We start from the raw sequence: 71,568 nt of genomic DNA on the forward strand, positions 1-71,568 counted from the left end.
TACGTACCAAGACTTGGCAAACTAAACGCGCGGTCAAAGCTGATAATGCCGTTATCCCTTGTTCGCAACACAAGCTTCTAGCGCTTGCATTGGTACTTTGCACGTGCGTGTACATTATACCATCTGCGTTTGTACATTCTCTGAATTTCAAGTTTTGAGCAAACGTACAACAGTCCAGTCATATAGGCCCGTTTAACACGGCCTATATGCTAGTATAATATAATGCATGCTCACTCTAGACATGCGTATAACGATATAGTGTTGATAGAGAGATTCCAATACATTTATCTAATGTTTGGATCAGAAATAGTACGCTCTGTATATTAGGACCGAGGGAGTAGCATAAATGCAACAACACACATGATACGTGTGGGCCATTGTACTATTAAAGGAAAAGAAAAGCGCGATGTCATGATCCCCTGGCACCGGGATCGTGATCATAGAGTTTTTGATGGGCTGTGCTCTCGCTCCTCGCTGAATGAGGATCGAGGACCAGCAGATGAAAAACAGCGAGCAGTATCGATCTATCTGGGTCAGCTTGGCATTGTATTAAAAGGAAAAAAAAGAAAAGGCACCGGTGTCATAATCCCCATATGGCCCCGGGACCGCAACGATCGACCATATAGGGGTTTTGATGGGCTGTTGTGCTTCTCCTCGCTGCTGTGCTGAATGGGCGAGGACCAGCAGATGAAAAACAGCGAGCAATATATAGTATACATCTGCTGGGTCACCTTCCAGCAATAAAGGTCACTCCTTTTTTATCTGTTCAACTGTACGGCAGCATGATGCAAATGGAGCTTTTAGTTTGATCTTCCTTGAATCATACTAGATCAGGAGGCACACTTCGTGCGCCCTACAGTAACTATGGTTATGATGAGACATATCAAATTGGAATTATAATAAAATCTTAATTTGCAGTAATAATTAGACAAAGCAATATAAAATGCAAGAGAAACATAATTAAATACATGTCTAAAGAACACAGTACCACGTATGGGATCATATCATAACGATTGATCAGATAGACACAGGCATGAACATTAGACAAGATTTACCATCAAGAGACTAAATATTTCTCTCATATGTGTCCTCACAGGATCGCAAGAGCAACAGAAACACTGGGAATCCTTTTTACATGCATCAGACCCAAAAACAAAATCTGAAAGTCTTAATGCCATCACAAGATTTTTCTGCCTAACCACCTAGTGGGACTTGGGACTTAACATGGACCATAAAAGAGGCCATCCACAACGAAGTCTTTTACCAAAGAGCCATCCCTGGCTCCATGGACCACAAAAGCTTGGAGATTTTCGGGAAGTCACGGCTCAAAAGCTTGGAGATCTCCAGCATCCCAACCTTGTCCCTCCCACCAAACAAGCTTTTGAGTGTGGCATCACAGTTGATATCTGTTTTCTTGGCTTGGTTCTGCAAACCATGGAGAGTTTTTTCTTAGTTCAAGACACAAAACAGTCTCGATGCAGACAGCTATAGTAACCTGGTATTACAAGGCAACCAAGAAAATTACAGAGTACTCTCCAAACTAACAAAGCAAGGAGGCTAACAGGCCATAATATTTTATTTTACTACGACGGGTATAGGTAGCACAGAGGATTATGATTCATCAGGCGTGTTACTAATTGAATTCTTTGACAAAATCAGTTAAGTCACTCATGATAGTCATGAAGTTAGCCATCAACTACACACTGAATGGAAAAAGGAAAGCCAACACAACTACAGTTATCTCGATCCTTTGAACTGTGCAGGCAATAATTCAAATATATATATATATATATAATATAATATATATATTCTCAAACACCAATAAATAAACATCTCCGAGAAGATCGATACCTATGTAAGATTCTTTTTTCGTATACACGCAATGCACAAGCTTCCTACAATAACAGTATTCTCAAGACAAGTAATTAATAATTCAGTGAGATAATCTGTGTTTGTTCTCAGAACAACATTCTGTTCAACCTAATCAATAATTCATAATGTTTTTTATAGTTAATGTCCAAGTTAGCAAAAACAGACAGCAGTGGTAGACTAAAACTCGAATTGTGATACCATAGGGTAACACACTTTTTCTGTGGTATAAATGTGAGAGCAATTTTTTACAACACACATGGAATTCTCATAAATATATGTAGCACAGTCCACAAATGCATAAGCAATGTGATTCAACAATTGTGTGGGGCAAGTAAATCAGCAAGACAAGGTACTGAAACAAGATTAACTGACCTTAAGCTAGAAGCAAAATGACTTTCACTATCACACTTTGTTTGAGCCCATAAATTTGTTTTTCCTCATAGCAAACCTGCAAGCACGGTGAAACATGGAAGCTAAACAAGAGGACTGATACAACTGTTGTCAGAAGCATTACAACCGAAATTGAATAAACCTGAAAATATTTAGTCAGTAAAACTTGTAATGCAGCTGCGAGCAGGTGTCAGCCAGTGCGACACCGCAACCACCGGGGCGAAGGGCTGCTCGGTGATGGAGTCGCTCGAGAGCACCAGTTGCGAACAGATCATTTCTTTGCAATTCACCTGCCCGTAAGTAGAATGGGAACATTTTTAGGGTGACAAGAACAATCTCCTATTAAAGCAGATATCAAACAAAACGCACACACTTATGCTTGATAGGAAACACATTATGATTGAATGAATGCAAGTTCTTGATTTCAAATACTTTCTTATGCTCGGCAGTAGAAATCCTCGGCACACGCTGCGTCGAACCAGCAGTGGACATAATTGGGTTTTTTTATACTGCAAACTGAAAAGGGGAGGCAAGTCATCAGAAATTATAAAGGGCAGGCGAATAGAAGTTTTTTGGCACTCAAGGGAAGCGACTGAGGTGGTCATGTTACCTGGCTGCAAGGCTCATTGCCTCTAGAACGGATCCACATACCATTTGCAAGATAAATCCACCTGAAAGCGAAGCAGGACCTGAAAGGTTTGGAACTTTGGGTAAACACAAAGCCATAATAGAAGTGTAATAGCAATGTTAGATAGACGTACCAGCATAGGAGTATAATTACATTTATACAGTCCATACTGGAAAATACCATTTCACGTCTTTTCTTTAACCCATCCGATCGCACAAAAAATAATATAACCAGTCCATAATGGAGATCATTTATTCAGTTAGATGCCTAACAGAGATCTAATTACAAAGAAGAATCTACATAAACTTTAATCTTAGGAATTCAAACACCTAGTCGTTATAAAAATGGGAACAAAGACAAAACATCACCATCTAAATTCTACTTGCATGTGCAAACCTCGCAGCAGCCTCTGACTTGACATGGATTGAATCAAACTGCGCCCTCCTCTCCTACACACACAACACACATGCACCACCCACATCACCGCACATCAGCTAAACCGCCCAGCAACTGAACTAACCAAGGGCCTGATCCAAAATGCAGGAGAGAGCAACTGGTTACCTTCTCAGAGCGCTTCTTGAAAGGGAATTAGGCTTACACCTAGTCCCTAATTAATTTTGGTGGTTGAATTGCCCAACACAAATGATTGGACTAACTAGTTTGCCCAAGTGTATAGATTATACAGGTGTAAAAGGTTCACACTCAGCCAATAAAAAGACCAAGTTTTGGATTCAACAAAGGAGCAAAGTGGCAACCGAAGGCCCTCTGGTCTGGGAGCACCGGACTGTCCGGTGTACACCGGACAGTGTCGGGTGCACCACCGGACAGTGTCCGGTGCACCAGAGGACTCCAACGCAAACTCGCCACCTTCGGGAATTTCCGGAGGCACTCGCGCTATAATTCACCGGACTGTCCGGTGTACACCGGACAGTGTCCGGTGCGCCAAGGATGAGCGGCCTCAGGAACTCGCCAGCTTCGGGAGTCTCCAACGGCTAGTCCGCTATAATTCACCGGACATGTCCGGTGTGCACCGGACTGTCCGGTGCAACTCCGGAGCAACGGCTACCTCCGCGCCAACGGCTACCTGCAGAGCAATAAATGCGCGCGCAGCGCGCGCAGAAGTCAGGCGCGCCCATACTGGCACACCGGACAGCAAACAGTACATGTCCGGTGTGCACCGGACACCCAGGCGGGCCCACAAGTCAGAAGCTCCAACGGTCAGAATCCAACGACAGTGATGATGTGGCGGGGGCACCGGACATGTCCGGTGTGCACCGGACTGTCCGGTGCACCATCAAGCAGCCGGCCTCCCAACGGCCACTTTTGGTGGTTGGGGCTATAAATACCCCAACCACCCCACCATTCATTGCATCCAAGTTTCCCACTTCTCAACCACTTACAAGAGCTAGGCATTCAATTCTAGACACACCACAAGAGATCAAATCCTCTCCAATTCCACTCAAGCCTTTAGTGACTAGCGAGAGAGATTTGCCGTGTTCTTTTGAGCTCTTGCGCTTGGATCGCTTTCTTTCTTTCTCACTTGTTCTTGAGATCAAAACTCCATTGTAATCAAGGCAAGAGGCACCAATTGTGTGGTGGCCCTTGCGGGGAAGTTTTTGTTCCCGTTTGATTGAGAAGAAGAAAAGCTCACTCGGTCCGAGGGACCGTTTGAGAGAGGGAAGGGTTGAAAGAGACCCGGCCTTTGTGGCCTCCTCAACGGGGAGTAGGTTTGCGAGAACCGAACCTCGGTAAAACAAATCCGCGTGTCCCACTCTTTATTTGCTTGCGATTTGTTTTGCGCCCTCTCTCGCGGACTCGTTTATATTTCTAACGCTAACCCGGCTTGTAGTTGTGTTTATATTTGTAAATTTCAGTTTCGCCCTATTCACCCCCCTCTAGGCGACTATCAATTGGTATCAAAGCCCGGTGCTTCATTAGAGCCTAACCGCTCAAAGTGATGTCGGGAGATCACACCAAGAAGGAGATGGAGACCGGCGAAAAGCCCACTACAAGCCACGGGAGCACTTCATCGGAAGAGTCCCGCACCAAGAGGAGGGAGAAGAAGAAGAGCTCCTCCAACAAAGGGAAGGAGAAGAAATCTTCTTCTCACCACAAAGAGAAGAAGGAAAAATCTCCTTCCCACAAGCCGCATCGAAGTGAGGACAAGCCAAAGAGGATGAGGAAAGTGGTCTACTACGAGACCGACACTTCATCAACATCGACCTCCGGCTCCGATGCGCCCTCCGTAACTTCTAAACGCCAAGAGCGTAAGAAGTTTAGTAAGATCCCCCTACACTATCCTCGCATTTCTAAACATGCACCTCTACTTTCCGTCCCATTAGGCAAACCACCAACTTTTGATGGTGAAGATTATGCTAGGTGGAGTGATTTAATGCGATTTCATCTAACCTCACTCCACAAAAGTATATGGGATGTTGTTGAGTTTGGTGCACAGGTACCATCCGTAGGGGACAAGGATTATGATGAGGATGAGGTGGCCCAAATCGAGCACTTCAACTCTCAAGCGACAACAATACTCCTCGCCTCTTTAAGTAGAGAGGAGTATAACAAAGTCCAAGGGTTGAAGAGCGCCAAGGAGGTTTGGGATGTGCTCAAAACCGCGCACGAGGGAGATGAGCTCACAAAGATCACCAAGCGGGAAACGATCGAAGGGGAGCTCGGTCGGTTCCGGCTTCGCAAAGGGGAAGAGCCACAACACATGTACAACCGGCTCAAGACCCTGGTGAACCAAGTGCGCAACCTCGGGAGTATAAAGTGGGACGACCACGAGGTGGTTAAGGTTATTCTAAGATCACTTATTTTCCTTAACCCTACTGAAGTTCAATTAATTCGTGGTAATCCTAGATATACTAAAATGACCCCCGAGGAAGTTATCGGGAATTTTGTAAGTTTTGAGTGCATGATCGAAGGCTCGAGGAAGATCAACGAGCTTGATGATCCATCTACGTCCGAGGCTCAACCCGTCGCATTCAAGGCGACGGAGGACAAGAAGGAGGAGTCTACACCAAGTAGACAACCAATCGACGCCTCCAAGCTTGACAATGAGGAGATGGCGCTCGTCATCAAGAGCTTCCGCCAAATCCTCAAACAAAGGAGGGGGAAAGACTACAAGTCCCGCTCCAAGAAGGTTTGCTACAAATGTGGTAAACCCGGTCATTTTATTGCTAAATGTCCCGTATCTAGTGACAGTGACCGAGGCGACGACAAGAAGGGGAGAAGAAAGGAGAAAAAGAGATACTACAAGAAGAAGGGCGGCGATGCCCATGTTTGTCGGGAGTGGGATTCCGACGAAAGCTCAAGCGACTCCTCCGACGACGAGGACGCCGCCAACATCGCCGTCACCAAGGGACTTCTCTTCCCCAACGTCAGCCACAAGTGTCTCATGGCAAAGGACGGCAAACGGAAGAAGGTTAAATCTAACTCCTCCACTAAATATGAATCTTCTAGTGACGATAATGCTAGTGATGAGGAGGATAATTTGCGTGTTCTTTTTGCCAATCTTAACATGGAGCAAAAAGAAAAATTAAATGAATTGATTAGTGCTATTCTTGAAAAGGATGACCTTTTGGACTCCAAAGAGGATTGTCTAATTAAAGAAAACAAGAAACATGTTAAGGTTAAAAAGGCTTATGCTCTAGAAATTGAGAAATGTGAAAAACTATCTAGTGAGCTAAGCACTTGCCGTGAGATGATTGACAACCTTAGGAATGAAAATACCAGTTTAAATGCTAAGGTTGATTCACATATTTGCAATAGTTCAACTTCAAATCCTAGAGATGATAATATTGATTTATTTGCTAGGATTGATGAGTTGAATGCTTCCCTAGCTAGCCTTAAAATTGAAAATGAAAAATTGCTTGCTAAGGCTAAAGATCTTGATATTTGCAATGCTACTATTTCCGACCTTAGAACTAAGAATGACATGTTACAAGCTAAGGTTGTAGAATTAAAATCTTGCAAACCCTCTACATCTATCGTTGAGCATGTATCTATTTGCACTAGATGTAGAGATGTTAACATTGATGCTATTCATGATCATATGGCTTTAATTAAACAACAAAATGATCATATAGCAAAATTAGATGCTAAAATTGCCGAGCATAACTTGGAAAATGAAAAATTTAAATTTGCTAGAAGTATGCTCTATAATGGGAGACGCTCGGGCATCAAGGACGGCATTGGCTTTCAAAGGGGAGACAATGTCAAACTTAGTGCCCCTCCTAAAAGATTGTCCAATTTTGTTAAGGGCAAGGCTCCCATGCCTCAGGATAACGAGTGTTACATTTTATACCCTGCCGGTTATCCTGAGAGCAAAATTAGGAAAATTCATTCTAGGAAGTCTCACTCTGGACCCAATCATGCTTTTATGTATAAGGGTGAGACATCTAGTTCTAGGCAACCAACCCGTGCTAAGTTGCCTAAGAAAATTCCTATTGCATCAAATGAACATAGCATTTCATTTAAGACTTTTGATGCATCTTATGTGTTGACTAACAAATCAGGCAAAGTAGTTGCTAAATATGTTGGGGGCAAGCACAAGGGCTCCAAGACTTGTGTTTGGGTACCCAAAGTTCTTGTGTCGAATGCCAAAGGACCCAAAACCATTTGGGTACCTAAAGTCAAGAACTAAAATTGTTTTGTAGGTTTATGCATCCGGGGGCTCAAGTTGGATACTCGACAGCGGGTGCACAAACCACATGACAGGGGAGAAGAAGATGTTCTCCTCATATGAGAAAAACCAAGATCCCCAACGAGCTATCACATTCGGGGATGGAAATCAAGGTTTGGTCAAAGGTCTTGGTAAAATAGCTATATCTCCGGACCATTCTATTTCCAATGTTTTTCTTGTAGATTCATTAGATTACAATTTGCTTTTGTATCTCAATTATGCAAAATGGGCTACAACTGTCTTTTCACTGATATAGGTGTCACTGTCTTTAGAAGAAGTGATGATTCAATAGCATTTAAGGGTGTGTTAGAGGGCCAGCTATACTTAGTAGATTTTGATAGAGCTGAACTCGACACATGCTTAATTGCTAAGACTAACATGGGTTGGCTCTGGCACCGCCGACTAGCCCATGTTGGGATGAAGAATCTTCACAAGCTTCTAAAGGGAGAGCACATTTTAGGACTAACCAATGTTCATTTTGAGAAAGACAGGATCTGTAGCGCATGCCAAGCAGGAAAGCAAGTTGGTGCCCATCATCCGCATAAGAACATAATGACGACCGACAGGCCACTGGAGCTCCTACACATGGATCTATTCGGCCCGATCGCTTACATAAGCATCGGCGGGAGTAAGTACTGTCTAGTTATTGTGGATGATTATTCTCGCTTCACTTGGGTATTCTTTTTGCAGGAAAAATCTCAGACCCAAGAGACCTTAAAGGGATTCTTGAGACGAGCTCAAAACGAGTTCGGCTTAAGGATCAAGAAAATTAGAAGCGACAACGGGACGGAGTTCAAGAACTCTCAAATCGAAGGCTTCCTTGAGGAGGAGGGCATCAAGCATGAGTTCTCTTCTCCCTACACGCCACAACAAAATGGTGTAGTGGAGAGGAAGAATCGAACTCTATTGGACATGGCAAGAACCATGCTTGATGAGTACAAGACTTCGGATCGGTTTTGGGCCAAGGCGGTCAACACCGCTTGCTACGCCATCAACCGGTTATATCTTCACCGAATCCTCAAGAAGACATCATATGAACTCCTAATCGGTAAAAAGCCCAACATTTCATATTTTAGAGTCTTTGGTAGCAAATGCTTTATTCTTGTTAAAAGAGGTAGAAAATCTAAATTTGCTCCTAAGACTGTAGAAGGCTTTTTACTAGGATATGACTCAAACACAAGGGCATATAGGGTCTTTAACAAGTCCACTGGACTAGTTGAAGTCTCGTGTGACGTTGTGTTTGATGAAACTAACGGCTCTCAAGTAGAGCAAGTTGATCTTGATGAGATAGGTGATGAAGAGGCTCCATGCATCGCGCTGAGGAACATGTCCATTGGGGATGTGTGTCCTAAGGAATTCGAAGAGCCTCCAAATGCACAAGATCAACCATCCTCCTCCACGCAAGCATCTCCACCAACTCAAAATGAGGAAGAGGTTCAAGTTGATGAAGAAGAAGATCAATCAAATGAGCCACCTCAAGATGACAACATAGATCAAGGGGGAGATGCAAATGATCAAGACAAGGAGGATGAAGAGCAAAGACCGCCACACCCAAGAGTCCACCAAGCAATCCAACGAGATCACCCCGTCGACACCATCCTCGGCGACATTCATAAGGGGGTAACTACTCGATCTCGTGTTGCGCATTTCTGTGAGCATTACTCGTTTGTTTCCTCTATTGAGCCACACAGGGTAGAGGAAGCACTCCAAGATTCGGATTGGGTGGTGGCAATGCAAGAGGAGCTCAACAACTTCACGAGAAATGAGGTATGGCATTTAGTTCCACGTCCTAACCAAAATGTTGTAGGAACCAAATGGGTCTTCCGCAACAAGGAAGACGAGCATGGTGTGGTGACAAGGAAAAAAGCTCGACTTGTGGCCAAAGGATACTCCCAAGTCGAAGGTTTGGATTTCGGTGAAACCTATGCACCCGTAGCTAGGCTTGAATCAATTCGCATATTATTGGCCTATGCTACTTACCATGGCTTTAAGCTCTATCAAATGGACGTGAAAAGTGCCTTCCTCAATGGACCAATCAAGGAAGAGGTCTATGTTGAGCAACCTCCCGGCTTTGAAGACAGTGAGTATCCTAATCATGTCTATAAGCTCTCTAAGGCGCTTTATGGGCTCAAGCAAGCCCCAAGAGCATGGTATGAATGCCTTAGAGATTTCCTTATTGCTAATGGCTTCAAAGTCGGTAAAGCCGATCCTACTCTATTCACTAAAACTCTTGAAAATGATTTGTTTGTATGCCAAATCTATGTTGATGATATCATATTTGGGTCTACTAACGAATCTACTTGTGAGGAATTTAGTAGGATCATGACACAAAAATTCGAGATGTCAATGATGGGGGAGTTGAAGTATTTTCTAGGATTCCAAGTCAAACAACTCCATGAGGGCACCTTCATCAGCCAAACAAAGTACACTCAAGACATTCTAACCAAGTTTGGGATGAAGGATGCCAAGCCCATCAAGACACCCATGGGAACCAATGGGCATCTCGACCTCGACACGGGAGGTAAGTCCGTGGATCAAAAGGTATACCGGTCGATGATAGGTTCTTTACTCTATTTATGTGCATCTCGACCGGATATTATGCTTTCCGTTTGCATGTGTGCAAGATTCCAATCCGACCCTAAGGAATCCCACCTTACGGCCGTAAAACGAATCTTGAGATATTTGGCTTATACTCCTAAGTTTGGGCTTTGGTACCCTCGGGGATCCACTTTTGATTTAATTGGTTATTCGGATGCCGATTGGGCGGGGTGCAAAATCAATAGAAAGAGCACATCGGGGACTTGCCAGTTCTTGGGAAGATCCTTGGTGTCTTGGGCTTCAAAGAAGCAAAATTCGGTCGCTCTTTCCACCGCCGAAGCCGAGTACATTGCCGCAGGCCATTGTTGCGCGCAGTTGCTTTGGATGAGGCAAACCCTGCGGGACTACGGTTACAAATTAACCAAAGTCCCTTTGCTATGTGATAATGAGAGTGCAATCAAAATGGCCAACAATCCTGTCGAGCATAGCTGCACTAAACACATAGCCATTCGGTATCATTTTCTTAGGGATCACCAACAAAAGGGGGATATCGAGATTTCTTACATTAACACTAAAGATCAATTAGCCGATATCTTTACCAAGCCTCTTGATGAACAAACTTTTACCAAACTTAGGCATGAGCTCAATATTCTTGATTCACGCAATTTCTTTTGTTAGATTGCACACATAGCTCATTTATATACCTTTGATCGTATCCCCTTCATATGCTATGACTAATGTGTTTTCAAGTCTATTTCAAACCAAGTCATAGGTGTATTGAAAGGAAATTGGAGTCTTCGGCGAAATCAAAGGCTTCCACTCTGTAACTCATCCCTCGCCGACGCTCCGAGAGACTCTCCATTCTCGGGGGAGACATGAATGAGCATCAAAGAAAAGGACTTTGGGGAAAGAGTAAGAGCCCCAAGCTAAAGGATCGGACTTCGTCTTTGGTATAATCCTAACTCATTTATTTATGACCAAAGGGGAAGAAAAGCACTTCAAGGGCTCTAATGATTCCGTTTTTGGCGATTCATGCCAAAAAGGGGGAGACATGAGCCCAAAGCAAAAGGACCGCACCACCACCTCATTCAAATTTCAAACTCAGTGTTGTATATTTCTCAATTGGTATCCTATTATGTTCAAAAAGGGGGAAAGTAGTATTTCAAAATAATACATCAAAACCCTCTTGAACACTAAGAGGAGGTTCTCATTTAGGGGGAGTTTTGTTTAGTCAAAGGAGAAGCATTTGAAACAGGGGAGAAAATTTCAAATCTTGAAAATGCTTTGCAAAATCTTATTCATTTACCTTTGACTATTTGCAAAAGAACTTTGAAAAGATTTTACAAAAGAGTTTGCAAAAACAAAACTCGTGGTGCAAGCGTGGTCCAAAATGTTATAAGTAAGAAACAATCCATGCATATCTTGTAAGTACTCATATTGGCTCAAATTCTAAGCAACCTTTGCACTTACATTATCCAAACTAGTTCAATTATACACTTCTATATTTGCTTTGGTTTGTGTTGGCATCAATCACCAAAAAGGGGGAGATTGAAAGGGAATTAGGCTTACACCTAGTCCCTAATTAATTTTGGTGGTTGAATTGCCCAACACAAATGATTGGACTAACTAGTTTGCCCAAGTGTATAGATTATACAGGTGTAAAAGGTTCACACTCAGCCAATAAAAAGACCAAGTTTTGGATTCAACAAAGGAGCAAAGTGGCAACCGAAGGCCCTCTGGTCTGGGAGCACCGGACTGTCCGGTGTACACCGGACAGTGTCCGGTGCACCACCGGACAGTGTCCGGTGCACCAGAGGACTCCAACGCAAACTCGCCACCTTCGGGAATTTCCGGAGGCACTCGCGCTATAATTCACCGGACTGTCCGGTGTACACCGGACAGTGTCCGATGCGCCAAGGATGAGCGGCCTCAGGAACTCGCCAGCTTCGGGAATCTCCAACGGCTAGTCCGCTATAATTCACCGGACATGTCCGGTGTGCACCGGACTGTCCGGTGCAACTCCGGAGCAACGGCTACCTCCGCGCCAACGGCTACCTGCAGAGCAATAAATGCGCGCGCAGCGCGCGCAGAAGTCAGGCGCGCCCATACTGGCACACCGGACAGCAAACAGTACATGTCCGGTGTGCACCGGACACCCAGGCGGGCCCACAAGTCAGAAGCTCCAACGGTCAGAATCCAACGACAGTGATGATGTGGCGGGGGCACCGGACATGTCCGGTGTGCACCGGACTGTCCGGTGCACCATCAAGCAGCCGGCCTCCCAACGGCCACTTTTGGTGGTTGGGGCTATAAATACCCCAACCACCCCACCATTCATTGCATCCAAGTTTCCCACTTCTCAACCACTTACAAGAGCTAGGCATTCAATTCTAGACACACCACAAGAGATCAAATCCTCTCCAATTCCACTCAAGCCTTTAGTGACTAGCGAGAGAGATTTGCCGTGTTCTTTTGAGCTCTTGCGCTTGGATCGCTTTCTTTCTTTCTCACTTGTTCTTGAGATCAAAACTCCATTGTAATCAAGGCAAGAGGCACCAATTGTGTGGTGGCCCTTGCGGGGAAGTTTTTGTTCCCGTTTGATTGAGAAGAAGAAAAGCTCACTCGGTCCGAGGGACCGTTTGAGAGAGGGAAGGGTTGAAAGAGACCCGGCCTTTGTGGCCTCCTCAACGGGGAGTAGGTTTGCGAGAACCGAACCTCGGTAAAACAAATCCGCGTGTCCCACTCTTTATTTGCTTGCGATTTGTTTTGCGCCCTCTCTCACGGACTCGTTTATATTTCTAACGCTAACCCGGCTTGTAGTTGTGTTTATATTTGTAAATTTCAGTTTCGCCCTATTCACCCCCCCTCTAGGCGACTATCACTTCTTCTCCCGGGCCGACTCCTTGGGTGGCGCCTCCTCTATCCTCTTCCTCTTGCTCCTCTGTTCGGGAAAAATAAGGATTCAATTGAAAAGTTATAAAAATGTTCACTTCCAACATATTCTGTTCTCCAACACAGTCTAAAAGTCTCTTTCATATGTATTAGCGGATCAGGTGAGGGCTGCCCATAGCTCTAGCTGCTTATTCCCTGATTCCTTCTTATAATATTTTACTACTTTTGTATAAAGAAATATATTTAATGTAAATGTAAATCATATGTACTATGTTGTACATGATTTCATTTTGATTTCTCTCAGGTTGTGGAATATCACATTTTGGCTGGTTCTTGAGGGTGAGTATAGACAGATCTAAAACCATGTTTACATCATGAACCATATGATGCTCCATGTAGTGCCTTGGTAAGGAGCAACACAGCTACCATGGCTAGGAAAGAAAGTAAAAATGATTTCCTCCATGCATGAACTGCGGTATGTTGCTCATGCCATATTACCATCACCCCATCCTAATCTAAGCTGTCTCAAGGTAAGGACTATTGTTTTACTGCCAGAGCTCCAATGTATGAACCTTAACTTAGGTGTACTTCAAACCGGGAAATAGTTTCATATGGAGCTAGGTATGGTTCTGTTTACCTAAAGGATCACTTAGGAAACCTCATGGAAAATGTGTTTTAATATGCCTCAATGGTTTACTGTCTAGGGGATTGAATATGCAACCTCACCTGTCTGTGCCTTAGCGCACGTATTGGATGACAACCATCTGAGCTATGAATAGTTACCCCTGTTCTTATTTAACTTGGTGATTCCAATTTACAGGCTTCAAGTTTAGAAGTATTTGACTATAGTATCTTGGTTTCAAATTTAAGAAGCAGACCAAGGGAACGACATTTATAGGCATTCAGACCATCTATCCCTCCCTTCCCTTCACTGTTGTTCAGATGATGTGACTATAATATCGTTCCTTTTTATTACCTTTCTTAGCTTAGAATTTTTATAGGCTCCAAAATTATAAGTAGGTTGCTCAGTGTTGAACATGAGTTCATTCGAGTCAGGCATCCCCACGAATAAAAATACTAAGACAAATTGATACACTGCACATGGATCAACTAATTAAAACAAGTAATAGGCGACTACTGAGAGCACAAAAGATATAACAACAAGTTTACCTATTTTAGGCCTCCTGGATTCTTGACTTCTTGATGCGTGGAACTCATCTGAAGGGCCAAAAAAGTTTTGCAAGCAATTAAAATAGAATGAATTGTTGATGTATACCATTAATATCCTAAGGACATGAGTGACTGTCTGGTTCAATGCCGTGACATGGATAAAAGTACTAAGTCAGGTTCAACAATCAAGCCCATTAAGACAGGCTTACCTTCATGGAGCCTGAGGAATTCATCATAGGAGGAATACACATGTCTCTTCACACACCTGGAAAAGCAATCTGTACTATTCATGGTTGCAAATGTTATCACGACCAAAGAATAGGAAACAAGCATGGGTAAATTGTTCAATGCTTAATAGGCTCCTCCAATCCCCTTCAATCTGCTCCTAGCCAAACAAGCCCTAACCCTTAGGAGATGTGCTATCATAGAGATAGGTTAACAGCTTTGACCAAATGTTGAAACTTGCCTTCACAACTATTTCAACACCAGCGTCATTAAACCTTAGCAATTCCTTGGCATATCTAGCAAATTTAACAGACATTCCAAGTCAGTACCAGAAAAGTTCAAGATGAAAATATAGACAATACATAATAAGTGAAGATGTGCAAGCTTTGCGTGTTTTTGAATAAGTATTCAGATGCTAGTAATGCAAAAAGTACTCACGACTTAGCAATCTCTGTAATATGAAACCTAGGATCAAGGCCTTTCCCAATACCATCTAGAACTGCACAAAATGGAGACAGTCTGAGTACACAGTATAATTACAATTTCCTTGTAAACATGTAGATTATTAGACATTAAAACCTGAGAATGCTCTGACCACAAATGTAAATGTGGCAAGGAAGCGAAATGGTTGATCAGCAGCAATCGCCAAAAGATCCTCTCCTACAAAATTAAATTCAAGTCAACATAACAAAATTTGTAGAATAAACCCGGACATATTTACATCTATCTAGTTTGTTGGTAGGTCACACAGCATTACCGATTGCAGCAAGTCTCTGCTTCCTCCTTTCAAACTTCTCCTCCTTAGTTAATTGCTTTTTGAATCCCAGTTCTGCGGTTGTCATTTCTCTCTCCTTCCTTTGTGCTGTTAGGCGCTCTTGAAAGCTATAAATAATAGATGAAAAAAGAACAAAGCCAAACATCATGCTCATCTTGTTCAAAAAACACCATGCTCATCGAGTTCAACAGACTCCATTTGCTATAACTACAAGGTAACATCTTCTCATGGGCAGTGTTGTATTTGGTTACTCTTTTTTGGTTAATGAAATAACACACAATTCTCAAGCAGGCTCGAGGAAAATAAAAATTCAAGGAAAAGTAATTACCTATTAAGGAAAAATTGAGCGGTTCTTCTGACAGCAGTCATATCTCCAGTAGGAACAAGGACATCCATTTGAACCATTGCTTGAAGCACCTGCAGGAATACAAGATTCAACACTTCCCAGAACATCACAAGGTATAAATTATCATCTGTAGGATATTATGCCCTGAGAACTAACTTTGTCAGGATCCTTTTCATAAACTCCATAATACTTCAAGCAATCCTTCCCGAATATTTTGACTGATACTGGATTAATCTACTGCTACCATTTAAATTGCAATATGGAGATAAATTTGTCTAAGTGGGGATATTATGCCTTCATCTGCTCCTCAACCCTCTTCGGCGGGTGGGGACCAAAGCATGGCGAAAGGAACGACGTCAGGATAAGACAATGGTGGTGAGGGGAGAAAAATTATCATGGGTCAGGTAAGGCTTTGGGCGAGCAACCTTTCCTGATGACTTTTATATATACTTGTTGGCGGACTGGCCTTGCACAAGTATGTCGGCGACGACGGGTGGAATGGGGGACGGGGTCCAAGCCTCAGTCAGCCTCATGCCATCACCTCCACCTGGTTTGTTCATTACATTTTCATTGGATCTGGCACAACCAAGAAAAGTGCACACTATCACCAAAAATAAATGCAGTATCAATCGACAATCTCAGCATCAATTCTGAAGCAACAAGTCAATTCACTAAAATCAGGCACTGCATAGTGAAGGGAAAGAAATAGGATCCAAGGAGAGATGTAGTCAAGCTGTATATAAGTTTATAGTAAAACAAACAGAGTTCCACTCCACAGTTTAGAGGGCTATTTGGCTGACATAGGTTCTCATATTTGTGGAATGAGGAAGTACTCGTGTCCTGTCCCATTGCTAGAAAATATAAAGCGTGCAAAAGTGAAAGAGTACTGCCACATATTGAACCATTTGAATACAAGTCAATATCCAAGTCCTAAAATCACACAGATGGGTAGCTCATAAATGCATGTATGGTATTTGAGTTTTACTCAAAACATCTCCTAAACTAAAAGGTTGTAAAAAATGTAAAAGGTTGTATATTTTTGGTCATCCGTTTGTGGCATAATTTATTAACTATACAATTGGCTGATCCACAACAATCACTGCCACTAATTGGCCTACAGAATTCACTGTCAGCGCCATTTTTCTATCTCAAATACCATTGTACTACTGAAGAAGTGCAGCATTTGAATACGGCAGTGACGTCTGTCCGGACTGAAGTCCAGGATCTTCCGGAGCATTAATTTGACGTGCTCCGTGTGCCTGTTGATGATCTTCCCAAGCAGTTGTTTTTTATAAACCAAAGTGGTTGATAAGAAAAATAGAACTATTAAAATGACAAAAAATGAGAAGGTAGATATACGCACTGCCCGCATCTTCCTTCGTAGCTGCCAAAGTGTTTGATAAGAAAAGAGGGGCTTGGTTATACGGGCTCCAAGCTGCCAACCACTTACATGCGCTCTGACCTGTCCTTTCCTGGTGGTAAGCTGCCGAATGATGGTTTCCAGCTGTGTTTTCCAATAGTTGGTTCATCACCACGACAAGGAAAGGAAACAGAAGGATAGAAAACATAATAAAGATAGTAATTTGAGCAGTTTAAAACGATAGGATAGAAAACATAATAAAGATAGAAATTTGAGCAGTTTAAAACGATATTTGATCAAGAAATTTCAAAGAAAATATAGGTTCTCACGTCTTCCTATCTAGAAAGTGAATGTTAATGTTACTAACCCCAGCTTCTAAAATCTCCAGGCTCAGAATCCCTCCAGAAAGTATTTCGAGCCCAGGTTATTTCAAGCAATACACACTCGAGTAAGCAAACAATAAGCGAGAGAAGAGTCGACTTTATCTAAAAGCAATTATGGCACTATGGTAAAAACTAATGGTTTGGTTTGAAATCAACACCGAAAATAGGCCTTTCAATTCTTGTATTACATTCTTTTAAAGACCTGATGCTCCTTAATTAGTTATGCAAATTGAGAATCACAGGAGGCAGCTGAAGCAGTCAGTAACAAAATACAAAACCAAAAAAATCCAGAACACAATGATTCATCCAAGACATCATAATCATCGTTCTCACAAGCATAAGTATAATTGTATGATCAGTGCCTTCAACAGTCTTGAGAAGAGGGTCATTTTTTGTTGCTAGATGGCCAGGTTCAACACATGCCCATGTATATTGATTATTGAATGATGCTTTGGTCGGGCATTGAAATAAAAAATTTCCACTACTCCTGAACATGAAGTATATTTTATTTATTCTCAGCCTGATTTATGTACAAATTTCGTGCATGTACTGTTGAACGTTTTCCTATGTATTTAGCGATTTTCTTTATTTTGAACTACTCAGGGAAATATTATCTTATTGATGAGGATTATTCGAATAGAAAGGCTTTCTAAAAGCTTGCCCAATTTGAGCAGCTGCCAAGGGGTGCTTTTGGCCATTGTAATATACTACATATCATTGAAGTTAAAAATACCCTATGCAACCTCTGGTCACGTATACATTATGAATACCGGTAAGTCACAAATTTAATAATACTAACCTCTACAGAAAATAGCCTACTTTTCCCACTACTTACAGTAGATCTAAATTCCACCTGTACCAAGAAGAGTTTGGGATTACTTCAAGGCCAAATAAGAAAACAAATACAAGCTAAAACAACATGGAAGAATACCCTAGAGTCACGCAGCCGCCCAATTTTTTGCAACACTGTGACATAAACCGAGGGGTTATTGCTAGCAAGCCCCCATTTGGTTAGATATTCCAAACTCCTCCAGTACCTCGGATGGGCATTCCCTCGTCATCTAGACCGAAGATTCCAGTTAGTTACTTAAACCAGCAAGTACTAATTTCTATGCTGATGATTCCTATCTATGTAGTTGCTTATTCTTTTTCCCTTTCACAAAAAATTCAGTTATTGGATACAGCTGGGAATTGTGACCCTCTATGCTCGGCTGATGAAGTTAGATCACAGTACTTTGAAGCTAACTACAAACCAAAAAATGACCTTATAAAATCTTAAACTATCACTGGCACATCCTTGACTGGAGCAGTATACAATATTTTTACTTGTTATTTACATGATTCCATCATTCAGTTCAATTAGCGGATGCAGCATACACATGACCTTCTATTTTGCTAGGGTACAACAAACAAATTAATTTTATTTCTCCACAACTCTCTCTGCTGAATCATGCTAATCGAAACTTTCTGTGTTTCAATCCATGACGTTTCAGCTTTCATTGCCCTTGATACTTTCTGATTCTTTTGGGTGATAAACAAGATATTCTAACCTTGTCCTACACACTTTAACCATAGCTCTACGATGTCCTTCCCAAGGTGGACATGCTGACTCTGTTGTTAGCTTTTAATCTTAACCATCATCCTTGATTTATATAGAGTTGGCAATATTCTTCGGATATGACATGATGGTGGCATGTATGTATTGCACGCTGCATGCTGCATAATTTGTTTCATATGGGAATATCCTATTTGTGTTTAGTTCAACATCTCTACTCTATTCTTAGTTATTGCCAAAAAATTAAAGTACCAAAAAATTGGAGATAACTATTACCTTTCTCAAATATCCCACCAGTTTCATCAACTACCAGCATGCAATCTGTCACCGCTCCATGTAAGCCTTAATAATACGAGATCTCAATAGAGCTCCATGTGCCAGTGCAGAGTTCTAGGATGGTCAAAGCTGCCATGGGGAATAGCCCTGAAAAATCCTAATAATTAGCGTCTTCAGACAATTTATTGTAGAACTGAGCCCTGAAAAATCCTTCTTCTCACACCCGTAGCCCTTCTTCTCACACCAGGCTTCGTAAGGTATGAAACAAAAGACAAGCATAAGGAACGTTTGAGTAATAGAACTAAAAAAACATTGAAGACATGAGCAAAATATTTAACCAAAAGTTGATTAGGATGGATCTAAAAATAACATAGATCGAAGACACAACCTTCGAGGGGAAATGTCGGGGACCATAATTAGGGGTACCCTCAAGACACCTAATTCTCAGCTGGTAACCCCAATCAGCATAAAGCTGCAAAGGCCTGATGGGTACGATTAAGTCAGGGATCAGTCCACACGAGTGACTCGATCACGCTTCACCCGAGCCTAGCCTCGGCCAAGGGCAGCCGACCTCGAGAGACTTCCGTCTCGCCCGAGGCCCCCTTTTTATGGCGGACACATCACCGGCTCGCCCGAGGCCTTGGCTTCGCTCAGAAGCAACCTTGACTAAATCGCCACACCGACTGACCAAATTGCAGGGGCATTTAACGCAAAGGTGGCCTGACACCTCTATCCTGACACGCGCCCCCGGCAGAGCCGAAGTGACCGCCGTCACTCCACCGCTCCACTGGCCAGTCTGACAGAAGGACAGCGCCGCCTGCGCCACTCCGACTGTAGTGCCACTCGACAGAGTGAGTCTGACAGGCAATCAGGCCTTGCCAAAGGCGCCACGGCGAACTCCGCCCCGCCCGACCCCAGGGCTCGGACTCGGGCTAAGACCCGGAAGACGGCGAACTCCGCTCCGCCCGACCCCAGGGCTCGGACTCGGGCTAAGACCCGGAAGACGGCGAACTCCGCTCCGCCCGACCCCAGGGCTCGGACTCGGGCTAAGACCCGGAAGACGGCGAACTCCGCTCCGCCCGACCCCAGGGCTCGGACTCGGGCTAAGACCCGGAAGACGGCGAACTCCGCTCCGCCCGACCCCAGGGCTCGGACTCGGGCTAACACCCGGAAGACGACGAAACTCCGCTTCGCCCGACCCCAGGGCTCGGACTCCGCCCTGGCCTCGGCCGAACGACTTCCGCCTCGCCCGACCCCTTGGCTCGGGCTCGGCCACGGCAACGGAAGGCAGACTCAACCTCGGCTTCGGAGGAACCCCCACGTCGCCCTGCCTAGGGCACAGACCGCCACGTCAACAGGAAGCGCCATCATCATCCTACCCCGAATCGACTCGGGTCACGGAGAACAAGACCGGCGTCTCATCCGGCCAGTTCCGCCGGAGGGGCAATGATGGCGCTCCACAAGCTCTATGACGACGGCGGCCCCCAGCTCTCTTACGGAAGCAGGACGACGTCAGCAGGGACTCGACCGCTCCAACAGCTGTCCCTCCGCCAGGCTCCGCCGCACCTCCGGCAGCCACGACATCACGCCAGCAGGGTGCCCAGATCTCTCCGGCTGCCACATTGGCATGTACCTAGGGCGCTAGCTCTCCCTCCGCTAGACACGTAGCACTCTGCTACACCCCCCATTGTACACCTGGATCCTCTCCTTACGAATATAAAAGGGAGGACCAGGGCCTTCTCAGAGAAGGTTGGCCGCGCGGGACCGAGGACGGGACAGGCGCTCTCTTGGGGCCGCTCGCTTCCCTCACCCGCATGGACGCTTGTAACCCCCCTACTGCAAGCGCACCTGACCTGGGCGCGGGACGAACACGAAGGCCGCGGGACTTCCACCTCTCTCACACTCAACTCCGGCCACCTCGCCTCTCCCCCCTTCGCGCTCGCCCACGCGCTCGACCCATCTGGGCTGGGGCACGCAGCACACTCACTCGTCGGCTTAGGGACCCCCCTGTCTCGAAACGCCGACAGTTGGCGCGCCAGGTAGGGGCCTGCTGCGTGCTGACGAACAGCTCCCCGTCAAGCTCCAGATGGGCAGTCTCCAGCAACCTCTCCGGCCCGGGACGGTGCTTCATTTCGGGACTCTTGAGTTCATGTCCTTCGACGGCAGCTACGACATGATACTTCTTCCACTGCCGCGCGACTACGACAATGGCGGCCGACAACCCGCCCGCCGGCGGCGGAATCGACGACGTCTTCCCCGCGTGGTGGAAGGGCAACATTCGGGCTCGCTCCGTTCTCTCCCCCGCCAACGGAGGAGGAGGCGGGGCCGTCAAGGCCAGGCGGGAGGCCGCGCTTCGTCGGCCGTCGAGCGAATCGACGCCCCCGACGCCCCGACGGAAGGCACGCCGGACGTCGACCTCGCGTTCAAGATGGAGGCAAGCGTCGTCCCCCCGCGGCACGCTGACCCCGAGCAAGAAGACGACGCCGGCGCGCTCGCGGAAAGCCTGCAGGACGTCGCCCTCGAACTAGAGATGACGGTGCAACCAGTCCCCGATGTGACTACGTCGCTCCTCGTCGACCAAAAGGTACCGACTAACTCCCATCTTGCGTCATTTCGACTCGGCCTCAACCCGCCAAACGACCTCGTTTTGGCGGGCGCTCTCATTGAGGCGAGTGCAACCCCACTGAGGTTCCGTATGCGGTCGCCTTGGGACCGACTGACGGACGTCTCGACCTACGGGCCCTCTGGGTCCGAGGAAGATGACGATCCCAGCATCGGTTGGGATTTCTCCGGACTTGGCAACCCCAGTGCCGTGCGGGACTTCATGACCGCATGTGGCTACTGCCTATCCGACTGTTCCGATGGAAGCCGCAGCCTTGGCGACGAGAGCTGCGGCCCAAGCCGCGAATGTTTCCACATCGAGCTAGGGGATCCCTCCGAAGGCAACCATCTTGGCATGCCGGAGGACGGTGATCTCCCTAGGCCGGTGCCTCGCGCCGACATCCCACGGGAGCTAGCTGTGGTCCCCGCTCCGGCGGGGGGTTACGACCCACAACTCGAGCAAGTCCGCGAGGCGCAGGCCAGGCTCAACGAGGGAACAGGAGCGCTTGAGCCGATCCGTCGGGACGTCGGACATGCATGGGTGGGCCAACCCCTGGCCGGAGAAATACGTCATCTGCCCCAAGGTCTCCAGCACCGCGTCGCCAACGATGTCAGGATCAGGCCGCCGCCCGCATCCAGCGGGGTTGGTCAGAACCTGGCAACCGCAGCAATGCTCATTCGCGCGATGCCGGAGCCGTCAACCACCGAGGGTCGGCGAATCCAGGGAGAACTCAAGAATCTCCTGGAAGGCGCTGCGGCCCGGCGGGCCGAGAGCACTGCATCCCGAAGGCAAGGATATCCCTCGGAACCTCATGTCGCGACTTCCCGATTCATGCGGGAAGCCTCGGTCTACACCGGGCGCACGCGCAACACCGCGCCTGCGGCCCCGGGCCACCTCGGCAACGAGCACCATCGACGCGACCGTCGGGCTCACCTCGACGAAAGGGTGCGCCGAGGCTACCGCCCCAGGCGTGGGGGGCGCTACGACAGCGGGGAGGATCGGAGTCCCTCGCCAGAACCACCCGGTCCGCAGGCCTTCAGTCGGGCCATCCGACGGGCGCCATTCCCGACCCGGTTCCGACCCCCGACTACTATCACGAAGTACTCGGGGGAAACGAGACCGGAACTGTGGCTCGCGGACTACCGCCTTGCCTGCCAACTGGGTGGAACGGACGACGACAACCTCATCATCCGTAACCTCCCCCTGTTCCTCTCCGACACTGCTCGCGCCTGGTTGGAGCACCTGCCTCCGGGGCAGATCTCCAATTGGGACGACTTGGTCCAAGCCTTCGCTGGCAATTTCCAGGGCACATACGTGCGCCCCGGGAATTCCTGGGACCTTCGAAGCTGCCGGCAACAGCCGGGGGAGTCGCTCCGGGACTACATCCGGCGATTCTCGAAGCAGCGCACCGAGCTGCCCAACATCACCGACTCGGATGTCATCGGCGCGTTCCTCGCCGGCACCACTTGCCGCGACCTGGTGAGCAAGCTGGGTCGCAAAACCCCCACCAGGGCGAGCGAGCTGATGGACATCGCCACCAAGTTCGCCTCTGGCCAGGAGGCGGTCGAGGCTATCTTCCGAAAGGACAAGCAGCCCCAGGGCCGCCCATCGGAAGAAGCTCCCGAGGCGTCTGCTCCGCGCGGCGCCAAGAAGAAAGGCAAGAAGAAGTCGCAATCGAAACGCGACGCCGCTGACGCGGACCTTGTCGCCGCCGCCGAGTATAAGAACCCTCGGAAGCCCCCCGGAGGTGCAAACCTCTTCGACAAGATGCTCAAGGAGCCGTGCCCCTACCATCAGGGGCCCGTCAAGCACACCCTCGAGGAGTGCGTTATGCTTCGGCGTCACTTCCACAGGGCCGGGCCACCCGCCGAGGGTGGCAGGGCCCGCGACGACGACAAGAACGAAGATCACCCAGCAGGAGAGTTCCCCGAGGTCCGCGACTGCTTCATGATCTATGGAGGGCATGCGGCGAATACCTCGGCTCGGCACCGCAAGCAAGAGCGCCGGGAGGTCTGCTCGGTGAAGGTGGCGGCGCCAGTCTACCTAGACTGGTCCGACAAGCCCATCACTTTCGACCAGACCGACCACCCCGACCATGTGCCGAGCCCGGGGAAATACCCGCTCGTCGTCGACACCGTTGTCGGCGATGTCAGGCTCACCAAGGTCCTGATGGATGGGGGCAGCTGCCTCAACATCATTTACGCCGAGACCCTCAAGCTCCTGCGCGTCGATCTGTCCTCCGTCCGAGCAGGCGCTGCGCCCTTCCACGGGATCATCCCTGGGAAGCGCGTCCAGCCCCTCGGGCGACTCGACCTCCCCGTCTGCTTCGGGACACCCTCCAACTTCCGAAGGGAGACCCTGACGTTCGAAGTGGTCGGGTTCCGAGGAACCTACCACGCCGTGCTAGGGAGGCCATGCTACACGAAGTTCATGGCCGTCCCCAACTACACCTACCTGAAGCTCAAGATGCCGGGCCCCAACGGGGTCATCACCGTCGGCCCCACGTACAAACACGCGTTCGAATGCGACGTGGAGTGCGTGGAGTACGCCGAGGCCCTCGCCGAGTCCGAGGCCCTCATCGCCGACCTGGAGAACCTCTCCAAGGAGGTGCCAGACGTGAAGCGTCATGCCGGCAACTTCGAGCCAGCGGAGACGGTCAAGGCCGTCCCCCTCGACCCCAGTGGCGACACCACCAAGCAGGTCCGGATCGGTTCCGGGCTCGACCCCAAATAGGAAGCAGTGCTCGTCGACTTTCTCCGCGCAAACGCCGACGTCTTTGCGTGGAGTCCCTCGGACATGCCCGGCATACCGAGGGATGTCGCCGAGCACTCGCTGGATATTCGGGCCGGAGCCCGACCCGTCAGGCAGCCTCTGCGCCGATTCGACGAGGAGAAGCGCAGAGTGATTGGCGAAGAGATCCACAAGCTAATGGCAGCGGGGTTCATCAAAGAGGTATTCCATCCCGAATGGCTTGCCAACCCTGTGCTTGTGAGGAAGAAAGGGGGGAAATGGCGGATGTGTGTAGACTACACTGGTCTCAACAAAGCATGTCCGAAGGTTCCCTACCCTCTGCCTCGCATCGACCAAATCGTGGATTCCACCGCTGGGTGCGAAACCCTGTCCTTCCTCGATGCCTACTCAGGGTATCACCAGATCCGGATGAAAGAGTCCGACCAGCTCGCGACTTCTTTCATCACGCCGTTCGGCATGTACTGCTATGTCACCATGCCGTTCGGTTTGAGGAATGCGGGCGCGACGTACCAGCGGTGCATGAACCATGTGTTCGGCGAACACATCGGTCGCACAGTCGAGGCCTACGTCGATGACATCGTAGTCAAGACACGGAAGGCTTCCGACCTCCTCTCCGACCTTGAAGTGACATTCCGGTGTCTCAAGGCGAAAGGAGTCAAGCTTAATCCTGAGAAGTGTGTCTTCGGGGTGCCCCGAGGCATGCTCCTAGGGTTCATCGTCTCCGAGCGAGGCATCGAAGCCAACCCGGAGAAGATTGCGGCCATCACCAGCATGGGACCCATCAAGGACTTAAAGGGGGTACAGAGGGTCATGGGATGCCTCGCGGCCCTGAGCCGCTTCATCTCACGCCTCGGCGAAAGAGGTCTGCCTCTGTACCGCCTCTTAAGGAAGGCCGAGTGTTTCGCTTGGACCCCTGAGGCCGAGGAAGCCCTCGGCAACCTGAAGGCGCTCCTTACAAAGGCGCCTGTCTTGGTGCCCCCGGCGGACGGAGAAGCCCTCTTGGTCTACGTCGCCGCGACCACTCAGGTGGTTAGCGCCGCGATTGTGGTCGAAAGGCAAGAGGAAGGGCATACATTGCCCGTTCAGAGGCCGGTCTACTTCATCAGCGAAGTGCTGTCCGAGACTAAGATCCGCTACCCACAAGTTCAAAAGCTGCTGTATGCTGTGATCCTGACAAGGCGGAAGCTGCGACACTACTTCGAGTCTCATCCGGTAACTGTGGTGTCATCCTTCCCCCTGGGGGAGATCATCCAGTGCCGAGAGGCCTCGGGCAGGATCGCAAAGTGGGCGGTGGAAATCATGGGCGAAACGATCTCGTTCGCCCCTCGGAAGGCCATCAAGTCCCAGGTGTTGGCGGATTTCGTGGCCGAATGGGTCGACACCCAGCTGCCAACGACTCTGATCCAACCGGAGCTCTGGACCATGTTTTTCGACGGGTCGCTGATGAAGACGGGGGCCGGCGCGGGCCTGCTCTTCATCTCGCCCCTCGGAAAGCACTTGCGCTACGTGCTGCGCCTCCATTTCCCGGCGTCCAACAATGTGGCCAAGTACGAAGCTCTGGTCAACGGATTGCGAATCGCCATCGAGCTACGGGTCAGACGCCTCGACGCCCACGGTGATTCGCAGCTCGTCATCGACCAAGTCATGAAGAACTCCCACTGCCGCGACCCGAAGATGGAGGCCTACTGCGACGAGGTTCGGCGCCTGGAAGACAAGTTCTTCGGGCTCGAGCTCAACCACATCGCTCGGCGCTACAACGAAACCGCAGACGAGCTGGCTAAGATAGCCTCGGGGCGAACGACAGTCCCCCCGGACGTCTTCTCCCGGGATCTGCATCAACCCTCCGTCAAGCTCGACGACGCGCCCGAGCCCGAGGTACCCTCGGCTCAGCCGGAGGTACCCTCGGCTCAGCCCGAGGCACCCTCGGCCCAGCCCGAGGTACCCTCGGCCCCCGAGGGCGGGGCACTGAACGTCGAGGAAGGGCAGAGTGGAGCCACGCCAGATCAAGACTGGCAGGCCCCGTACCTGCAATATCTCCGTCGAGGAGAGCTACCCCTCGACCAAGTCGAGGCTCGGCGGATGGCGCGACGCGCCAAGTCATTCGTCTTGCTGGGCGACGAAGAGGAGCTCTACCATCGCAGCCCCTCGGGCATCCTCCAGCGATGCATCTCCATCGCCGAAGGTCGGGAACTGCTGCAAGAAGTACACTCGGGGGCTTGCGGCCACCACGCAGCGCCTCGAGCCCTTGTCGGAAATGCTTTCCGGCAAGGCTTCTACTGGCCAACGGCGGTGGCTGACGCCACTAGAATTGTCCGCACCTGCGAAGGGTGCCAATTCTATGCGAAGCGGACGCACCTGCCCGCTCAGGCTCTGCAGACAATACCCATCACCTGGCCCTTCGCCGTATGGGGTCTGGACCTCGTCGGTCCCTTGCAGAAGGCGCCCGGGGGCTACACGCACCTGCTGGTCGCCATCGACAAATTCTCCAAGTGGATCGAGGTCCGACCTCTGAACAGCATCAGGTCCGAGCAGGCGGTGGCATTCTTCACCAACATCATCCATCGCTTCGGGGTCCCGAACTCCATCATCACCGACAACGGCACCCAGTTCACCGGCAAAAAATTCTTGGATTTTTGCGAGGATCACCATATCCGGGTGGACTGGGCCGCCGTGGCTCATCCCATGTCGAATGGGCAAGTAGAGCGTGCCAACGGCATGATTCTACAAGGGCTCAAGCCTCGGATCTACAACGACCTCAACAAGTTCGGCAAGCGATGGATGAAGGAACTCCCCTCGGTGGTCTGGAGCCTAAGGACGACGTCGAGTCGTGCCACGGGCTTCACGCCGTTTTTCCTGGTCTACGGGGCTGAAGCTATCTTGCCCACTGACCTGGAATACGGCTCCCCGAGGGCGAGGGCCTACACCGAACAAAGCAACCAAGCTAGCCGAGAGGAATCGCTGGACCAGCTGGAGGAAGCTCGGGACAGGGCCTTACTACACTCGGCGCGGTACCAACAGTCCCTGCGACGCTACCACGCCCGAGGGGTCCGGTCCCGAGAACTCCAGGTGGGCGACCTGGTGCTTCGGCTGCGGCAAGACGCCCGAGGGAGGCACAAGCTCACGCCCCCCTGGGAAGGGCCATTCGTCATCGCCAAAGTTCTGAAGCCCGGAACATACAAGCTGGCCAACAATCAAGGCGAGATCTACGGCAACGCTTGGAACATCAAACAGCTACGTCGCTTCTACCCTTAAGATGTTTTCAAGTTGTTCATATACCTCGCACCTACGCAAAGTTTAGTCGTCAAGGAAGGGTCGGCCTAGCCTCGGCAAAGCCCGACCCTCCCTCGGGGGCTAAAAGGGGGGAGACCCCCTCTGCGTCGAATTTTTCCTCGAAAAAGGATCTCTTTTTAGCAGGATTTCTTTCGTGCTTCTTGACTACTTCGGAAAGCGGATCCTGGAAACGACGAGGTACACGTAAGCAGCCAAGGCTGACCGAGCCGAGGGACTCCTACGCCTCCGGGATACGGATACCTCACTCATCACCTTCTGCGATAAGTAACTTGCGCTCGGACAAAGCGACTCCGTGGACCGAACAAGTCATCACGTTCGGAAGCTCTCCTGCCGAAGCAGTCCTTCAAGCTTTCTCGACTAAGTCGGGGACAGGGCCTCATGGACGGGTGAAAGTACGCGTAAGCGGCAAGGCCGACCGATCCGCCTCTGGGATACGGATACCTCACTCGTCCCTTCCGCGAAAAGCAACTCTCGCTCACACAAACATCCCTGTTACCGACAGAGTCCAGATGCTCGAAACAAGAGGAAAAAAGACGGCGGCTTCGCAAGCGCAGCGAGGGTGTGTTCTTCTGGCCTCGGCGGCCGCAGAAAGCACGCGCTACAAGATGATCTGATCCTGCAGGCTCGGGTCTTCACGCTGAAGGGAGCCGTAGCACCCTCGGCATCGACGACGTCTTCAACAAAGCCCGACCCAGCCTCGGGCGGCGACGCGGTCCAGGGACTCCTCCGGGAATCCGGCCCGAGCAGGCGGCTCAACCGGTTACCCCTGGGGCCTCGGTCAACCGGCTTCCAAGGGCGCCAGCCCGACCCGAGGCCTCGACTGATCGACTTTGGCGTCGGCTCCGCTGACGGACAACACGGCTAGGCTCCGGCCAACCAGGTTCCCATTCTCGAGCCAACTCCGCCTCTGTTCATACTGATATCGCTACCCCTGGCCTCGGTCCACCGAAGGGCGGCCGAGGGGTCTCTTTAACTAAGCTAGAGGAGCCCCAGACAACAAGGCCGAACGGGCCGAGGGATTCCTACGCCTCCGGGATACGGATACCTCACCCGTCACCTTGACACGGGGCGACTCATGCTTGGTAAAGCGGTTCAGATAATCAACAGGCGAGACTTAATGCTCGAAAATGAGGAAAAACACGGCTCCGTGCCGAAATTACATGCATGTTCAGGCCCCGACAGCCGCAATGAACAAAAAACACTGGCATTCGAAGTGCCATTACGAACGGAACTCCGGTTCCCCCTCCGCAGGCACGAACGACCCCACTCCGAGGGGGAAGGTCTGCGGAGCAACGGAGGGCCGACGAACGGCGCGCCGTCACCTGCTCCGGCAGCGGCGACAACGACGACTTCTGCTCCGGGGGGCCAAACAGCGGCAGCACTGACCTCAGGGTCGATGCCGCTGCCAGGGGGCCCCCGCCCATGCCAAAACTTGTGAGGCAAGGACGGGCAGAAGGCCGAGAAGTTGGAGGTCAGCCCGTGGCCGGTCCCGGCCGCCGCGCCGGCGGAAGAACCTCTTCCAGCTGCCGTGGCGGACGCCGGCGCCGCGAGCGGCCCCGAAGCCACTCGCGGCTGAAGACCGGGCACGCTGCAGCTGCCGGACGCCACGGGCAATGCCCGCTTCTCCCCCCATCACTGAGTGAAGGAGCGGGCCACCGCCCACGCAGGGGCCGACCCCAACTCGGCACTCTCCCCTCCCCAGCCTTGGTGATGAAAATCCTTGAGGCTGAGGAAGGGGCAGAGGCCGCAGCTCGGCTCGCTTTCCCCCACCATCAAGCTGGAGGTCGCCATCTCGGGTGACCGCCGGTGAAGGGGTGCGACCGGGCTGCGTGATGAAAATCCTTGAAGCCGAACGATGGCTGAGAGGTACCAACTCCCATGGAGTTGCGTTCCTCCAACGAGGAGGCGGAAAGGCGGCGGATACCCCCCATCCGGGGGCTTGGAAGATGGGAAGACACGACGCTTAAGGGAGGAAGAAGACATGGTTGCCTTCCGAAAGGAGTCTCCCTCCTTTTAAAGGCAACTCTCCCTACGTGCGCCCCCAGGCGCCGCGGACTGAGTCTTCTCCAACACGCTCCAAGGCCCTCCCCTGCGACTCGGGGGCTGGGTCCCGCATGTCATGCAAGCCGGCTCAGGGCAGAAGAAGCCAAACCGCCGCGCGTGGTGCGCACGACCGTCCAGCGGTTACAAGCGACCCCCCATTTTCGCCCAGACCAACGGGCAGAAGGGGCGGGCAGCCATGCAGGCAGCATGCAACCGCGCCAGATGGACGCGCTTCTCCGACTTCTGACACGCCAGCTTGGGAACCCAGGCCCACGCGTCGAGCAACCGGCGCGCCAGTTGCTGCATGCAAGCAACTGCACCGCCACTTGTGCCACCATCGCGCCTCTTCGGTTGCGAAGCCTATGCCGCGACTCGAGGCGACCCAACAGCGCCAGACTGGCGCGTCGGTCAAAGCGACCGAAAGTGGGCCGGCAGTAATAGCGGTGGCAGGCGGGCGGGCGCAGCGGTCACGTCGTCAGCCAGGCTCACGTCCCATCCTGGGACAGCAAGAGAGCCTCCTCTCAAGGCGTGGAGACGGTGCACCCGTGACCCGTTCCTCGAACGGATCGCACGCGCGCAACGGCCACCCCGCCAACCACTCGCCCCGTCGCATTAACTCCGCGGCGGGACACGCGGCGCCTCTGGCAGGAGGAGCGCGCGACGCTTCACCTTCGCCGTAATAACTGCGTCAGAAAAGGTACGCCACGTCGTCCGATTTCGTATCCTTTTCCGTTTTCCTCTTTCTCTATCTCTTGCAACAGGGACCGGGAAAGGGGGATACCCCGAAAGGGATCCTTCTCCGCGAAGGAACCGGGCTCCGAGCCCCCCATTACTGATCAGGGGTTCGAAGGCTGGCCCTCCGAAGGGTTCAACAGTCGCCTCAGATCGCGTGGGCCCGACACCCACTACTGGTCAGGGGTTCGAAGGCCAGCCCCCCGAAGGGCTCCATGGCCGCCTCAGGCTACTCGGGCTCCGCGCCCATTACTGATCAGGGGTTCGAAGGCTGGCCCCCGAAGGGTTCACAGTCGCCTCAGACACCGAGCGAGGGATGACCAGGGGTACGTTCGATACATAACCGAGGCTCGGGCTGCGCTCCCGAGGTACCCTAGGACATTTCCGAGACCAGCGGGAACGATCTTGTAACGGAATCCCATCGGAGGGAGGCATCGAGCCCTCGGACCCCGTCGCCAGGGGACCGGGTCCGGCAAATCACCCGCAGGTACTTTTGGGCGTGCCTCTGGGCCCCTAGCCGACCCCCAACGAACGGGGCACGGACGTCCACTCGGATTACCCGCTTGCAGCTCACCGGAGACACCATGTTCGGTGCCCATCGAGGGTAACATGGCGCACTCCCCCCTCCTCCTTGCGGAAAGGCGACGTAGGGGCGTATGTAAAAAGTCGAGTCTGTCCCTGATCGTCCTCTCGCCCTGTGCAGAGGCTCGGGGGCTGCTCTCGCAAAAACCGGCTCCGGCCAAATCGTTGACAGCGTCAACATACCAGCCCGAGAGCTTGGGCCCCGACCGTGCACCCGGGCTACGGCCAGTTCGCATGAGGGAACGACCAGACCAGCCAAAGCGTTAAGCGAAGTATTAAGACCTCGAAGGAGTGTAACCACTCCTCCGAGGCCTCGGGGGCTACACCCGGCGGGTGCGCTCGCGCGCACCCACCGGAACGAAATGCAACCGAGAAAGGCTGGTCCCCTTGCAAAAAAGTGCGACAAAAGCCTCCAAGCGAGTGCTAACACTCCCTTCGAGGCTCGGGGGCTACTGTCGGGGACCATAATTAGGGGTACCCTCAAGACGCCTAATTCTCAGCTGGTAACCCCCATCAGCATAAAGCTGCAAAGGCCTGATGGGTACGATTAAGTCAGGGATCAGTCCACACGAGTGACTCGATCACGCTTCACCCGAGCCTAGCCTCGGCCAAGGCAGCCGACCTCGAGAGACTTCCGTCTCGCCCGAGGCCCCCTTTTTATGGCGGACACATCACCGGCTCGCCCGAGGCCTTGGCTTCGCTCAGAAGCAACCTTGACTAAATCGCCACACCGACTGACCAAATTGCAGGGGCATTTAACGCAAAGGTGGCCTGACACCTCTATCCTGACACGCGCCCCCGGCAGAGCCGAAGTGACCGCCGTCACTCCACCGCTCCACTGGCCAGTCTGACAGAAGGACAGCGCCGCCTGCGCCACTCCGACTGTAGTGCCACTCGACAGAGTGAGTCTGACAGGCAGTCAGGCCTTGCCAAAGGCGCCACGGCGAACTCCGCCCCGCCCGACCCCAGGGCTCGGACTCAGGCTAAGACCCGGAAGACGGCGAACTCCGCTCCGCCCGACCCCAGGGCTCGGACTCGGGCTAAGACCCGGAAGACGGCGAACTCCGCTCCGCCCGACCCCAGGGCTCGGACTCGGGCTAAGACCCGGAAGACGGCGAACTCCGCTCCGCCCGACCCCAGGGCTCGGACTCGGGCTAAGACCCGGAAGACGGCGAACTCCGCTCCGCCCGACCCCAGGGCTCGGACTCGGGCTAAGACCCGGAAGACGGCGAACTCCGCTCCGCCCGACCCCAGGGCTCGGACTCGGGCTAAGACCCGGAAGACGGCGAACTCCGCTCCGCCCGACCCCAGGGCTCGGACTCGGGCTAAGACCCGGAAGACGGCGAACTCCGCTCCGCCCGACCCCAGGGCTCGGACTCGGGCTAACACCCGGAAGACGACGAAACTCCGCTTCGCCCGACCCCAGGGCTCGGATTCCGCCCTGGCCTCGGCCGAACGACTTCCGCCTCGCCCGACCCCTTGGCTCGGGCTCGGCCACGGCAACGGAAGGCAGACTCAACCTCGGCTTCGGAGGAACCCCCACGTCGCCCTGCCTAGGGCACAGACCGCCACGTCAACAGGAAGCGCCATCATCATCCTACCCCGAATCGACTCGGGTCACGGAGAACAAGACCGGCGTCTCATCCGGCCAGTTCCGCCGGAGGGGCAATGATGGCGCTCCACAAGCTCTATGACGACGGCGGCCCCCAGCTCTCTTACGGAAGCAGGACGACGTCAGCAGGGACTCGACCGCTCCAACAGCTGTCCCTCCGCCAGGCTCCGCCGCACCTCCGACAGCCACGACATCACGCCAGCAGGGTGCCCAGATCTCTCCGGCTGCCACATTGGCATGTACCTAGGGCGCTAGCTCTCCCTCCGCTAGACACGTAGCACTCTGCTACACCCCCCATTGTACACCTGGATCCTCTCCTTACGACTATAAAAGGGAGGACCAGGGCCTTCTCAGAGAAGGTTGGCCGCGCGGGACCGAGGACGGGACAGGCGCTCTCTTGGGGCCGCTCGCTTCCCTCACCCGCGTGGACGCTTGTAACCCCCCTACTGCAAGCGCACCTGACCTGGGCGCGGGACGAACACGAAGGCCGCGGGACTTCCACCTCTCTCACACTCGACTCCGGCCACCTCGCCTCTCCCCCCTTCGCGCTCGCCCACGCGCTCGACCCATCTGGGCTGGGGCACGCAGCACACTCACTCGTCGGCTTAGGGACCCCCCTGTCTCGAAACGCCGACATGAAATGACACAGATTGCAGCGTCGTCTGGCGGCAAGGGCGGCGTTGGTGCTTCCGCGAGGGCCAAAGGCCAGACGGTGAGAGCGCAGCACCAGCAGCAACAGCCGGAGACGCCCGCCGAGCCGGAGCGGAGCTACGGAGGATGTCGCGGGTGGGACCGTGGGAGTGGGAGGCAGAGGTTTGGGACTTACGGGTAGGTTCCGACGCGAGCGGCGTCGAGAAGGCGGAGCGAAAGGCTACCAGAGCGAGAGCTGCGGAGGGAGCCATCAGGGCGACGGGGAGAGGGAGGTGAGGCCACCCCCCGGAGACGAGGGAGAGGGTAGAAAGGAACGGGAAACAGACTTGATTTGAAGAAAAAGAGGACAGGGGGCTGATTTGACAGATACTACCAGGCAGCGGTGGCCGTGCAGACAGGTTGCAGTTGGGCGCGTGGCGGAGCTGCCGGAGGAGCCGCGGCGGGCGCGGATGGGGAAGGAGGTGCGGGCGCGGCAACAGGGTAGCGGCGCCTGCACGGGGAGGGAGAGAGTGCGGTGGGTGTCGACGCGGCGAGGAAGAGGATGAGGTGGCGGTGCAGGTACGAAGAGGATGAGCGGGTGTGCTCGCATCGTCGAAGAAGGGAGGGGATTGGAGGCGGAGCCGACCACGGAGGAGGAGGACCGGACGCAACGCTGCAATTTGGTTGATTTGAAGTAAAATTTCGGGTCCGTGGTGTGCAGCCACGCGTTGGCTCGCGCGCGGCCGAGAGCGCGTGAAACGCGGGGAGAGACTGAAACCGGAGCGTCTTTTAACTAAAGGTAATATAGTGATGTTAGCTAGCTTGGCAGTACAGTGTTCCGGACAGAGTAAAGGCAATTAGCTGTATCAGAATGGCAACATGATGCAAATGGAGCGAGCACGTACGGGCACGGCCGCCCTCCGGACTCCGTTGGCGCGCGCGCGCCCACGTCGGACCACACATCTTCCCCCCGCCGGCCCGCTGTCTGGTACGCACACGGATGCACGCCACGTGACGATTGGACTCCCATGGGCGATGCGCTGGGCCTGGACCTGGACCTGGCAGGGGCAGCGCGACCGACCATGACTCTGACTGAGGGCCGCGCAGCGCATGTCCGGCGTCGGAGTCCGCGCGACAGTTGAGAATGTGGCGTCCACGAGGAATTAAATGCTAATACTCCGTAGTACCGGACGGGCGGCGCCGAGCGAGCAACGCACGGCACGCATCAGAGACAGGGAGGAGCCTGCTGGAGCTGCTATCTCCTTCGTTTCCGGCTTCCGGCCCCGAGTACGTACACCGACGGCCAACGCCTCGTTTAGGCATGCGGTGCAGCACACCACCAGCACCAAGCGTGGCCTGACCAGCTGGTTGTTTGCCACCGCTCGCTGCAGCCTGGCTGCCTGGTCCCTCCCTCCCTGCATGCATGCACAGCACAGCACAGTCCAGTCCACACTCCACAGAGAGGTGTTTGTGGAGACCAGCACGCAGCAGCAGCAGCAGCTATCCCTTTTCTACACTTTTCAACATGAATGATGGTTTGCGCCTCGTGGTGGCCTTTGCAGACAAAGGAGATTGGGAGGAGAAAAGGCCAGAGTCTGTTTGTCACGGACTAGGTGACGAGCATATTCTTCTCCATCCTGCTGGCTGCTGCGGTGCGCTGCTGCCACTCCTCGCCTGTTGATTCAATTCACCGGTGAACGCACACACACACAGAGAGAGAGAGAACACCAGCAGTTCGTTCGGTTTCATTCAAACGCACAAGAGCCCTTAATTTGCCACCACTCCGCGTCTCATCTATAGTAGGGGGGGGGGGTTAGGAATAAGACTGGGTTAGATACAATCAAACAGACGTGGACTAGTGCCCTGCGTTTTAAGATGAACTTAACACCATGCTACGCCATGAGAGAGAGAGAAGCATTTGCAAGTAAGCGGCGTGGGTAGATCGATCACCCGTGTGGTGTGGGCCGGATGAGGCGCGGCCGACGGTGGGAGGGACACTCTGCACTGCGCTGGACAGTGGACACTGTGCTCAGCATCCTTTATTTAATCTTTGTTTTAGCTTCTCGGAGAGCATCCAAAAAGGCCGAGGAAGAAACAAAGCCCCGCGGCCTAAAAAGGCACTCGAGTGCCCATGGACCATGCAATGCAATGCAATGCATGCACTTTTCTTTTTTTCTTTATACTAGTACATGTATGTAATGAACCCCATGCACATCAGGGCTGTCAGAGTTGTCCCTCTGTAAACACTTGACGCTTTACAGTCAGTACGTAGTATGGGCTAATTTACAGTTTATGCAAGTCAACCGTTCGACTGCCTCCTGTCATGCCGTTTACCCCGCATGTCTGAAGATGTTTAGCGGCGGCCCACGAGGGGAGAGAGGTCCTGTCCTCACTCCGCTACAAGACAAGCCCACGAATCTGAGACCCCCTCCCCACTCCCCTCGCTGCACGGCCCGCTGTTGCCCCGCCTTTATTATCCGTTTGTGTGGGATTGGGGATGGGAACACAAACATAGCGCAGTGGGAACGGGCGGCAGGGCATCGTCTCGTGCTTGTGTACGCACCAGATCAGCAGCCATTGGGCGGCGGCCAACCGAATCCATAACCAACAGCGGCCACTGCCAAATGGCACGTGGACCGCAGTGGGAACGGCTGGGTCACGAGGACCGTAACCGTATAGCACTATCCGTGTAGTTGTAGCACTAGCGCTACTATGTAATTGTAGCACATGCCAGCGTCACGATGCTCGGTTTTATGTTACACTACAATATGTACGTGAGCCAATTGTCCGGGCGTTTACTGCCACCGGCCGGGCCCCCCCTCATCCGGCAGTCTTCCAGTGTCGAGTCGAATCAGGTTAAAAAATTTGCTCACGATTCTCTAAAGATGACACATCCATCAGAACACCACTCCAGTAGCACTGCCAACTCTTAAATATGGGCCGCTGCAACTGAGAAACGACCTCTGCCTGCACGCAAACGAATTTCCGTAGCGATCGATCCCTGTCGCGGAGAAATCGGGAACGTTCTGCCATCTCCGTCCCCGTTTAGCCATCCGAGAATACAATTTCTCCATTTATATCCTCGCGCCATTATCTAATTGAGAAATTTCCAGCGAAGAATCAGGGATCAGTTTCTCATTGCCATCTCTATTCATGACGTAACATACGAGGTAAGATTACAATGCGTCATTGGCAATTACTACGGGTGATCCCAGTCCTCACTATCCGAACGCGCAGGATATTGTACAGCACGTGTCGAGATTACATATCGATCATGATAATCTTCCTTGTTTAACAATAAATACGGGTAATGTTCTTCAGTTTCATAAGTTCATAATATCTTGTGCGTGATTTGACGCCCGCAAAAAAATATCTGCCGTGTCTGTGCGCATTTTTTTTTGACAAGGAACGCCTTCCGTCAACATTAGGAAACATCCCCACGAAGGATGACTACTCGAGCTTTCAACTTGTTCTCTTTTTTTTTAGTTTCTGTAGTATTTGTTTTTTTTTCTAGTTTGCATTAGTACATGACCCATTTGTGCATTTTAAAGCACCTTGGAACACTTGCTGTTAGTTGTAACGGTAAATAAATCAACGTAGTAGGTGCGGATGCGGCCTCATGCATCTTTGGAAGATGATCTGGAGTTTTGTCCTTATTACCTCCAGAAAGTTGGAAAAGAGACAGGCGCACTTGCGATGCGCTGTTTTGTAGTAGCATATTGAACCAGGAATTTTTTTCTCGTTTTGAAGAAAGATAAGGTTTGTTTGGCTGTAACTAAGTCAAATAACCTGTTACGTAGGCTGAAGGAGGGTTTGTCTCTGCTGTCTACAAATATTAAGGTCAATTATCTAGACTATTGCAGTTGTAATATATAGAGCCAAAACACTGTAAAAATAATAAAAATCGATACGAATTAAAGCCAAACAAACATGCTATAAATATTCATTCTGACGGTACTATGAATCCAAACAGAGCCAGGTTTTCAAATCCTTGTCGTCTTAAACCAGCAACCCAAGCGAAAGTAGTAAAGAACATGATCTCGTGTGGGAGGATCAGACAATCTCGATGTCACGTGGAAATGACCAACTCAGATGCTCTTTGCTTGCAATCTCAGTCGACGCATAAACAACGCATTTCTGCCTATACCTGTCTGCTGCTGCTGGTGCTATCTCTTTCAGGGATCCAGTCTTCTTCATCAACACCAAACCCATCGGGTATTCCTGTAACAAATCCAAAAACCACCTCCATTCTTCTCTCTCCCACCATCTTTTTGTTGCCCATATCTTTGGTGCAGGGAAAGGACTCCCGCAGCAGCACAGGCAGGCATAGCCGCATAGCACCCGAGTGGCCAGGCCAGGCACACACTACAGCTACAGTATATGATACGTGCGAGTGCAAAGGGCAGGGCAGAGAAAAATCAGGAACCAGCCTTACATATTCCCCAAAGCTCCCCCCCTCCCTGCAAAGCTCCACACTCGCAGTACTCGCAGCACGGCAGAGGGTGTCAGTCAGGGCGCGAGCAGGAGCAGCTCAGGATCCACCAACTTCGTTTGGCCCCGCCCGTCGCCGTCTGAGCCGAGCCATTGACTGCTCAGAGCATCAGGTGCGCTTGGGCGTCTAGCCATTTGGCGGCTTGGGCTTTCTGCGTGGGTGCCGCATCCCGCCGCCCCCCCCCTGCTTCCATCCCCATCGCCGCAGCCTTTTTTTTTTTTTTTGCCTCGCTTCGTCGCCATGTTGCTTTAAAGTTCAAATTGCTCGCGGGATCGGGAGGGGAGGAAGGAACGACGAGTCTAAGTTGCGCTTGCGCCGGAAAGATGAGCCGTGTCGGTGTCGTCCTTGAGGTGGATGTGAACGGCGAGGAGCTCTTCTTCGTTGATAAGGTGCGCTGCGCTGCGGCCTGCGGCTCTCTCTCTCCTGCCCCATGTTCATGTTCTTTGCTTGCTCCTCCGCCATGGATTAGGCTAGGCTAGGCCATCAAGGTCTAGGTCCCTTCTTGCTCTGCTCTGGTGCTCATGTTTCTCTCCATACACCACGACGACGACGATGGTGTCGATGTTTTTTGTTGTTGTTGTTGTTGTACTCTTTCCCCAGATTGGCAGCTTGCTGTCCACAGCCTAGCGGCTCTGTTTTGGATGGACTCACTGTTGTGTACTGTCTAGCCGCTTGTTTCTTGTGGACGTCTAGGCCTTGTGGACGAGTGAAGTGAAGCCTGCCATATCCTGTTGGAATCGAACCTGCTTCGATTCTTCCCTCTTGTAGTTACCTCCAGATAGCCCCCAATTTTTTTTTTGGCACCACCTACCTTGGCATCGTCTTCCCCAATTCGGTCGCGTCCAACCCTTCCTTTCAGGCCTTTCCGAATGTTTTGCCCTTGATTTGTACTCCGTCGCAGGTTTAGGAGCCGTGTCCGGCTTGTCACATCCCGGTGGTTTCACGCCCGTCTCTGACCGAGTGACTGCTAGCTAGTTCCTGATCCTTCGATAGCTTGTTTGTCACACGCCAATGGAGTCGCCCTGTTTCCACTCATTATGCTCACCTGCAACTCTGCTTCCGCATCATTAGTGTCTACGTACTACTCAGATTAATCCTGCACTTCTTTTTTCGTTCTGTTCCCCTAGAAATTTACTGTCTGGCTGTTGTTTCTCAGAGGAAGAGCACGTCGCAACCTTCCATTTTTTACGCTCAGTTGCAGAGTGCTCCGCTGCAGAGCACACAGTGAAGCTGTGTCCGTTTCCCCATCACTGTCATCAATGAGGTCGCCTCGCCATGCCTGGTCCTCCTCTTCTTATTAATGGCGTAACTGTACCGCGCATATCCCGCACCTGCTAATGTTCTTCTTCGTCCCTCCCGCTCCATTCCTCCACTGCTGGGCGTTAACGGAGTAACAGCTACACCTCATCTTCTTCGCCCTTTTCTATGCGAGCTTTAATGCCCGTTTGGTGGCTACGACTACTGTACGTACTCGTTTATTGCCACTAGCTTCTTCCCCCATTGAAAAAGCTTTATTACTACATTCTGCTCCGCAAAGAGAGAGAGTGACCTGATCTTCCCTTCAATTTGGCGTCGGTGTTAATTTGGATTCCTACAAGTGGGTGGCGTCTCGCATTCTTGGCGGCTGCGTGCTTCTTTAATGCGCTGACGCTTCTTGTTCTGAATTGCTGTTGCGTTTTTTTGGATATAAAATCGCAGGACGTTCTAGCGCGCTTCTGCGGCAGGATCAGGAGGCTGGTGGTCGCCGGCGCAGCGTCTGCGGGGCGGCGTCCGAGGGTGACTCTGCAAGGACTCCCCGGTGGCCCCGAGGCGTTCGAGCTCGTCGCGAGGTTCTGCTACACCGACGACGGCGGACGGGGCGGGGCGGTGACGGCGGGCAACGCGTGCGTGCTGCGGTGCGCGGCGGAGTTCCTGGACATGGCGGCGGCGGACGTGGCCGCGGCCGAGGCCGAGGCCGAGGCCGCGCCGAGCCTGGTGCGGATGACGGAGAAGGCGCTGGAGGAGATGCCGCACTGGCCGTGGCACACGGTCGTGGACGCCGTGAAGCAGTGCCAGCGCCTGGTCCCGCTCGCGGACTCCACCGGCGCGTTCGACGCGGCCGTGGCGGCGCTGGTGTCCCAGATGGCCGTGCCCCCGCCGGCCGGGGACGCCACGCCCACGGGCTCCTCGCCGGAGAGCACCGCGTTCCGGTTCTCGTGCGACACCAAGAGCAGCAGCCTCAGCCTGCGCGGCGGGTCCTGCGTCAGCCGCACCTGGTGGTTCGAGGACCTCGTCGCGCTCGGCCCTGCCACGGTGGAGCGCGTCGCCTCGGCGCTCGTGGCCAGGGGCGCCGACCACGGCGTCGTCGCCCGGTTCCTCTTCTACTACCTAAAGTGCCGCGTCGCCGGTGCGAGCGCCGAGGAGAAGAAGGCGATGCTGCAGGCCTCGGTCGCCGTCATGGCGAAGCTGGACCGAAGCGCCGTCTCCTGCAAGGGCCTCTTCGGCATCCTGAGGATCGCCGCGCCGCTGAGGCTGGCCGACGCGTGCCAGGAGCGGCTCGTGGCCATGATCGGCCGCAAGCTGGACCACGCGACGCTCGATAACCTGCTCGTCCCGGCGCCGCCCGGGACGGGCAGCCTGTACGACGTGAGCCTGGTGCTGAGGTTCTTGGCCGCGTTCCTCCGCGGCGGCGCCAGTGACGAGCCGGCGAGGCTGAAGAAGGTGGGCAAGCTCGTGGACCTGTACCTGGCCGAGGTCGCTCCGGACCCGTCCCTTCGCCCGGCCAAGTTCCTGGAGCTCGCCACCGCGCTGCCGGCTCACGCGAGGGACTGCCACGACGCGCTGTATCGCGCCATCGACGTCTATTTCCAGGTACTAGTTATTACTGGAGGAGTTGTAACGTAACATTCCGTTTCGACAGCATTTCACATTTTACTGCTTAGTTAGATTAGACACCAGTTACTGCTGCGCATTAATTGCTAGCATGTCAGTGCTTCCTCTGAATCCTACTAGTATGTCTGGAATGCGGTTATTAACTTGTGCACGTTCTGTGAACCAACTGATTGGCCAGCCAAACAGGGACGACCTTTTACCGCTAGTATTATAATTTGAGGCTTAAATAAAAAAATGTGAGTTGATCGTGTCAGGTTCACGGCCGCCTGACGGACGAGGAGAAGATGAAGATCTGCAGGGGGCTGAGCTACGAGAAGCTGTCGCCCGAGAGCTGCAAGCACCTGGCGCGGAACGGCGAGTTCCCGACGAGGGCGGCGGTGCAGGCGCTGGCGTCGCAGCACACGGTGCTGAAGAGCATCGTGCTGCGCGAGCCCGCGGGCCAGCTGAAGCCCGTGTCGCTGTCCCCTCCCCCGTCCACGGGTAAGCACCGCGACGTCGGCGGCGGCGAGAACGACGAGGGTCAGGTGGTCCTGTACGCGGGGCGGCTGGACCTGTCGCTGGAGAACCAGAACCTGCGGTCGCTCCTGGACGGGATGCACTGGCGGGTGATGGAGCTGGAGAAGGTGTGTAGCCGGATGAAGACGCAGATGAGCAAGATGAAGCAGCCCAGGCGCGGAGGCGGTGGCGGCCGCGCCGGCAGGTCGTCGCTCCCCAGGATGTGCTCCTGATCCACCACCTCGCCTCCTCGCGCTGCCGTTATTAGCGCGCGCTTTAGCGGTGACCCCGCAACACTGTACCATAGCGACGATGTACATACCGACTGCCGTGCTAGGAGGAATCAGTGAAGCGCGGCGCGGCGCGGTGCAGGCGGCAGAGCATCGTCCTCCTCCCTGCATCTTGTCCCTTTTTTTTTTTTGCCTAGCTTCCTCCCGTGTATGATGATGCGTGTATCGGTTCTCGGTGGTGGCAATTTGAAAAGAAGGGCTGGCTAGCAGCGTCAGCCTGAGCTGAGTGGTCCTGCTGGTTGAATGGATGTGGTCTATCTGAAATAATAAAAAAAGGGGTACTGTGTGGCATGCTTCGTGCCTGAAGAATCTCGCAATGCTGCTACAGCAGCTTGCCAGGTCGAGCATACAGTAACTGCTCGCATTCGCACCAGTAGCGTTTTGCCTCAAAAAAAAAAAGCTAGCCAAGTACAAACCGTATGGTCTTGATGGTAGTAGTACATGCTGATTATGACGGCTCTATGACCTTATCCTGCATCATCATTATTCTACCTTGGCGTTTTAGGTCAGGCGAGGCCACGAAAGACCAGAAGGACTGATTAAAGAAATGCTAATTATGAGCTCCACGTCCTTGGTAAGCTACTAGTATCTGCTTTACCCCAACAGCAGTCTCTTGCAGCGTATAGTATCCAAAAAAAAAAGAGGCATGATGACGACGTACGGCGGGGGAAGGAAGGAACATGACATCATGGCAGGTAAGGTAAGGTCCCGCATGGGAACAGTTGACTTGTAAATTAAAGAGAAAATCTCTTCAATGCCATCAAAATTTATAACGATCTCTTCAGTACCATCTAAAATTATACATTTCCTTCAAAGCCACTGGTTTATATTTTCCATCCCTTCAACGCCATTGCCGTTACATGTCGCCGTTAAATGGTGTACGGGTCGTCCACGTGTCATAGCCTGTGTCATAGCCTAGCGACGTGCCTCGCTAGAGCTAGCAATGCAAGCTGACGATCGCGTGCTGCAACGTATCCATTACATGCACAAGAGAATGACCAGCTCCAGCTGATCTGAGCTACCAGGTGCTAATGCTAGCAGGTATGGATCGATCAGACTGCACCAATACGAACCAACCATCATGTAGTAAGCTGATCTGAGCTGCCAGGAGCTAATGCCAGCAAGCATGGATCGATCAGACTGCACCAATACGAACCAACCATCATGTAGTATATTTGAACGTATAGTCCCCTCCTGTTCTCTTGCTCGATTCTCAACGCCTGCCACTCGCTGACAAATGCATGCGACACGCTTCTTCTAGAGCAGATACGCTCCCTATCTGATTCGATCCTCTCACACGTCGCGTCGCCATTGCACGCACGCTTCGTTCGATCACGTACGCTCGAGCTCGGGGCTCGGGTAGTTGGCCGCCTTTCGGATTCCATGCATGCAGATTGCAGATGCAGGTGTAGGCGGTGATGTCCATATGGGCCGTGCCCCCGTTTGGCCCGAAGCACGGCACTATTAAAGCCCGTCACGAAACCGGCCCGGCACGGTGGACGTCGGGCTCGTGCCGGCCCGGCCCGATGGTCGTGCCGGGTATGGGCTCCATGGCCGGCCCGTCGTTCTTGGCCCGGCACGGCACGGTTTAACGGGCGGCACGGTTGCCGGCCCGACTCCTCCCTCCCCTCTGCGTATAACCGAGACACCGAGTACTCCGTACTCCCCGTCCCCGTCTCCCCGTCTCAGTTTCTCACGCGACCAAACCCTAAATCCGACTGCCGACGACGGCGACGCCCGACGTGTGACGCTTGCCGGCGACAGCTTGTTTGGACTTCCCGAAGCTCTTCTCTTTCCTCTAATCCCCTTCCCTACTCTCAAATCTCGAAGGACCCGAACCCTAATCCCCATCCTAGCATCCTCTTGGCCCAACGACGGTGCTCCTGCTCGCGGTGGTGCTTGCAACCACTCAGGTGACTCGGGTGCTCCGGCTAAGCAGGTGTGTTCTTACTCTTTGTACCGTGCTCCTCCTCCTCCTTGCATTGCTTTCTTCTCCAGATCTTCTTGTTCTTTTTAGGTATCGTTCTTGTGACGGTGCCGCTTAGCCGTCGAGGGACCGGAGTTGCTGACGAGGAGCCGGATAAACAGTGGGCATGGACGATGAACTTGATCCGGTCGCTGTGGAGGAGGAGCAACGGCTCGAAGACCATAATGAAGAAGAGGATGCTCTGGCCCTCTTTGGTGGCAGATCCGCCATTGCTGCTGCTGCCATTAACATCGATGATGCCCCCCCTGTTCCTTGTGCCAGTGGTCAGACGGGCACAGGCTCCACGAGCCCGACACCGACCGGCACAAGCACTGCTGCCACAAGTTCTAGTAAGCGTCCTCCCAGATCTAAAGTGTGGAACGACTTTGATGAACTGACCCACATCGTCAATGGTAAGAGGGTAAGGTATGGCGCTGTTTGCAAGTACTGTAAGGTTACTTTAAGTGGTAAATCTAGTTCTGGAACTGGTCACTTACTTCGCCATAACTGCTCTGCTAAGAAAGAACAACAGCGTGCGGGTATAGTTCAATCCTTGCTTAAGTACAACTCTGATGGATCCTTGAAACATTGGGAGTACTCTCCTTCTGTTGCAAGAAATGAACTGTGTCGGTTAATAGCTAAAGAGGACCTACCTCTATGGTTTGGAGAGTCTGATGCTTTTCAGGAGTACATTACTAATGCCCATAATCCTAAATTTATCAAATGTTCTAGACAAACCACTGCTAGAGACATGGTGAAGCTTTATAATGAGCGTGTGGTTAATTTGATTGAAATTTTTAAAACCTCTGTTTCATCTGTTGCTCTTACATCTGACATTTGGAATGGTAAGGCTAAAGAGGATTATCTATCTGTAGTTGCTCATTTTGTTAATTCCAATTGGGAGTTAGAAAAGAGATTGATTGGTCTTAGGTTAATTGATGAATCACATACTGGTAGAAATATTGCTGAACGTATTGCAGTAGTGGTTGATGAGTACGGCTTGAACAACAAAATTTTTGCTATAACTCTTGACAATGCTTCATCAAATATAACTGCTATGTCCTTTCTGAAACCATTGTTTTGTACTTACCTTGGCCTTGTTTGTCCTGATCCATCTGATGAAACTGCTTATGATTCTGATGATCCTGATGATTTAACTACAGTTTTTTTACATCAGCGCTGTGCCTGCCACATAATTAACTTGATTGTGAAGTCTTGTTTAACAATCTTAAAGCCTTATCTTGATGATTTTAGAAAAGCTATCAATTTTTTGAACTCTTCAAACCAAAGAATTGGTGCTTACAAGAGTTATTGTCTCAGTATGGGTGTTACACCTAGAAAGTTTGGTGTTGATATTGAAGTTAGATGGAATTCCACATTTTTGATGCTTAAGCACCTAGTTCCACATAGAAGCACTTTTTCTGTCTTCATCCAAACCCAATATCCTATGCAAGAAGGTAGTCCTCCTTTACTCACTAGTAATCATTGGACTGTTGCAGATAAAGTGTTATCTTTTCTACAATTATTCTATGATTGTACTGTTGCACTATCTGGTGTTTATTACCCTACTTCACCCTTAATGTTGCATCAAATTTTAAAGATTGCTAGACATCTCAACACTTATGAAAATGATGAACTGCTAAGACAAGCTGTAGTTCCTATGAAAGATAAATTTTTAAAATACTGGAGACAAATACCCTTGTTGTATGCCTTTGCTTTCATTCTGGATCCTAGGGCCAAAATGAGAGGTTTCCATAAAATCCTTCTTCGTTTGTCTGCATTAACTGGTACAGACTACTCTAGGCTTCCACATAAGGTGAGATCTCAGCTAACCAATACTTTTCAGTTGTATGAATCAAAGTTTGGTGATGTGCGTTTGCGAGCACAAAACCAAATGTCAGGTGCTAATCAAGGTAAGAACAAAATGGCTTGGGATGACATCTATGGCGATGATGATTTTCATGTTGAGTCATCAGGATCAGGTAATATTGCTCCCTCTTCTGCTACCTTTGCAACTGCAGCCTCTGTCTTAGAGTTATCTTCATATCTAGACAGTGATACTGTCTCACAGTTCAATGAAGACTTCAACATCTTGAGTTGGTGGCATGAACATAAACTTACCTATCCTATTCTTTCTCTCCTTGCTAAAGATGTGATGACTGTTCCTGCTTCAACTATATCTTCTGAATCAACTTTTAGTCTTGTTGGCAGAGTGATTGAGGAGCGCCGTCGCCGTCTCACAAGTGATATGGTGGAGATTTTGTCTTGTATCAAGGATTGGGAATTAGCAGACTCACATATGCAACACAATGTGGAGAAGGACACCAAAGAGATGGAACTTATCCATGAAAGTATGATCCTTGAAGATGCAGCCTCTGTTTGAAAGTTTCTTTGGACTGTAACTGTGGACTGAAACTGTGGACTGTAATTGTGGACTGTAATAAACATTAATACTTTAGTTTGGAGCTAGATGTACTCTTTTTTCCTTTCTAGGGTTTTCTCACGAGGTGTGAGTTTTTACCTAGAAAGGTTTTTAACGAGGCAGCATTGCACATGAGCTCCAAACCAAATTAAATATCTATTTTGCTGAAGTATTAATGTTATGCTTTGGAATCTTGACTTGTAATTGTGATGTGGACTTGCAGTTGTAATTGTGAATTTGTGACCTGGACTTGTAGTTGTATGGTGACATGTATATGAATCTGGATTATGTAATGTGAAGTTGAACTTGTATTAGATTTTGAATTGTGACTTACATATGAATCTGGATTATGTATTGTGAAGTTGAATTGTGACTATAATGTGGCTCTGATTTTGTATTTTTCATTTTGTAATTTGAATCTCGGGCTACTGGGCGGCCCGGTACTGTCTGGCCCGTCGGGCCCGTGGCACGACCCGGCACGAAAAACGGCCGACCGTGCCGGGCTTGGGCCTAAGAGGAGGCACGACGTGCTGGCCCGGCCCGGCCCGGTAACCTGACCGTGCCGTGCCGTTTTTGAATTTTCGTGCCGTGCTTGTTACGGGCTCGTGCCGGGTCGGGCCGGGCGGCACGAATGGACATCTATAGGTGTAGGCAGTCTCGCCTCGCGTGTGCCATCCACCACCGGCCACGAGGTTACAACACGTACGCACAGGACTGGTCGGTCTGCATGCTCGTTCGATCGCTCGGACACACGCACACTCGACGGGAGGGACATGCACAGATGGATGGATGGCGTCGATGATGTGATGGTTCACCATTTCATGCAAGCAAGGTGTTCGACGAGCGGGCTTGCGGACGGACGTGGAAGTACCGGTCTGCCTCGGCTTGCCCCCCGCCGCCGAACAACCTTAGCTCGTTTCGGCCTGGTCCCCGACGTCGAGCTGAGGTCGACAAGACTACCACGCACGCTCCAGGTCGGCGGGGGCGCTGCGCGCGGCCCGTGCTGCTTCGCCTTCGGGCTTACCGGTCATAGCTAACAGAGATGATGGGAGGGGGTTAGTGCATGCCATGTGGGCCCAGCTACACCAACAAACGGCGTTGGCCGGCTTCTTGACGGCAATGGCACAGAGGGGAACAAAATCTAAAATCGATGGCATAGAAGGAATGCTATAATTTCTAATGGCACATAAAGTATCAGTATAATTTTTAGTGGCATAGAGGGAATTAACTCTAAATTAAACCCTCGGTAATGCGCTGAGTGTTTAGAAAGCAAAGCCTGGTATGCATACGCATGGCCAGAGAAATGAAAACGACACGGGCGTTCCAGTCCCCCCTTTCTAGGCAGGGGAGCTTCCTTTTTGGATGCTCTTTGAGAATCGAGTGTCTAGAACAGACAAGGGTTAAAAAAAGTAGTGTTGGGGGAGTGGCCAACGTTAGAAAGTGTAGTGATCCATGCATACCCTCTCATTTTGAAAGTGTGGTTGTGTTGCCTACAGTATTTTTTTATTCATGGTATTTTCGCTCTATATATTTATTACAGCAATGTGGTGTGATCTAGTCACGCTTCCAATTGCTTCTTTGTTATAAATGAATACGACACAAAAGAGATCAATCACAAAGAAGACACAGATTTAACGTGGAAAACCCCTCTAAAGCGAAGGGGAAAAAACCACGGGCGCCGGCCAGCAACTTCTCACTATTTTCGGGTGGTTACAGATCGCAGGAGATTTACAATTGAGATAATTATCTCCTGCGGCTTACAAAGATAATTATCTCCTGCGCTCCGGCCCAAGCCTCCCGGCGACGGGCCTCCGCTTCGCTCGCCAACATGGCCGCCTTCTTCAGAATTTGAATCACAAACTCAACAAACTCCACCTTGAGACAAATTCCTTGTAGCATCATAATAGCAAACCCCACCTTAAACAAATGCATCATCATCTGCCAGCGTCAACAACCACTAAGGGCTAATTTATAATACCAACTAAGTTTGAGCATTAGCAACAGAAACATGCTTTGTCATCATATTAGCAGGATTATTATGAGTACTGATCTTGCATACCTTCATCAACCCTTTTTCAATGATGTCACGAACGAAGTGATAACGAATATCAATATGTTTGGATTTTTCAGTAATCATCTGATCTTTGGTGAGATGAATAGCACTCTGACTATCACAATAGATGGTAATGCAAGACTTAATTTCACATAGCTCTGAATATATACCTTTCAACCATAAGGCTTCCTTAGTAACTTCTGCAATTGCCATATACTCAGCTTCTTTGGTAGACAAAGCAACAGTGTCCTGTAAACGAGCTTTCCAACTCACAGCACAATCTCCAACAGTAAAGACATAACCTGAAAGAGATCTCCTCCTGTCTAAATCACCACCATAATCTGAATCAACATAGTCAACCAGACCATCTCCAGATTTACCAAGACATAAACAAGCACTAGAAGAACCACGTAGATATATGAAAATCCACTGAACAACTTTCCAATGCTCTTTACCAGGATTAGACCTGTATCTAGCAACAACGCTCATAGCATGAGACAAATCAGGACGAGAGCAAACCATAGCATACATGAGTGACCCAACGACACTAGAGTATGAAACTTTTGACATATATTCAAGCTCAGCATCAGTTTCAGCACACTTTTAGCAGATAGTTTAAAATGAGGAGCCAACAGAGTACTCACAGGTTTAGTATTTTGCATGTTGAAACGACGAAGGACCTTCTCAATATAATTCTTCTAGCTCAAGTACAGCAGTCCAGACTTCCTATCCCTGATTACCTCTATGCCAAGGATTTTCTTTGCAGCACCCAGATCCTTCATATCAAATTCGCTACTAAGTTGTGCCATTAAAGCAGCGATTTTCTTCATGCTCTTGGCAGCAATCAACATATCATTATCATCAACATATAGCAGCAAATATGTAGGTGATCCATTAACAAATTTTAGATAAACACAGCTATCATATTGAGACCTCTGAAAGCCCTTAGAAAGCATAAATGAATCAAACCTCTTATACCACTGTCTCGGAGATTGTTTCAGACCATATAAGGACTTCTTCAACCTGCACACATAGTCTTCTTTTACAGGAACAATGAACCCCTCAGGCTGGTCCATATAAATGTCCTCCTCCAAATCATTATGTAAGAAAGTAGTTTTCACATCTAACTGTTCAAGCTCATAGTCATGTACAGCAACAAGACTAAGAAACGTACGAATTAAACTATGCTTGACAATAGGAGAATAGATATCAGAGTAATCAATTCCTGAAATCTGACTAAAACCTTTGGCAACTAGCCTCCACTTTGCTCGCCAACATGACCACCTTTTTCAGAATTTGGATCACAAACTCAACATTCTTGATAGGTGCTTCATGTTCTACAGTATTTGCCGTAAAGCTGTTAAGCCCGAGATGCACATGTATGCTGATCAGTACTCAAGATAGCTCTCCGGGCTCCATGTGAAATCTGAAAGAAGAGAAAAGCTCCTTTTATTTATTTAAGAGCAATTTGTGTACTACTGGTAGCGATCCGAAACTGGTGCACAGGAATGGAGTAACGTGGGTCTACTATTTCTGTAAATTTTTTTATCTTCAAAAGCCAGATCGTAATAAATCCCACACTCCCGTTCATAATCATGGAGTAGAGTTTGCAAGTGTAACTAGTAGTATTTGGTTTGGTTCAATCACCCCCCCCCCCCCCCCCCCCCCCCCCCGATGTAAAGCTAGGACGAAGCTACTGGCCTGCAAGATCGCCGGTGAGTCACGATCAACACACAAAGTTGGATGTGCAGCGTGTCAGAACCTGAATCAAAGAGATGGTCGACAGTCGACACCACCGAGCCATGACATTATGACAAACATCCTTTTTCACCTCCAGAGTCCAGACTCCAATCTGCACACCCAGACAGAGATCACCGAGCACAGTCCTAGTCAAAAAAGGCTGGTGCTCTCAATGAACGAACCCAATGGCCTATACAACGTCACCCACTTCCCCCAGATTTCTATATATTTCAACCCTGCAGAATAAAGCCGTAAGAGACGGTCCACGTCGATCTAAATAAATCTCACCGTCCTATTCCCAGCGTACGAGCGCGGTCGAGGAGTAGAGAGAAATGGAACGACTCCATTCTTATTTTTTTCATATTTGGTTTTCAACAGAGGAGAGCGGAGCGGCTTCTGAAATCTATATATGGCAAATATTTGGGATGCTCTCGCTCTCCTCCTTCTACTCAAATCCACACTTATATGGCTCACCAACCAAACAACGAACGCAGCGGTGCCGCTTTATTCTACTCTTGACCAAACAAAAATGGAGTGGTTCCGTTCTACTCGCTACTCACAGAATAAAATGGCTCAATTCCTAGAAACTGAATGGAACCACTCCATCTCAGTTGGCTCCTTAACAAAACGCACCGTTATTCTTTCCAGCCATTCGATCACAAGGCGAATCGCGCTTCTTTTTACCCGCGAAGGGCCGCTCGAAATATCTCCCCGCAAGACTGGAACCTTCTCTGACGGCAACCCCAAGGACCAAATAGGGATGAAAACGGTCGAAAACGATCGAAAAACAGCTAAATTGTTTTTCTTTTCATATTTTTTGGTCGGGACGAAAACGAAAACCAACGGTCGAAATACGAGATCAGAATTGTCGGTTATTCGAAAACGATAAACTGTAGTCGGAAATATAACTATTTTGTAGCTTTAACAAAAAACATAATACAGTGATGTATTGCCTAATTTTAAAAATTTAGAAATACACAAACAACTCTTTTTCATCATTCATATTAGTTAGAGTAATTATAACATTTGTTTTCGCTTATTCATTCACTTGAACACAATAAAAGTCTATAACTTAAATAAATTATATGCTAGATCTATCTCATATTATATAAAACGGTATTAGCATGACTCGGAAACGAAAAAAACGAAAACGAACGAAAAACTAGCTAAATCATTTTTGAATGATCGAAAAAAAACAGTATTCGAAACGGGACGGGACGGGAATTTCCCGTTCCGTTTTCTGCGACCCCGCTAAGGCTGGCGCGAAGCGTCGATGCAAGGGAGGGAGTCACTGCTGCTGGTGGCGGTGGAATCATGGGCATCGGCGCTCAGCAAATCTTATCTCATTTGCTGGTTACTGCTATACCTGCTCCATAGATTCCTGGAAAATGTGATTCTAGGTGTGACCTGTGATAAAGTTGATGCGAGCTGACGACTGTGGATACCTTTGGATGATCGAAATCTAGAAGATCTAGGGTAGAAGGAGATTCGAGGATTGAACTAGAGTAATTTATAGATTTTTAGGAATATATTCAGCTTGTGTACGTTTTGGTTGGGATTCCAGGTTTTTAACAGTAAATATGCCTCGGAAAGCTGAGGCAAACATACCAGTTATATGGTGGCACTGTGAACGTTAGGGCATTTCAATCATGTGTTTCTCTTATCCGTAGATTTTGAAAATCCTATATTCCAAACAAGGCCTCAGAAAACTACCCCTCCTCGCATGTCCGTTAGCAATTAGTCAAAGTGATTCAGCCCGATGGTGTAGATAAATAGCACATAAAGCAAACAACGAGTTGTGTATGTATAAATAAAGACAAGGGAATTAGGGGATGCTTGAATAAACTAGAGATAATAGTTAGTTGGCTAAAAATTGTTAGTAGAATTAGCTTGCTAACAAATAACTAATGTGCTAAAAGTAACTAATAGCTAAAATATTAACTAGACTGTTTGGATGTCTCGGCTAATTTTAACAGTTAACAATTAATTTTAGTGCATTCAAATACCCACTTGTATTATATATACGCATATAAACAACGATTATTACACTATGCTAGTTAGATTAGTACATGTGGAGGCAGGGAGTATGGAAGCAGCAGCGCAAGAAGAACACCCAACGGAACAGACCACGAAAACATATAATATGAATTGCACACATAACCTAAAATATGATAGGCGTCCACTATTCCAGAGGCTACGGGCCGAGGCGGCAGCCGGGAAGGTTTTGTAAGACCCAACGAGAGACCAAACATTGCTTTAGATGGGGGCATAGCATAGCATAGTCAAGCTCAAAGCATTTGCTTGTCTGGGGTTCCGGAGCCGGAGCAGAAAGGCGCGGTGGGCACAGCACAGGGAGCAATTTGGCAACCAATGAATCATCCGCCGGAGAACTGAACCACAAGTAGCTCCGAGATTCTCGTTCTCCACTCCACAGGGATATATAAATGTAGGAGCCCCAAATAAAGCGTTGTCAGTTGCGTTTGCGTGTCACTTTTGCTGCTGCTTCACGTCCCGCCTTGTGGTGTCCATGCGTCTCAAACCAGTCGAGCACCACTCGTATTGGTTCAATTTGTTTTTTTTTTTGTTTCACCGTTTGCGGGGTTGCCTCCTGTTTCACGTGTTCTTCTTCTTCCTGTCACCTTGAACACCGTCGTGGCCCGTGGCCAGCTCGCAGCAAGGTACCACCCATAGCCGTTGCCTGCTTCCTCCGTGGCCCATGGCCCCCCGCAGTCGTGCTCCCACCGCGCGCGCGCGGCTGCAAGCTGCCTCTCAAACATGGAATATATGGAGCACGTACGGGCCCGTTCTACACTGTTTATGATGGTTACCTAACCTTAAAGTTGCATGCTCCATCCACTCAATACATAAGTACTGTAATAATTGGGATGTGCGGAGTAATAAATGTGACGGTTCATGACAAAGTTCCTCGCAGTCGCAGGAGATGAAGCACAGTGCACAGTCATCATGGTCAAAAAGGCCGCTGGTCTCCACTCTCCACGATATGGATTGCGATTCCCTTCCACCCGGCACCATCGCAAGCCCTCTGGATGCTCGATCTGCTCAGACCCAAGTGTCTACACGTCTTCCTTTTCTTTTTATTTATTGTCTTCAACCTCTACTCTACGCCACTCATCGATCAGCTTCTCTACTAACTAGAGATGGCAATGGGTACCCGCGACCCGATACCCGATTGATATTTACTCCATTAGGGTATGAATGTGGGCTAAATATTCCACCCGTGGATATGTTATTGGGCAAAAATCTTCACCCAATGGATAAACGGGTATTAGAACGTTACGCCTTCACCCATACCCGTTAACCCGTGGGTATAGAATATCCAATATAAATTTAGCCAAGCATGAACTTGGACTTTAGTCATCCATCTTTTTTACTATTTAACAACCTTTTAGGCTATAATGTCATAGAAGGCTTAACGGCAATTTAATGACCATGTAATAGAACATGTAATGTGCTATGTAGTACTATCCTAGTGTTACTACTTCATCCAATTATCTTTGGTGTGTTGAATGGATGGTTAAATCATACTAGAAATTTTGTAATGGTATTTAGATAGATATACTTGACATTTGTATAATATAATATTTTGATAGATGTTTAATTTTTGTGGGTACGGGTGACCCGATGGGTGACCCATACCCACATGGGTATGAGTATGGGGGTAAATTCATATCCACCAGTGTATATGGGTGACCCAATGAGATTATTTTTGTGTCGTGTGTATGGATATGGGATAGTAATACCCGGTGGGTATTTACCCATTGCCATCTCTACTACTAACTGCACAACACTCACCGAACCCATCTAGTTTGGTCTAATGAGGCAGCTGTTCATAGGGTCCAACGACCCTATAGCTGAAACTAGAGATGGCCAAACGGGCCGCCCGGCCCGACCCGGCACGAGCCCGGTGAAGCCCGGCCCCTTTTGAGCCCGACCCGCTGGGCACGGTTATAAAACCGGACCAGACCGTCCAGGCACGCGGGCTTAAACGGGCCGGGCCGGCCCGTTTAGCACGAAAAAGCGGGCCAAAAAAACGGGCTATACGGACCGGTAAGCAAGTTTTAGTGTAAAAAAAACGGGTTTAACAGGCTTAAAGGTAAACAAGCCGCCGATCTAGTCCACCGTGTCTAGTTTTCTGTCCGAGCTCGACCCGCTTATTCGTACTGGACCGACCCAGGCCCGCATAGAAACGGGCCGTGCCGGGCTCGGACCGGACCCAAACAACGGGCTTCGTGCCGGGCTCGCGGGCCTCGTGCTTATTGGTCATCTATAGCTGAAACTAAAACAGTGTAGTCATATGGTCTCGTCGGACTCCTGAAACTCTTGGTTTTGATTATACAGATCGCCGTTCCCAACACATTAGTTACGTTCAACGATATACTATTTGTAGAGTCTGATGATCAGGCACTCTCCGATCGTGTAGATGCTTCAGACCGATCCGCTATGGTATGATGACCCTGAAATACAAGGTACGACGTCTTAAAAACCCTTCTAACTTATCCGGTTTTAAAACTTTGGAATTGAGTTTCGATCCTTATTAGTTCTGGACATTCTCATAAGCCACCTAGAGATAAATATAATTACCGTGCACCACAGTAAAATCATTAGACTTATCTAGGTGAAGCCATTAGTTTGTACCCCTTTATAGTACGATTAAAAGAAAAACAAATACTAAACTATTTTAAGTGTCTCCTAACTCCAACTGACACTTGAAACTAATCCATCCTTAACTTTGGCATTCATCCTTTGAAAAAACCACAATGAACTCCGTAATTAGGGGGACATGGGTACCATACTTTCCTCAGAACATTTCTCTATTGGAAGAGTAAGCCTCCTGAACCATGCCCCTATTTACGGCACCTGCTCGGTAGTGCTTCAGCGATTAGATTTCTAGGGAGTGTCTAAGGTAGTGTTTGGTTGAAGAGCCAAGTAGAACGGAGTCGTTCTGTCCTAGTTTTGTTGTTGTTTGGTTACAAAGTAACTAGAACGGAATGACTCCAATTAGGGAATATTCTCCTCAGATCCGGAACCATTCCGCTCCAAAAAATCAACCGGACGGAGCCGCTCCGTTCCTAGCCCGCTCGCACAGTCACACTCCGTTCCGTTCACTCTGCAACCAAACAAAAAATAGAACCGCTCCGTTCCAGATTACCAAACATAGAATAGAGCAGCTCCGTTCCTAGAATCAGGGATGGAACAACTCTGTTCTACTTGGCTCCTCAACCGAACACTACCTAACACAACTGCTCGGTACTGATTTGATGACGTTATCGTATTGTTTCTGGTGGATTTATGAGGAACTGCATTGCACATATCTACTTTTATCGATTGTGATCTGTGACATCGAGCAACACACCGCATGGTTCCACCGATGTCTTAAGTATAGGTCTCTCTATTGGATTTTTTTTATGTTACTGTTTTATATGTTCAATAAGACATTGCCGTTGGTAACGATCAATATGTTCATCTTGTTTACCACTGTAGCAATTAAATGTAGTTTACAGCGTATGTATTATCACGAATTTATTGTTATTATTATTCTAGATTAAGTTAGGCCTGAAAAAAGACGTCTAAATTTCTAGCAACGATTTAGAACGGTGGGAGTATATGTCTAAATTTCTAACAATAATTTGAAAGGGGCAGAGTACATAACACCGATCTGATTCAATTTTGGGCCACATATATTACCTTTAGGAAGCAGAGAAGAGATTATTTGATAGTGTAGAACCTTTTTGACCAGTAAAAAATGATCAATTACTGAGTATTGACGTTGTGCATGGGGGGCAAAACCGCGAAATGGTGCCTTTGGGGGGCTTTGGCCATCTCATTGTTGAATTCTCCGCTTGGAGAAATGCAAAACCAATCAAAACTGCATGATTACCATGGGCACCCACCGTGCTTATTTTGACTTGTTTCCTACGTTCAAGGGCCCACACGTGGGCATGGCTCCTTGCACCTTTAATCCGTGCTTGGTTCCATGCATGCATGCATATGCACTGTCCTTGTCCAGATCGATCGTCTTGCTGAAACTTTATTTATAACAGCAAACTACGCCAACGTACGATTTGCTCCGATCCATGGAACACCATCATTCTGAAAATCTGAATGACCACAGCTAGTACATGCATGAAGAATGCGCGCATGCTCCATTTCAGTCATGACCTGTTTGATAATTATTTAGATGTAGCTCTCGGTCTGTGTGCTGAACGTATATAAGGTTAATTTGCCCATGCATATTAGATAATAAGGGTCAGACAAGTTCTCTTGTTACGGCACTAGCTAGTAGTGATACCAAATTATTCAATTGCTTAGAACATACTCGTGCACCGGCCGTACTGTGAAGTGCGGGGATATGCACACGCCACGCAAGGGCATCTTTATTTGTTAAATACAGTAACTACAGTGATGAGTGATTATCCTAGACTCCAAGCTGGACGACTTCAGCGTCATCTCTTGGATTCTGCACAGCTAAACAATATAACAATACAGGCTATAGCTAGCTAACACCGTACGGCGTACGTGCCTGTGAGGATTAGAAGAGAGCACGCTTGCAGTCAAACAAAAAGCGATTAGAACAGCAGCATGCATGGTGGAATGCTGCATGCAGATGGGCAACACTACTAACACATGAAGCAGTTAGCACTTTCTCCAGTAAATTGTCGTCTCTCTGACGGTTTCAGCACTGACCAACCCTGTTCAAGCACACGGTGAGAGTATGGAAGTTTCCCATTTCGAAATGCCAAGGTTAGAGCAACTCCAGTAGTTCTCTAAAAGACTTCCTAAATCAATAGCTTAGGTAGTTAACATAAAAACTATTCTCCAACAGTTCTCTAAATGAACTTTCTAAATTTAACAACTTTTCATCTAACCTCATTTTCTCTCTACATTTGGCAACCATTTAACAACTCCCTAAACAAAAAATGTTGACTGCATTATATAGTTTTTGTGACTTATTTTTTATGTGGATAAATACAAAACAAAATTACAACCTATATTTAGAGAACTATTGGAGAACTCACATTTTTTTACTCCAAAAGTCATTTAGCAACTTCTTAAATCTGTGATTTAGAGAGCTAAAATTTACATAACTATTGGAGTTGCTCTTACCGCGGAGGAGAGTGCTTCGAGAATTCCAATGAAACTGGCAAAGAAAACAATGGATTACGCACATAACCCTAAACCCTAACTTGTGAGTGTGGCTACGGAACTAGAGATGGCAATGGGGACCCGATCCCCGATTCCCCGCGGGGAATTCCTCTATTAGGGGACGGGGATGGGGAAATTTCTTCCCCCACGGGGATGTAAACGGGGAAATTTTCTCCCCCGACGGGTAAACGGGGATGGGGATGGGGAAGCATTCCCCATCCCCGTTCCCCGCGGGGACCCGTTAAACTTATATGTGACGATGTTTTCATATAATAGTTAATGATAAAAAAATAAATAATTATCTTGCCAAGAGATCACTAGTTGTACAAATACGTTCATTTTAATGTACACATAATGATTTTTACATCTAACAATGTGTATAAGTGAAAATATTTTACATTAATAACAAATGAAGTACGATCTAATTATAATTTATGCGGGGACGGGGATCCCCGATGGGGATTTATCCCCGCGGGTAACGGGGATGGGGAAGAAATGTCCCCCGCAAACGTTCGTGGGGATCCCCGCGGGGAAGTTTTTTCGTCGCGGGGACGGGGATGGGAAGCCAAAATCCGACGGGGAATTCCCTGTTGCCATCTCTATACGGAACGAAGCAGATTCCAAAGACAAAATTGCTCTTCTGCTCCAAGGCCCGAGGACCACGACCACGCTTGCGTCAGGGACAGGGAGGCCAGCAGGCTACTGTGGTCAGGGGACGGAGGGAGGGAGCATCTCAGGGCGGGCAGGTTTTGAAGGACCCCAAAAGGGACCAAAATTTGCTTGCTTGCTTGGGAAGGGAGCAAGATCAAAACAGACAGTGGAACATTGCTTGCCTGGGCCTGGGGTTCTGGAGCAGGAGCAGAAAGGCACAACACCAAAGCATGGGGCATGGGCACAGGTTGCAAGCTGCAGTCTGCAGCAAGCAGCTAGCATTGGTCCACTGGAGAAGCAGTGCCGGTACGGCGTGGGTGGCTAGCTTTGAGGTTCTCAAAAAGCTTGCAGGTGACGTAAACGGTGGACCATCACCATCTTGTGCGTGCCCATGTATGTATGTAGTAGTCTACTGCTGTACGCCCGGAATTCGCGCCACGAAGCACACACTGTCAGAGAGATTGTCAATGGATCTTAATTAGATTATATGCTCATTATTTAAACGGTAGAGATTTCTACTGTACAATGTAGCAGCAGTGTCACCTCGCTATTCATCACTAGAGTCATGGACCAAATGTCTATCACCTGGATCAAACTAAACGAACCTTGACGTGTTAACCATCCGCCGCACCCGATCGAACCACGCCCTAGACCACCCACCGCGCGTCACACGCTTCAACTAGAACATGAGACCTCAACTAGAACATGGATGCCAATATATATAACTCAGATCTCAGTGGTGTTTCTTTTTCTACTTCTCGAGAATGAGCTTTTAGTTAATCAGTAGTAGAGTGCCTGATTCCGCTCACCCTTCACTGCATTGCTCGTATGCAGTCAATGACCTGCTACTAATCTTGCCTTTGAAGCAACATAACATGCTTATGAAGCAATCACCTGACAATTAATCAGATGGATGAATGAACGTCATCGTCACCTGGCACCTGCTGTATGCAATCGATTATGTATACACAGTTCTTTTGCCTCTAACTAGAAAGTGTTAGAAATGAATGCGACACAAATAGGATCAATCACAGAGAAGACACGGATTTAACGTGGAAAACCCCTCCAAAGTGAAGGGGAAAAAACCACGGGCGCCGGTCGGCAACTTCTCACTATTTTTGGGTGGTTACAGATCGCATGAGATTTTACAATTGAGATAAATATCTCCTCCGGCCCAAGCCTCCCGGCGACGGGCCTCCGCTTCGCTCGCCAACTTGGACGCCTTCTTCAGAATTTGGATCACAAACTCAACAAACTCCACCTTGAGACAAATTCCTTGTAGCATCATAATAGCAACCTCCACCTTAAAACAAATGCATCATCATCTTGCCGGCGCCAACAGCCACTAAGGGCTAATTTATAATACCAACTAAGTTTGAGCATAGCTCAAACTTAGCAACAGAAACATGCTTCGTCATCATATCAGCTGGATTATTATCAGTACTGATCTTGCATACCTTCACCAACCCTTTATCAATGATATCACGAATGAAGTGATAACGAATATCAATATGTTTGGATTTCTCAGTAATCATCTGATCTTTGGTGAGATGAATGGCACTGGCTATCACAATAGATGGTAATGCAAGACTTAATTCCACATAGCTCTGAATATATACCTTTCAACCATAAGGCTTCCTTAGTAACTTCTGCAATTGCCATATACTCAGCTTCTGTGGTAGACAAAGCAACAGTATCCTGTAAACGAGCTTTCCAACTCACAGCACAATCTCCAATAGTAAAGACATAACCTGAAAGAGATCTCCTCCTGTCTAAATCACCACCATAATCTAAATCAACATAGCCAATCAGACCATCTCCAGATTTACCAAAACATAAACAAGCACTAGAAGAACCACGTAGATATCTGAAAATCCACTGAACAGCTTTCCAATGCTCTTTACCAGGATTAGACATGTATCTAGCAACAACGCTCATAGCATGAGACAAATCAGGACGAGAACAAACCATAGCATACATGAGTGACCCAACAGCACTAGAGTATGGAACTTTTGACATATATTCAAGCTCAGCATCAGTTTCAGCACACTGTTTAGCAGACAGTTTAAAATGAGGAGCCAACGGAGTACTCACAGGTTTAGTATTTTGCATGTTGAAACGACGAAGGACCTTCTCAATATAATTCTTCTGGCTCAAGTACAGCAGTCCAGACTTCCTATCCCTGACTATCTCTATGCCAAGGATTTTCTTTGCAGCACCCAGATCCTTCATATCAAATTCGCTACTAAGCTGTGCCTTTAAAGCAGTGATTTCCTTCATGCTCTTGGCAGCAATCAACATATCATCAACATATAGCAGCAAATATGTAGGTGATCCATTAACAAATTTTAGATAAACACAACTATCATATTGAGACCTCTGAAAGCCCTTAGAAAGCATAAATGAATCAAACCTCTTATACCATTGTCTGGGAGATTGTTTCAGACCATATAAGGACTTCTTCAACCTGCACACATAGTCTTCTTTTCCAGGAACAATGAACCCCTCTGGCTGGTCCATATAAATGTCCTCCTCCAAATCACCATGTAAGAAAGCAGTTTTCACATCTAACTGTTCAAGCTCATAGTCATGTACAGCAACAAGACTAAGAAAGGTACGAATTGAACTATGCTTGACAACAGGAGAATAGACATCAGAATAATCAATTCCTGGAATCTGACTAAAACCTTTTGCAACTAGCCTTGCTTTAAAGCGCGGAGGCTCTTTTGGAGTCATACCTTCTTTTCTTTTGAAGATCCATTTGCACTTAATTGCCTTTTTACCAGAAGGCAGCCGAGCTAGTTCCCAAGTGCCATTCTTATCAAGAGACTCCATTTCTTCATGCATAGCACCCATCCACTTTTCACTATCAGTACACAATATAGCTTCTGAATAATTCAATGGTTCCTGAACATTATCAACTTCTTCAGCAACAGCTAAAGCAAAAGCAACATTGCACTCTTGAATCAGTCTTTGGGGCCGAACTATCTGCCTCCTAGTTCGGCCTTCAGCAAGAGACTGGGGATGAGACTCCACAACAGGTGATGAAATTTCAGAAACAGAATTTTCAGCAGGTTCAGCAGATGGTGGAGCATGATCATCAACATCCCCCCCGTGCTCCACCTGCACACTGATAGACTCAGAATTCTGGTTAGTAGCACTGGTAGATACAACCGAAGGAAACATAGCAGATTCATTGAACACAACGTTTCTACTAAAAAATGCCTTCTGTGTATCAGGATTCCACAATTTATATGCTTTAACACCAGATCCATAACCCAAGAAAACACACTTAATTGCTCTAGGCTCAAGTTTACCATTATCAACATGTGCATATGCAGTACAACCAAACACTCTCAACTGAGAATAATCATAGGGGGAACCAGACCAAACCTCAATTGGAGTTTTCTTATCGATAGCAGTGGATGGTGAACAATTGATCAAATGACAAGCAGTGGAAGCGGCCTCAGCCCAAAACTTGCGACTCAAACCTGAGTTGGACAGCATACACCGAGCCTTGGAGATTATTGTTCTATTCATACGCTCTGCCACACCGTTCTGCTGAGGCGTATATGGTATAGTGTGGTGCCTCACAATGCCCTCCTTCCTGCAGAAAGAGTTAAAATCACCAGAACAAAACTCCATACCATTGTCAGTTCTCAGAACCTTCAGCTTCCTCTCAGTCTGCTTCTCAACCATAGTCTTCCAAACCTTGAAAGACTCAAAGGCATCTGATTTTTGCTTAAGAAAATAAGGCCAAACTCTGCGTGAATTATCATCAATGATAGTCAACATGTAACGAGCACCACCATGTGAAGGTATACGTGACGGCCCCCACAAATCAGCATGAACATAATCAAGAATATTTTCGGTATTATGAACAGCAGAACTGAATTTTACCCTTTTATGCTTACCGAAAACACAGTGCTCACAGAAATCAAGAGTATCAGCATGGCAACCATCAAGAAGGCCTCTCTTGCTCAATTCTGCCAAACCAGGTGCACTCATATGGCCAAGGCGCATATGCCAAATTTTAGTAGTCTCAGAATCAGATGCAACAACAGCATTAGCAGAGCCAGAACTACCTCGAAGCACATATAAGTTTTCAGCTTTCAAATCACCTTTAATAACCACAAGAGAGCCTTTTGTTACCTTCATGACACCGTCACCGGCGGTATACTTGTAGCCCTTTGTGTCCAGAGTACTCAGAGAGATGAGGTTCCTGGACATGGATGGAACATGTCGTACTTCAGTCAATGTGCGTACAATCCCATCGAACATCTTGATCTGCACGGTGCCCATGCCAACAACAGTGCAAGGGGAATTATCACCCATCCGAAGAGTACCTCCGTTCTGCACAGCTTCATAGGTACTAAACAGAGATTTTTTAGTGCAAACATGATATGAGCAAGCAGAATCGAGGATCCATTGGGCATCATCAGCAGCACAACCAGCAAAGGCAATAAGAACATCACCATTATCAGAATTATTTTCGGATGCAACAGAGACAGTACCTCCAGTCTTACCCTTCTCCTTGTTCCTCTTCTCCTTGTTCTGCAGTTTGTAACAGTTCTCAATTACATGGTTCGTCTTCTTACAGTATTTGCAAAATAATTCATCGGATGGCCCCCTTGACTTGGAGCGACCCCTCTGGTTCTTCCCCTTTCCTTTTCCACCTGAGTTGGACTTTTTCTGATCAGTGCGGCCACGGACATACAAAGCTTCTCCACTCGAGCCAGCAGCATCTTCCGAGTTAACCATCTGTCTCATCTTTTCTTTCACAGTCAAAGCTTCATACACTTCAGCCACGGTTAGAGTATCACGACTGTATAGGATGGTATCTCGAAAATTGCTAAACGATGCAGGGAGGGAACACAGGAGAAGAAGAGCTAGGTCTTCATCATCAAACTTTACCTCCATAGACGTCAGATCGGCCGCGATCTCCTTAAACACCGATATGTGCGTCAGAACGGATCCTCCTTCCTGCAACTTGTGGGAGAACAACTTCATTTTGACATGCATCTTGCTGGTCAGATCCTTTGACATACAGATCGACTCCAGCTTCAACCAGAGAGCAGCGGCAGTTTTCTCTGCCAGAACCTCCTGCAGAATATTGTTAGACAGATGAAGGTGAATATGTGCGAGCGTCTTACGATCCTTGCGCCTCTCCTCATCAGTCCACGTCCTGGCATCCTTGTTGCCAAATCCATCTAGGGCATCATCCAGGTCGCGATCAGATTGTGAGAGAATTGCCCGCATCTTCACCTGCCACAGCGAGAAACGCGTGTCGAGATCCAGCAGCGGAAGATCGTACTTCATTGTCGTTGACATCCGTGCGCCGGCAGGAAACCCTAGCACACCGATCACCAAACAACCAAAGCTCCGATACCACTTGTTAGAAATGAATGCGACACAAATAGGATCAATCACAGAGAAGACACGGATTTAACGTGGAAAACCCCTCCAAAGTGAAGGGGAAAAAACCACGGGCGCCGGCCGGCAACTTCTCACCAAAAATAGTGAGAAGTTGCCGGCCGGCGCCCGTGGTTTTTTCCCCTTCACTTTGGAGGGGGTTTCCACGTTAAATCCGTGTCTTCTCTGTGATTGATCCTATTTGTGTCGCATTCATTTCTAACAGAAAGTATTTGACCCCAAGTGCCAGATTTGCAAGATCGACGAAGGACTAAAGTCTAAACACGACTAAAATAACGTTGCAATAACACAATATAAAGAAACAAAAAAAAATCAGTTGCACAGCACAGTACAGAATTGCGAATTTGCCCCCACACCCTAATTTTCCATGGCTGCTCCAAATCAATTGCACACTAAACTCCAAAGTGTAAGAGACCAATAATATTGCGTGTCAAAATGGCAAAGGAACAAAAAAAATATAGTAAACTTGCTTCATTGCTTGGCCGGTTCTTATTAGCAGCAGAGAAGGCACACGCATACGTAGCATGCAGCAGCAGAGGACACTCTGCCCTGTCCGGCTGACCCCGCACACAAAGCTTGCGGCTGTCGTAAACTCTAGCCTATCCGTGCATGGCCGCCCATGCAGGTTGACATCGGAATTCGTGCCCCCAAACCGCTGACCGGGGGATTCTTACAGTAACGATTATAGGCACTAATTAATGCTGGCCTCTCCTGCACTTGCACTCCTGCCTGTGGGTGTCGGTGTGTCTGAACTGAGATCAAACACACATCTGTCTCAGTGTCTGTACTTTGTGCTCGTTGTTAGGTACTTTTAAGATTAAATTATTTTTTTAAAACAATCAATACATAAACTATGGATGAATCATATATAGTAAATAAAAGCACGTCCACATAATAGATTAAAATCATCAGGTATGATCCCCGCAGCGCCGAGTCTCTTGCCTAAAATACTAAATCGTAGTGGATTAGTTGTTTCTCGTACCTTTCAGGCAGAACACCCTCTCTGTTATATATGAGGACTAGACTTAGAATAACCACACACAAAAGAATAGGTTCTGAAACTAACTTTGTTACAATGTCCACGACATAATGAATTCAGTTCCGAACTTGTCGCACAAGATTGAGTAAAAAACTGGGTCGACTAAGATCTCCATGATCTAACGAATTCAGTTCCGAACTTGTCGACAAAGTCAAAAGCTGAGTCGAATAAGATCTTTATGATCTGATAGATTCAGTTCTAAGCTCGTTGTGTAAGACAATGTCAGATTTCATGAGTAAGCGTTTGAGATTTATTCTGAATTTATTGCTAAACAATTAGACCAAGTCTAATAAACTCCAACACTGTCTGGGTCAAATGGCACAGGGCCATGGGGGCATGCACATAGCATCAAGCAATGCTTTGGAATCACCTCGATTTGTTTAACGCTCGCCGCCGCTTCTTGCTTGTGTTGTGAGCAAAGCCTGGGGCACCGCATTGGGTAGAAAACTTGCATATGGCTCGTTGAATGTTCGGTTGACCGATGGCACGCAACTGCAGTGTGACGCGGGCTAGTAATTTGTGCGCCTTGGCTAGCTGAAAACTAATCACAACTGTTCATGTTTACTCTCTCATTCGTTCGTATCTTAATCACGGGCGCCGACATTTCAGGTGCTTGAAATCGCAAGATTTTAGGCCACGTTCAGTTAATGGTAGTTGGGCCGCTCTCTTTCAGAGAGTCGAATTAGTCGTGGGATGAGATTATTTACGGTCGCTGTTAACGTGTGTACCCCTGCATCGGTGTAAGCGGGGCTTGGGCCATCATCGAGGAGTGCAGAGAGATCGACAAACAGCGACGGCGTCCTCCGGGGTAGGATGCGATGCAAAGTAAGGAGCAGTAGCCAGTAGCATGGCAGACGAAGACGTACGCCAAGGCCCACCTCATCCCCGTCGGCCGGACGCCACCACCAGCGCCGTGTAGCCGTGTAGGACAAGTCATTCGGCGGCGAGCTCTGCTCCACCTCTTCTATATACCACGGCTGCTACTCTCAGCAGCAACTGCAACTGCAACAGATCAATGCAGGACCACGGGCTGGACGTTGGGCCTGGGCTCCAGTTGTAACTGACGTTTCGTGGGCCGAAGTTGGCCTTTGTGCACGTGGGCTATCTAACTGGCCGCCAAACATCCTTGCCAGCCCACATAGTCTCCTAGTCCGCTCGTCTAATTTCTTATATTTTTTTAAAATTTCTAGATGTCTTATTTTTATTTTTATCTATAGAGGGCAACCAGGTAACATGTCTCGACGTTATAAGCAGTGGCGGACCCAGAAACTGAAGACAACCTAGGCAAGATTATCAAGTGCTAATAACCATAGCTATGTTTATATAAAAGACATGTATATTTAAACTTGAGATGCACTTCCAACCGGACAAGACAGCCTAGACAGTGGCTTGCACTGCATGGGTGCTAAGTCCACTCCTGGTTACAAGCCTCGACGTTATAAGCGTGACATTTGTGGATGGATATCCTTGTCAACATGGCGGCATCAGTGGTTTATGACTTGGCTTTCGACTACGCTACCGATCTTTGCATCGAGCTTGATGTCGTATATCTCGGTGCCGAGCTGGCTAAGCCTTGTCATCTTTCCCTTTCTCTCCTTCATCTCTCCCCCTCTCTCCTTTCTTTCGTGAGCTCGTTCAGAGGCCTCATCCCCATCCCTCATTGGCAGTGACGGAGCCAAACACAAATGGAAGCCTGGGCACCTCCTCCCCGTCGGCGATGCCTGACGGCGCTGGCTATGAGGACGACCCATAGTACGTTGTCCATCCAGTGAATCTGGGGATGGTACGGTCGTTGAGTTAGCGGCACACACTACGTCGCTCATTGAGGAAGAGACACACGAGCGACGCGCCGACTGATATGTTGCACATGAAGAGTGACTCGACCATGAGCCTCGCCGCTCATGCCACCAAGTACGCACCACTCCGTCACCTAGCTTGCGCGTGGGTCCCATGCTCTGTGTCCGTGTTTCCAATCTTCCCACATTGATGCCACAATGGGCAACAAAGGCAACCTGATATCATTACCATCTTGCTCGCCGACTCTGACCCATGGCGCGTTGTGAGGGGACGATGACAAAGCTATGGATGAGCAGGTGTGGCCACTGTCTAAGCTGAGCGCGGGGCACTGAAAGGGAAATGTGCCCTTGGGCCATTTCTAAGTATTTTGGTGATTGAGTGCCAACACAAAGTGCTTAAATGTGAATTTATGCCCATGGTTGAACAAAGTGCAAATCATGAGTAAAGGTATGTTTCTAAGCCTTAGTACATTGGTTTTGTGTACTAATATACTTGTCTAAGTGTTAGAAACAGAAAGAAGAAGAAAAGAAAAGAAGTGAGAAAGACTTGGCTGTGTACAACCAAGACTCAGCTCGGTCTGGCACACCGGACTGTCCGGTGGTGCACCGGACAGTGTCCGGTGCGCCAGACTGACTCGGCGTGAAGAGGCCGCTCTCGGGAATTCGCCGACGGCGTACGGCTATAATTCACCGGACTGTCCGGTGTGCACCGGACTGTCCGGTGAGCCAATGGTCGGCCGAGCCAACGGTCGGCCGCGGAATCTGCGCGCGACACGTGGCCTGGCCAACGGTCGGAAGGGGGCACCGGACTGTCCGGTGTGCACCGGACATGTCCGGTGCGCCAACGGCTCCCAGATCTGCAACAGTCGGCAACGGTCGGTTGCGCCGTTTAAGGAAATAAATCGGGCACCGGACAGTGTCCGGTGTGCACCGGACTGTCCGGTGCGCCCGACGACAGAAGGCAAGGATGGCCTTCCAGATTTGTTCTCAACGGCTCCTAGCTGCCTTGGGGCTATAAAAGGGACCCCTAGGCGCATGGAGGAGGACACCAAGCATTCCTACAACATTCCTAAGCACCAAGACATCGATCTCGCGCTTTCGTTTCATTGTGATAGCATATAGAGCTCTTGTGGAGTTGTGAACTCTTTGAGTTGTGTTGCGAGCTCTTGTTGCTACTTGTGTGCGTGTTGTTGCTCTGATCTTTTGAAGTCTTGTGTGCGTTGCTCATTCCCCCCTTGCTCTGTGTTTCTTTGTGAACTTCAATTGTAAGGGCGAGAGGCTCCAAGTTGTGGAGATTCCTCGCAAACGGGATTGAGAAAAAGCAAGCAAAACACCGTGGTATTCAAGTGGGTCTTTGGACCGCTTGAGAGGGGTTGATTGCAACCCTCGTCCGTTGGGACGCCACAACGTGGAGTAGGCAAGTTTTGTACTTGGCCGAACCACGGGATAACCACCGTGTCATCTCTGTGATTGAATTCTTGTGGTTATTGTGTTTTGACTCCTATCTAGCCACTTGGCAATTATTGTGCTAACGATTAACCAAGTTTTTGTGGCTATAAGTTTAAGTTTTACAGGATCACCTATTCACCCCCCTCTAGGTGCTCTCAATTGGTATCAGAGTCGTTCTCTTCAAGAAAGGGACTAACCGCCCGAAGAGATGGATCCTAAGGGGAAGGGAATCGTGATCAACGATAAGGAGAAGGAGTCCTTCGTCAATGAGCCCAAAGATGACAAGCCTACCGACTCCGGCTCGGGCCATAGACGGAAGGAAGGGAAGAAGAAGAAGACAAGGCGCATCAAGGAGATCGTCTACTACGACGACAGCGACGAATCTTCCTCTTCCCAAAAGGACAACGACGACAACGACTATGACAAACAAAAGACGGTTAACTCAAACTTTTCTTTTGATTATTCGCGCATTCCGCATAGCTCAAATGCTCATTTGCTCCCCATTCCACTTGGCAAGCCTCCTCACTTTGATGGAGAGGACTACGGATTTTGGAGTCACAAAATGCGTACTCACCTATTTTCTCTCCATCCAAGCATTTGGGAGATTGTGGAAAGTGGAATGAAATTTGATTGCTCGGATAGCCCTTCGTTTATTAATGAACAGATCCATAAAAATGCACAAGCTACTACTGTGTTGCTAGCCTCTTTGTGCAGGGACGAGTATCACAAGGTGAGCGGCTTGGACAATGCCAAGCAGATTTGGGACACCCTCAAGATCTCTCATGAGGGGAATGATGTCACCTTACTCACCAAGATGGAGTTGGTGGAGGGCGAGCTCGGACGATTCGCGATGATAAGGGGCGAGGAGCCGACACAAACATACAACCGGCTCAAGATCCTTATCAACAAAATAAGGAGCTACGGAAGCACGCGATGGACGGATCACGACGTCGTCCGCCTAATGCTAAGGTCATTTACCGTTCTTGATCCTCACTTGGTGAACAATATTCGTGAAAATCCTAGGTACATCAAGATGTCGCCCGAAGAAATTCTTGGAAAATTTGTAAGCGGGCGAATGATGATCAAGGAGGCAAGGTACGTGGACGACGCGTTGAATGGCCCAATCCATGAGCCTCAACCCATTGCTCTCAAGGCAACAAGGAGCAAGGAGGCGCTACCCAGCAAGGTAGCGCAAATTGAGGCGGCCGGTCTTAATGATGAAGAGATGGCCCTCATCATCAAAAGATTCAAGACGGCACTAAAGGGTCGCAAGGGACAGCCAAGCAAGACTAAGACCAAGGGAAAGCGATCATGCTTCAAATGCGGTAAGCTTGGTCATTTTATTGCTAACTGTCCCGTCAATGATAGTGACCAGGAACACGGGAGCAAGAGGGAAAAGAAGAAGCATTACAAGAAGGCCAAGGGCGAGGCACATATCGGAAAGGAGTGGGATTCAGATTGCTCCTCCTCCGACTCCGACAATGAAGGACTCGCCGCCACTGCCTTCAACAAGTCATCCCTCTTCCCCAACGAGCGTCACACATGCCTTATGGCAAGGGAGAAGAAGGTATGTAATCAAAACAATGTCACTTATGATTCTTCCAGTGATGATGAGTCTAGTGATGATGAAATAGATTACTCTAGTTTGTTCAAGGGATTGGATAGAACTAAAGTAGATAAAATTAATGAATTGATTGATGCCTTGAATGAAAAAGATAGACTCTTAGAAAAACAAGAGGACCTTTTGTATGAAGAGCATGACAAATTTGTAGAGGCACAAAAATCCTATGCTTTAGAAGTTAAAAGAAATGAAGTGCTTTCTAGTGAACTATCTTCTTGTCATGAAACCATTGCTACTTTAAAGAGTGTTAATGATGACTTAAATGCTAAACTAGAAGTAGCTAGTAAATCTAATTCTTGTGTAGAACATGTTGAGATTTGCACTAGGTGTAAAGATTTCGATGTTGATGCTTGTAGTGATCATTTAGTTTCAATTTCTAAATTAACTGAGGAATTGGCTAGTCTTAATGCCCAACTTAAGACTAGCAAGAATGAATTTGATAAACTAAAATTTGCAAGGGATGCCTACACGATCGGTAGACACCCCTCAATTAAGGATGGACTTGGCTTCAAGAGGGAAGCCAAGAACTTAACAAGTCATAAGGCTCCCATTCCCGCTAAGGAGAAAGGGAAGGCCCCTATGGCTACTAGTGCTAAAAAGAACCATGCCTTTTTGTATCATGATAGGAGACAAACTAGAAATGCTTATAGGAGTTATAATGCGTACGATGATTTTTCTCATGCTATGTTTGCTTCTAGTTCTTCATATGTGCATGATAGAAATGTTGGTAGAAGGGATGTTGTTCATAATATGCCTAGGAGAAATGTTGTTAATATTCCTAGGAAAGTTAATGAGCCTTCTACAATATATCATGCTTTGAATGCTTCCTTTGCAATTTGTAGAAAGGATAGAAAGGTAATTGCTAGGAAGTTAGGGGCAAAATGCAAGGGTGATAAAACTTGCATTTGGGTCCCTAAGGAAATTGTGACTAACCTTATAGGACCCAACAAGAGTTGGGTACCTAAGTCCCAAGCCTAAATTTGTCTTGCAGGTTTATGCATCCGGGGGTTCAAGCTAGATTATCGACAGCGGATGCACAAACCATATGACGGGGGAGAAGAAGATGTTCACCTCCTACGTCAAGAATAAGGATTCCCAAGATTCAATTATATTCGGTGATGGGAATCAAGGCAAGGTAAAAGGGTTAGGTAAAATTGCAATCTCAAATGAGCACTCAATTTCTAATGTGTTTTTAGTTGAGTCTCTGGGATATAATTTACTATCTGTTAGTCAATTATGCAATATGGGATATAACTGTCTATTTACAAATGTAGATGTGTCTGTCTTTAGAAGAAGTGATGGTTCACTAGCTTTTAAGGGTGTATTAGACGGCAAACTTTATTTAGTTGATTTTGCAAAAGAAGAGGCCGGTCTAGATGCATGCTTAATAGCTAAGACTAGCATGGGCTGGCTGTGGCATCGCCGCTTAGCACATGTGGGGATGAAGAACCTTCACAAGCTTCTAAAGGGAGAACACGTGATAGGTTTGACTAACGTGCAATTCAAAAAAGATAGACCTTGTGCAGCTTGTCAAGCAGGTAAACAAGTGGGAGGAGCGCATCACAGCAAGAATGTGATGACCACTTCAAGACCCCTGGAGCTGCTGCATATAGACCTCTTCGGACCCGTCGCCTATCTGAGCATAGGAGGGAGTAAGTATGGTCTAGTTATTGTTGATGACTTTTCCCGCTTCACTTGGGTGTTCTTTTTGCAGGATAAGTCTGAAACCCAAGGGACCCTCAAGCGCTTCCTCAGGAGAGGTCAAAATGAGTTTGAGCTCAAGGTGAAGAAGATAAGGAGCGACAACGGGTCCGAGTTCAAGAACCTTCAAGTGGAGGAGTTCCTTGAGGAGGAAGGGATCAAGCACGAGTTCTCCGCTCCCTACACACCACAGCAAAACGGTGTGGTAGAGAGGAAGAACAGGACGCTAATCGATATGGCAAGGACGATGCTTGGAGAATTCAAGACCCCCGAGCGTTTTTGGTCGGAAGCCGTGAACACGGCTTGCCATGCCATCAACAGGGTCTACCTTCACCGCCTCCTCAAGAAGACTTCGTATGAGCTGCTAACCGGTAACAAACCCAATGTATCTTACTTTCGTGTATTTGGGAGCAAGTGCTACATTCTAGTGAAGAAAGGTAGAAATTCTAAGTTTGCTCCCAAAGCAGTAGAAGGGTTTTTATTAGGTTATGACTCAAATACAAAGGCGTATAGAGTCTTCAACAAATCATCGGGTTTGGTTGAAGTCTCGAGCGACGTTGTATTTGATGAGACTAATGGCTCTCCAAGAGAGCAAGTTGTTGATCTTGATGATGTAGATGAAGAAAATGTTCCAACGGCCGCTATGCGCACCATGGCGATTGGTGATGTACGACCACAGGAACACTTGAAGCAAGATCAACCTTCTTCCTCACCCATGGTGCATCCCCCAACCCAAGATGACGAACAGGTACCTCAAGTGGAGGCGCATGATCAATGGGAAGCACAAGATGATCAAGTAATGGAGGAAGAAGCGCAATCAGCACCTCCAACCCAAGTTCGAGCGATGATTCAAAGGGATCATCCCGTCGACCAAATTCTGGGTGACATTAGCAAGGGAGTAACTACTCGGTCTCGATTAGTTAATTTTTGTGAACATTACTCCTTTGTCTCTTCTATTGAGCCTTTCAGGGTAGAAGAGGCCTTGCTAGATCCGGACTGGGTGTTGGCCATGCAAGAGGAGCTCAACAACTTCAAGAGGAAT

The 71,568-nt window shown here is 49.1% G+C and overlaps 2 protein-coding genes and 2 long non-coding RNA genes across 9 annotated transcripts; 1 reads left to right on the forward strand and 3 right to left on the reverse strand.

Moving 5' to 3' along the window:
- Positions 1-1,198: 1,198 nt before the first annotated feature.
- Positions 1,199-2,331, reverse strand: LOC103633272 (uncharacterized). The gene is made up of 2 exons (XR_556431.2): positions 2,245-2,331; positions 1,199-1,425 (listed from the first exon to the last, which is right to left on the reverse strand). It is a non-coding gene; the product is annotated as an uncharacterized lncRNA (long non-coding RNA).
- A 232-nt stretch (positions 2,332-2,563) lies between these two features.
- On the reverse strand, positions 2,564-3,357 carry LOC118472993 (uncharacterized). The gene is made up of 3 exons (XR_004851574.1): positions 3,259-3,357; positions 2,873-2,951; positions 2,564-2,778 (listed from the first exon to the last, which is right to left on the reverse strand). It is a non-coding gene; the product is annotated as an uncharacterized lncRNA (long non-coding RNA).
- Positions 3,358-13,714: 10,357 nt separating this feature from the next.
- Positions 13,715-35,921, reverse strand: LOC103634327 (uncharacterized). Its single transcript, XM_020541732.2, has 9 exons — positions 35,907-35,921; positions 34,531-34,758; positions 33,738-34,016; positions 15,683-15,760; positions 15,509-15,597; positions 15,163-15,287; positions 14,985-15,065; positions 14,844-14,904; positions 13,715-14,701 (listed from the first exon to the last, which is right to left on the reverse strand). The coding sequence occupies exons 1-9, from the start codon at positions 35,919-35,921 to the stop codon at positions 14,581-14,583; spliced, it is 1,077 nt and encodes a 358-aa protein (XP_020397321.1). The 3' UTR covers positions 13,715-14,580.
- A 1,470-nt stretch (positions 35,922-37,391) lies between these two features.
- LOC103633275 (BTB/POZ domain-containing protein At3g22104) lies at positions 37,392-41,782 on the forward strand. 6 transcript variants are annotated; one of them, XM_020541254.1, is made up of 4 exons: positions 38,231-39,099; positions 39,233-39,432; positions 39,534-40,685; positions 40,961-41,782. In XM_020541254.1, the coding sequence occupies exons 3-4, from the start codon at positions 39,753-39,755 to the stop codon at positions 41,432-41,434; spliced, it is 1,407 nt and encodes a 468-aa protein (XP_020396843.1). In that variant the 5' UTR covers positions 38,231-39,099; positions 39,233-39,432; positions 39,534-39,752; the 3' UTR covers positions 41,435-41,782. The 6 variants fall into 6 exon arrangements, with proteins under 6 accessions (XP_008653194.3, XP_008653196.1, XP_008653197.1 ...); XM_023300632.1 differs by having other exon boundaries at positions 39,233-39,298; XM_008654972.4 differs by lacking the exons at positions 38,231-39,099; positions 39,233-39,432 and adding an exon at positions 37,392-37,947.
- The last annotated feature ends 29,786 nt before the right edge of the window (positions 41,783-71,568 follow it).

Source organism: Zea mays, chromosome 7, assembly GCF_902167145.1.
Source record: "Zea mays cultivar B73 chromosome 7, Zm-B73-REFERENCE-NAM-5.0, whole genome shotgun sequence".
Classification (NCBI taxonomy): Eukaryota; Viridiplantae; Streptophyta; class Magnoliopsida; order Poales; family Poaceae; genus Zea; species Zea mays.

Bases quoted from the DNA above. Each gene is read 5' to 3' on its own strand.
- LOC103634327 (XM_020541732.2), bottom strand. The intron at 15,598-15,682 runs GTTAGTTCTCAG...GTATTCCTGCAG, and splicing joins ATGAAAAGGATCCTGACAAA to GTGCTTCAAGCAATGGTTCA. The intron at 15,288-15,508 runs GTAATTACTTTT...TATTATTTATAG, and splicing joins GCTCAATTTTTCCTTAATAG to CTTTCAAGAGCGCCTAACAG.
- LOC103633275 (XM_008654972.4), top strand. From the start codon at position 37,423: ATGACCAACTCAGATGCTCTTTGCTTGCAATCTCAGTCGACGCATAAA. The intron at 37,948-39,533 runs GTGCGCTTGGGC...ATAAAATCGCAG, and splicing joins TTGACTGCTCAGAGCATCAG to GACGTTCTAGCGCGCTTCTG. The intron at 40,686-40,960 runs GTACTAGTTATT...TGATCGTGTCAG, and splicing joins CCATCGACGTCTATTTCCAG to GTTCACGGCCGCCTGACGGA.